We start from the raw sequence: 60,948 nt of genomic DNA, 5'->3' as shown, positions 1-60,948 counted from the left end.
CCCAGACACCACCTGTCACGGTAGCCTTCTTCCAAATTAGTGAACCCCATGGTATTTAACACGCAAAACGCGTCACACTTCCAAACAAGTTGCCAGCATCTCATATATAAAATTATTTTCATATATAGATACTTCCAGTAACTCCTCAAAAAGGATCCCAAACATTACTTGAGAGAAAAAGGATGAAAGTACAAGTCTAATTTTAAAGAACACAACTCTCCCTTCAGCTGCTCCGCACACACACAGAAGAGTTAAGAACTCTAAACATGGGTGTAGATTTTTTAAATGTCAGATTTATTTCCTTTTTGATATCAAAGAGCTGTTCTGCTCTGCAAATTAACTGACAAAATAAGCTTTATTTTGGTTTGATTTTTCACATTGTATTTGCTTAAAAAAGACGGATTTCCTGATGATACACCCTACAAATTGAAATTCAAATGAGATATTCTTTTCTTATATACTACCGTTTTATAATTAAATCTGCAAATCTTGAGGTTTTATTCTGCTACGACGAGCTCTTCCTGCTATAGTACAGAAATTATACCGCATACATATAAACTTGTATTTATGTACAGACACAGAATCATAGAAAAGCACTGGGCGGACGTAAAAGCTGCCATTTTGAGTTTATACGCCCCAGCAGGAACTCCAGTCAAGCAATGTCCTGCCCACGAGCCTAAAGGGGATTTTTCCATGGCCTTCAGGTCAGGCTCAGGAAGAGTATCTTACGCATGGCAGGAGAAAGGGGGAAACTGCCAACTCCATTGCAAGATCAAATCTAGAACTCCTTAAAATAATAGCCATTTTAATTAATTATTTTTATGCTAATAAAATATATATGTATCTCTCTCAACATTTTAAAGTAGCAAATCTACATTATCTTTTTCTATACCAGGGCCTTCCTTTACCAGTTTAGTTTTAGTACAGATGATCCTCCCTAACAGAGTATTTACAGACAAGGGAAAAATAGTTAAACATCGGGGTATTTATTTTGCATACAAATATTTACAGAAAAATACTTAAAAAATTAAGTATTCAAAGTTTAATTGACTTCACTTCAAAAAAGCTTCATGCTTTTATGTTACAAAAACATATTGCCTTTACTGTGCTCAAATTTAGTATTCAGGTCTCTGGATTTTCTTATAAGGGCTTTCTTTTGTGCTTCGTCAAATCGATTGACTTTGAGATCCTGGTCTCGGTCAAATGGCCTTCTTTCTTGAGGTTTGTTCTTTTCTTCGGATGCTTTGCTCTTCAGCTTTTTCTGATGTATGTCCATGAGAGATTCTGACCTCTTTGACTCCTGGAAAAATGGGAAGAAGGAAGAGGAAATAAAAGTACTACAAAATATCAACAACATAGAGAAAATCCAAATGGACAGACTGGAATTAGGAAAGCTAAAAATTCCAGAAAAAGAAGACAGCTTAGTAACTGGAAAACAGAATGTTAGATTTAGCATACACAGAGCAGAAAGTGCGTGTAATCTTGTCTATGCAGAATAAAATACTAATAATTCACTGACGTTAAAGATACCCATAACATTGTTGAATCTCTGCAGACAGTGGAGATAAGTTATAAAAATAATGCCAAAGAAATATAAAAGTTGCTCTGCCATTATTAGCAGAGAAAAATGCAGACAACATGTCAAGAGAAATATCTCAAAGTACAGGCCCAGTTTCTTACACGCTTCCCCTAAGCATCTGGTTTTGGTCACTGCTAGGGGCAGGAACAAGCTAGATACCCTTTCGATCTTATTCTCATGCACTTTTGTGTTTTTAATGTGTGCTCTTTTAACTTTTCAGTATTTGAATCAGCTGGTGCAAGCCCACAGGACAAAATCACAGGTTTGAGCTAGAGCACGTGTTTTGCCAAATCAGGGACTTCAGTTGCCTTTATCAAAGAGCATGATCCAGCCCAAATACAACATAAAACTTTTGCTGATTTCACACAGAAGCAGGATTAGTTCTCACAAGACTACGTGGCCCCTCCTTTACTCAGGCAAGGTGTATTTGTGTATCCCTAAGTAGTCAATTTCTCAGACTCTCAAATCATTACAAACCAGCCAAAAGATCAGTCCAAACCAATTGTCTCATCAGAAAGAACAAAAGATGAGCAGCTCTGTTTTCTCACGTCTAGGAACACGAGATCTTTATTGCGAAGGTTCATTTTCCTTCACTCCCTGTGCAAACACTTACTTCACCACACGTACAAATAATAATTCATACATGACATAAGAAATGATTTTCATGGAAAACAGAAAATGGACAATACTTATTCTTGGTGTAACTGTGTCAGTGTTAACAGAATTGCACCAGAGAGAGAGAATGTATATGGCATCAGCACTGAAAGAATTAACTGTAAGAAACTAGTTTAGGAATTAAAGCTCCTGCTCTATGAAGGTATCCTTGATAAAAGTCAGTGGAGAAAGAAATAGGAAAGAATAGAGGAAAAAACTTTAAAAGAAAAAAACCAAACCAAAACAAAACCACCACCCACCTGAAAATCAGAAAAGAGCTGATTTAAAAAAAACAACAAACAACAGAACAACCCAAGAAACCTTGTTCTTAAACAAGATGCCTTCTTCAATTTTTTTTTTTTTTTTTGAGAGAACGCCATTAACCTTAGGAACAGTAAAGGCCTATATATGTTTTATTCTGGCAACAGTACAGAGCAAACCCCGTAGTTTTACACGCAAATTATTCTACTATATTCATAATCACAGTAGAAACAGACAATACAGAATAAATTTAAGACAGCATGCTAACAGCTCTGGATTTGCAAGCCTCTAAGTCAAGAGGGACATGTGATTTAATGAACTACAGATAAATTATTAAAAGTGCCAGATAAACTTCAATCATGTAATATAAGCCAATGCTGCAATTCTCAAGTTAATTACACTCTCAAGAGACCAGATTGCCTTCCGTAAGACTTCAGGTCATAAATCAGGGAAGAACCGCAATGAACAGCTGTAAGGCAGGCAATAGTCCATATACTCTGGTGGACAGGGCTGGCAGACAGAAAAGTGTGTAATCAACATCTGCCTGTGAAAATTACCTGCTTCTGCAGAGATTGAGGAAAACTTTATATAATAATGCTGTTTTAAGGAGCAGTTAATGTAATTAATTACATGGTGTAATTAATGCATTGATCTGCTTAGCCCATCAAGCTTCTTTTGGGTTAATGGCACATTTTGTCCTAAAAGTTAAACCTTTACTACTGTTTTATTCTTGGGATGTTGGTAATTCAGTGAAGCAATCTAATATTTGAATTTGTCTACTCCCAGCAACCATGTCCTGACCTGAGGATAACTTGAGGAAAACATCACCTAAAACTGAGACAATATACACAAACCCCAATTCTGTCACACTGTTTTCAGCAGCAGCTTGAGGACCCAAACCCTGCTCTTGTTGAAGTTATGGCAAACATTCTAAGGACTTAAACAGCGGTAGGTTTGGGCACTAAAAGGGAACACTGTAGTGGCATCACCATGGAAACCAGCAGCACTAGAAATGAGAACCAAAAGAAAAGAGTGAAGAATTAAAGGAAATGCAGGAAGAGGAAGCATTTTGCTATTACACTTACATTGTATGAAGTCACCTGCTCAACAAGTCTCTTGTCTCTCCCAGATAATACAATTTCTTCATTATCCTTACTGGTTGACTTTTTTGCCTCTTCTCTTTCCTGATGAGTAGAAGCAAATTACATGCTATAGTAATCAGAATGTCTGAAGTAAAAAGCAAGGAAATCCATATTTAATTAAATCTGAAGGGTAGAGGCCACGATAGAGGCCACCGGATATTTTTTGCTCAGCTTGATAAAAGAAGAAACTGGACACACTGTAATTGGAAATTCAATTTGCTGATACAGAGTACCTGACTACTGCAGAAGGGAGAAGGAATAAATTAATATCAATGTTACTTAAAATCATTATTTCCTTGCCTTTACCTTAAAGCCTGAATTAGTAAGTTTTGATAACAGAAAAAATCTGGAAAAAAAATTTCATTGAACAGCTCAGGATATCTTTACTTTGTTTCCATAGAACATCAACAACATGCATACTGCCTGCAGGTGTATATGAATGAATAAATGCTCACCTTGGCTTTTCTCTCTCTGTCAGCTGGAGTATCTGTCCAAATAGATCTATCGCCCGATTTGTCATCAGCTCTTCTCTTGAATGTTCTTGGGCCAAATCCAAAGCTTTTCAATTCAGGTGGAAGTTCTGTCATCCACGATTCCCTGGTAACCTGCTTGGGTTCATCCTTTAAAAAAGAAAGAGGGGGTGCGTTTAAAAAAAAGCATAATCAAAAATTGCTGTCTGAATCTCTTAGCTTCCAGCAGAAATCGTGGATTTTTCTTTGTCTTAACAATTGCAAAGACTTAGCATCCCAAGCAGAACTGCAACTAGGTTCACACAGAAATAGGCGAAGAAAAACACAAATACACTCCCATCAACATAATATTAGAAGTTAAGAAATCCAACTTACGCTTTCTGCTGAAGTAAGTTTCTCCTTCATTCTCTGAGCTCTGCGTTCAAATTCTTTAGTCACATCAGACTCCACTGGTTCTTTTGCAGGCATTGGACCTATAAGATTGTCTTCGTCCTCACTACTATCTGTTACCTTCCAAAAATAAAACATTTCTCTCAACCACAGTGCTAAGACCATCAAGAAACACTTTAGCTTCATAGGATTAGAATGATTTTGTCTAGAAGAGCATATAAACCTAATGCAATGCATCTGCCAGTCAGACAACAAAAACCTGGATTAAAACTCCAGATTAGACCTGTTCTAGCACTTTAACATGGATACTTAGTCTCCATGTTTCCAAAAGCACTATCTCTCGTCTGTGGCAAACCACTGGTAAACGCAGTGGCAATACACAAAGTCCTGCTACTTTACATGGCTCTGCAGGCAGCCACATAACCTCCGTGGCCATAGGTAAATTTGAAACACACACGCATACATCTTTGATACTTTGGGCTTTACCATCACTAGCAACATTTGGATGCATCTCTGTAATAAGGATCACAATTTCACACTGCCAGGAGAACTGTCTCAAGCTCAGCTTCTGTAAGGATGCTAGAAAGATTAACATGCAAGCTAGGGTACAGTGGCAGGCATGGTACAACACCTCTGGGTGTATAGTATCTGCCAGTCTAATCTCTTGGTTCTGTCACTCGCTTCTTCGATCCCTTTTGACATTGCATTCTAAGCAATTATTTGGAGAACGGCTCAAAAAACTAAGTTTGAAAGGGACTAGATGGTAATAAGAATCTTTGTGGATGCCAGGGGCTGTACAGAAAGCTCACAGGTCCCTCCAGGTTAAAACAGTACCGATGTGGATGGAGGCAGAACTAGACAGAAAATGGTGACACCACAGTGCCCTGGAAGCAAAGCTAAGGTGCCCAATATCTACGAAAATTTAAAGATTTAGCTACAGCCTGAACGTGGGTGATAAAGCAATGGGAGTAGGATGACAACAAGGCTGTATACTCAGGAAGCACAGAGCATTAGTTGAGAGTATAAGGTGGTGGCAAAGAAGTTTCAAATGAAGGATGAAGAAAGTGGGGGGGAATGGCTTGTATTTGTCATGCCAAACTTCGGTTACCAGGCGGACATCCTAGAATCAAGCTGCAACACCATCAGAGAAGATAAGGGCTCAAGAGTGATGAGCAGTGGAAAAACAGTATCAGGAACCTTCTACGTAAAATAAGGCGCCCGAGGCAGAGGTGACCCAGTGGAGAATACAAGAACGGAGTACAGAACCTCACTAGAAGAGTCACCTAATGAGAGCATGGGGAACGGAGGACGAGTGAGAGGAGGAGGAGAGCAGGAAAGGTATCCTGCTACACTGAGTTCAAGCCTAATACTTCAGCCTGCTCACAGCTGGCATCCCACTGCTGTAGAGGGATTTGGGCTAAGGAAGACAGTAGGTGTGAAATAAGCCACGTTACTCCTATGTCTGCCATTTGCTACAGAAACTGGCGTGCTTTAATAACGCTGCTCCAAGCTAGCCAGGCCAGTTGGCCCTGTCTGCCTTTAGGAGTCAGCAAAGGTAGGAACAGTGGGGAAGGCAAGTTTCAGGTGGCAAGAGAGAGACACAGCTACGTATGGCTGTGGACCACAAGGTGCAAGAAGAGGCTGAGCAAACTTAATGGCTGTATGACCAGTTGCATGAAATGGGTCTGAAAGACTGACGAGGGTGAGAAATAGCTGGTCATTTATAAACACCATCAATGCAAGGTGGTAACACCGATTTCTCTCGTCATTTTTCTCAAAAACAGTTACATAGTCAAGCTTTCACTAATTATCTACCACTGTGATATCGCTTCAATTTTTAGAGAATGGGGTGACTGCGTTCTCTCTCTCTCTCTTTTTTTAAAAGATGGAGCTGGTAGGGAAGAGGAATAACCATCTTGAGAAACCAAGGCAGTAAACCACTTCCCTCTCTCTGTGTACAAACAAATAAAAAATGCAAATATGTAAGACTTTTCATAATAAATTCTATTGTGAAGTAGTTGAGGATGAAAGACAAATTCCACGCTGAGTTTTAATTGAAGAAGCATGTCTCATTTCCTTTCTCATTAGTCTTAAATTCAGTTCACTCCATTACCACCTGCCTCAAACAAGATGAAATTAAACAAACATTGAAAAATACTCCCCTCAAGTTTGAAGGGGAAATCAATATAAAGGGAAGAGTCAGCATGGAATAAGCTGCCTCTAAAGATGTACTAGAATACAAAATAATTACATAATTAAAACAAACAAACAAAAAGTACTCATCATATTCAAAGGTAAAAAAAGAGCATTATTAGGAAGAGAAAAAAATAAAATAAGCTAAGTTCTGTAATAGCTGTAACAAAGCTGATGCTAGAAGATCTATTTAGGAGAAAAGAGACTTTTTTGTTTGTAAAATATATAAGCAGACCAGTTTTGACATCCCTGCCTCAAGAGATTTGTCATTATGATAAATTGCTTAATCGTTACTTGGAGTTACAAGACTACGAGTATCTTAAAAATGTCAGACAGTCATTCTTCATGAAAGATTATGACAACACTCACTGTAGGAGACTGGAGAATGATATACTTTGCAACTACTAATCAAAAAAGTGAAGTTCCAGAGCAGCCTTTGCCTCATTCCTTCCTGGCATGTCTAGCATGTCCAGCATGTCCCATAGTGTCTGGGAGTTAAACTTAAAAATGTAAGTATTTTAGAAATAAACAGAATAACTTAATTCTCACAAGGAATTAATATTTAGTTCATCATAGCATGAGAGAGATTTAATTACCTAAACACTGGTATCCAGTATCATTTTTGATGTCTTAGGGTATCCTGCCTGGCTTAAGACGTGCTGCTCAAGAAGGATGCAAGCTTCTCTAAGGTGCTACTCCCTATCTGCCAGCCCGCTGCAGACTATTAAGACCCCTCAGAATGGTACTAGAGGCCCATGTTTAGGAAGCTGAATCTTCCCTGTACTTCTCGCTGTATTTATCACATATCTTATTCTTGAATGTTCTTTAGTAGTACATGCATTATTTTGTGGCTAGGGATTAGACTATAGGACTTCTACCTAGTTTTTACCTAACTTGATGAGAACAGTCAAAAAACATGAACCAAAAAAATTGTGTCGGTGTCACTGTCTTGCTCTGCCCTATTCCCAGTTACAGGTATCATCTTGCTATTGATACGAACAATTAGTGACACTGTAGCATCATTCTTGATTGCATTCTTTTGGATAAACTTATTTAATACATCCACTAATAAACATTTTCAAGGAGGTGAAGATATGTGAAATATTCAATCATTTTGCTCGCCCATCAGCAAAGGAGTAAAAGCTTGAATGACACATAAATCTTTTCATTCTAACAGGTTGTGTTACTTCTTTAATGTCTTTACAAATTTGAACTTTGCCAAGATGTTCACTTGTGAAGGACGTCACACCAAAAGAAAGCATGGAAAAACATTTGGAAGAATTACTGTCACTGCAGTTTAGGATGCCTAGATCTCTTGTGTTCAGTGAGCACATCATCCGTCTAACAGGAAAATCACAACAAACCAGACCAGCCTTTTTGTTTTTTAAAGCTTATTTATGCTTCAGTATTTGACTCAGGCAAAAACATGCCAGACACTTTCTGGTCTAAAATTAAACTATCATGCTGAAAAGTATGCCTAGTAGACTTTTTTGGGCTCCTACTTGTTTAAGCATTTCAGATAGCCTGTACTAAACCAAAATGCTTCTGTTTTCACAAACCTGGGTACGGAATTCTGATGAAACAGACGGTCCTATGGAACATCTGCTATTCCCGGTGTCCTGTGAAGGTTTCCTAAAGCCAGGCGGTAATGCAGGACCTATAATGGGCCTTGGGGGGGGGGGGGGGGGGGGGGGGGAAGAAAAAAAAAAAAGAAAAAGAAAAATCTTGGTTTTCAGTTGAGGGGGAAAAAAAAAAAGGAAGTAACATAACCAACATGGACAGTACATTAAAAGACAGCCTGTCACTGTTTGCTGCAGGGAAAAAAAAGTAATAGATTAATATAAAAATAAAAATCAAATGTTGATGAGAAGTGTGATTCTCCTTCCTCCCTATGCCAAGTGTGCCCCCTATGCACACACCATAGAAATAACTGAATAAGAGTTTCTCCATTTTCCAGGAGGACCTCTGCAGATAGCTGGGATGCAAGAAAACCAGGAAAGTTGCAGCATGTAGTCAAAGGAATCCACTTTTTTCTTCCCTAGCTTTCTTCACCAGATTCAAGTGCAATGAAAGGGGGGAGGTCAAATATACGCTTCTCCTTCTCTAGCAACAAAGCCAATTTTGTTCATTCTTGCCTTGCACCACAGTTTCACTGTCCTTCAATACACAGAATCAGTGATCTGCTCTGATTTTAAGTTTATTTTCCCTTGGAGCGGTGACAAGAGAAGAAAAGTTTTGTGATTCCAGGTAAGTTCACTGATTTGTTTTTACACAGCAGCTCTGCAAGCAGTATAATTCAATTGTCTCCAGGAACATGGAAAGGTGAGAATCTCTCTTCAATGGTGAAAACAGTTCAAAGCGTACTACAAACTGTGCTTGCAGTACTGAAAAGACTTGTATACGAGTTCCTCTTAATAACTCACCATCATATTCTTTAAAGCTAATAAAAGCTAATTAAAAATCCAAACAATTATCACCTGAAGAAATATCCAAGTGACAGTATCCTCACACTGTAACAGCAGAGACTTTGTTTATTATGATTATTATGTTTCTGAGCTTTAGGGCGATCAAACATAACACAACAAGAACTGAATTATGCTAATTATGGTCTTCTACTAAATCCTCCATAATCTAATCAGTACAGCCCTGCTGTAGTGATATTATTGTCAGGATTTAAAGAGGGGACATAAAAAGCAGAAAGTCCTGCCAGAATGCCAACCACAGATAGACAGACACAGGCAATTAATGTGAGCTCAGGCCAGGACAAGGGCATTGGTGAGGTTTCAAACCCAGGCAAGAGGTCTGCTTCAAATTTGAAGTTTCACCCCCACCTAGCTGCCGCAAAAAAGAAACAGCTTTTATTTTCCTCTGTTCCTTTCTGACTGCTTTCTTGTTAAGACGACCGTATTTTAAATTCCAAATATAATTTAAAGGGATTGAATTTAAACCTATACAGATATGGCCAAAATAATCTTTTATTTTAGTATACAAGTACCTTTATTTTGCATGGAGAGACAGTTAAACCAAACTATAAAAAAAGCTTTCTACTAAAATATATAAGAACATCCATGTTGTGGGCTGTATCTGCGCAACTTGTCAAAAAGAGCAGATCTCAAATACTCTGCCTTGCTTCTGTCACAGCTCAAAGGCTCTTCCAAGGAATAGAAAAATGGTTCCCATATTCATCCCTCCCACGCTTTCCATTTTATGCTTTTTTTTTTCTCCCCACATGAATAACCCTGTTGCTCGGGTCTTTCCTCGGCAGTACACAGCCAACATGATCCTTCACAGTTTCCTGGCTCTTCCACAGGTTCAAAGGCTCTCTGAACAGGTGAAGTGAATCTAAATAAAACCGTTAAACACATTTTGCTGCTGTTGGCAACTTCAATACCTACCTATACATGTTCAAAAAACCACCCCAAACTTATCATGAGTTAAGCTTTCATTTAAGGAAGATTGGATGTCATATATGGCAAAGAAGGCTTTCCTGTTGCTGGGCTTTGAGTCCTTGCTAATGTATGTTTCAAGATGGGTGTTTCAGTGTTCTTCTTATGTATAACATGAAATTTTTTTAAGATAACCTTTACTTTTTACCTTGGTGTGTGAATACTTCCAGAATATTTACAAGCGCTGCACTTCTGTCTAACATTGATAAATGGCAATATCCTTTCCAAAGTTGAAGGAAATCTGCCTTATATATATATTTTATGCTGGAATGATTCAAACAATTTTTAACAAGCTGCACATTGCCACATGAGCTGCTCCTCATCATGAATATGTTGCTTTGACAAGTTTGGAAAAGGTGTAACAGAACAAAAGCTTTTCTAAAAGAAGAAGTATGTCACACAGAGCTAATAAACAGTATGTCCATACATTGAAACAAACAGCCTACATTTGTTTCAATTATTCATGGCTAGATCATCAGCTGGCAACCTGCTCAACGCTAGGGGCAATGCAGCGGGGAGACAGTTAGCAGCATTGTGTCTACACCCTGCACAGCTTACATGCCTCAGTGTGTCAGCACAACTAGACTGCCAGGTGTACGGGGGTGGAAGATAGACAAGGCTCTTCCCACACATCACACCTTTCCCACCTATTCAGGGAGTCAGGCTGGGTGCAAACCAGCTCTGCTCAATCTGCTTTCTCAGGGTGTGCTACGAGCAGTATGGTGAGCTAGGACAAAAAAGCCCCAACAAACTAGCAAGTGCCTTTTACTGCTTTAATCTCTCGTACTCACAGACACAGAGCAGACTTTTGCCCTCTGAATGTAAATGCAAGTTATCCAGCATTTTGGAAATAAGCTGCTAAGTAGAAATAAAAGTTGGGTGAGCATACAAAAGGCTACGATTATATGATGGGTGACCACCTGTGTTACTGCTCATCTCTCTAACACCTTCAAACCACAAGTTGCCTCTTTTCTTCCCCTTTTCCTTTGCACACTATGACATAACATTTTACCACAGGAGTAGTCATGTCAAAAAAATCAAGAAAGCAAGAAGGCTACCTCTGCTGATATTAAAAGCTACAAGCATTTATTTGCTTTATTAGAGATCACATTACTTTTAGTGACTTCCTAAATTTCATAATTAAAATAACACATTGTGCATAGGAAATGCAAGAAAAAGAAAAAAATATTAGTTACTCTTGGGACCATCAAAGCACCAAACAAGCCCACTGAGCACGATACCCACAATTATGAAAGAGTTTGTCAATTACAGCAAAGCCTAACCAAACAGATACGAAGAGGATACTTCCAAATAGCCTTAGTTACATAAATTCTTGTTTTCCTAAGTGCTGCCAAGCATCATAAAAATTTATCCAAACTAAAAAAAAACTTCAACTTTGAAATTTCCTTTGAGATGGTATACTACATACACAGCTCAACAACAAATTGAGTCACTTTCCTAGAACTGAACACTCATACCTGACAAGTAGGTATTGATTTATTTTATCTACCAGCTACCTGTTGCTCCGAGGAAGATAATAGGGACTCTCTCAAGGGACTCTCTTGTACCTTTCATCAATAAGCGTCCCCTTGGAAGTACCAATTTCACGATGGATTATCATTTCAAATTATGGAAGGAAGCGCACAGATTGATGTAAAGACTAGAAGGCTGTGGGACATGGTTAAGTTCTGCATAGAAAATCCATAAATAGGTTTTTGGGGGAAGTATTTTATAATTGCATGCAATCATATGGAAAGCTTCCTAATAGAGGCTATAAATAATGCTTATTTGCTTAGACCTGACAGCTTGCTTTCTAGAAACCTACACTGTTCAGATTAGTTTTCTACCTGGAAACACATAAACAATAATCCTTGGTGCACTAGCAAATATCAATTCCAATAATCTGCATTGTATTGCACCACATAAAAGGTAACTGCCCTACCCCCTCACAGCCCACAAAGAACTGCAGAACTATGGGTCCTTGTACCTGTAATTTGTTTTTTCTGCACTGATCTGAGACCTATTGTAAGAGATGGAAGAAATCTGACATTCAAAAATATAACTCAGACAATTCACGTTTTTTCTTTTTCTCTTCAATCTTCCAACCAGGACTATGAGGGCGGTGTGTTCTGTTTCAAGGGAATGCTGTTCCTGTTCTCAGAATGTAGAGGAAGCAATTCTAATCATCTGAATCTGAAGTGCACAATTGAAGTGTTCTGTAATAGTGCCACAAAATATTTCATCTAAAATAATTGTGTTTTAAAGAAAAGTGTCTGAATATAATTCCATTTTAATTACCTCTCTGGAGAATCATCCTGTTTCTTAAATCCAGGAGGAAGAGCAGGCCCAAAAAAGCCATCATCATCATCGTCTTCCTGAATTCTTTTTGGCTTTCTGCAAATACAAAGATTTCACTTAATAATTACCTTGACACGCATAGCAATTATCTACATTTTTAAAAGGAAAAAAAAAATACATAAAATTATTTCAGTCTTATGTACTAAATATCCTGCTGTTACCAAGGAAACAGTGCAAAAGGATCGAAAATAATTTGAAGCAATTAAAAAATTGGGAGCATAAGCTTCACTCCAAAAATGCTGACATTTAAACAAACATTAAGAACGCTTTTGCTGTAGAAAGTAGTATAATGTTGAAACACCATTTTCTAGTCACAAAGTAATTTTAAATTCAGCACACTTCTTTCACCATTTTTATACACTGTCTGCATTTTGATTAGTATTTTTCCCAGTTCAATTCTAATTAACTGAAAAACTGTTGAATAAGACAACAAGAAAAAAGTAATAATTAGTCTAACACTCATTAACATGGCATAATGCCCTTCAAGTACATATACAAGGCCTAGCACAAACACACGCAAGTTCTTAACACAGCAATTGTGAGCAATCAACCCCACCAAATGAGAGCATGTGCAGACTCCTGTTATTTGCTAAACAATTTGGGTTTTCTTCCATTAGAGTTGACTTAATTGAATGCATAAATTCATGCCCATAAACAGTTCTTATGACCTCTCAATGAGAGGTAGTATACAAGTAACAGGGCAAAACTCAAATACCAAATACTTACATAGATGATAAGTGGTGTCTGTCCTTAGTATAAACAAGCAAAACATTAAGGATTTTATTACTTTAATTGCAGAACTAAAATAAAACATGTAAATACAGAGATCTGATTGCTCTAAATAACTTAATTCCACTGCAGGTGTCAAACAGGTCAGCTGAACATTCCTGACCACAAAGAACATGCAGAACATGTCATCAAGTTTCACACGGGTAGAGACTTTACCCTTTTATTTATATAATACTGTTCCTTTCTCATAATTTATGCACACACATTTCATTTGCAATGCAATGTAAATATACAAATAACCTAAGAACATGCTCACTTGGGTGCTGGATCGCCTTCTGTCTCCTCTTCAGATTCTTTGTTTGTGTCTCTGGGTAGAGGAAGAGATTCTAAGTCATCATCACTGTCAGGAGTTTCTGAGCTACAGCTGCTTTTATAGCCTGGAGGCAGTGCTGGTCCTGCAACTGAACATCCAGAGTTATTTGGATACTTATTAAACATTTCAAATTAGTATGATCTATCTTGGTATTCCCTAAACACGTATCTACCTGGAATTAAGTTTATTCAATCATTGCTCTGTCTAGCATTTAGCAAAAATATCTAAACAAACTCCTAGAAGTTACTTTTTTCAGCACCGTATTTCAGTGACCCTCCCCCAAATTAAATCAGTACATTACTAATCCATTACTACACGAGTGTCTTCTGGAACAGGACTAGAAAGCCCTGTTTCATCTAACAGCTGATTTACAATGCATATGGTATAAACTGGTATATTTAAAAGAAACTACCACCTTAATAAAGCATTTGAAGCTTACTAGTGAAGAATCACATCATTTGTACATACACAGACTGGGAGGCCGTAGATTAGTGGAATTTAATTGCCAACCTGCTTTAGGAATGGTTTAACGATTATGGTCATTCCCAGTTCAGCAAAGCGTGAACAGCAGGCACAGACTTAAGTACTCTGCTGAAAAAGGGATGGTCTAGGCATTCAGACTTCAAAGAATTGTTGCTGTCGGAAGGCTGGGGCAGTGGATGGAGCTCTCATGCTCCAGTCAACCCTTCACCCTCTGGAGTAATGAGGAGGTGGGATACCCCAGCAAAGGAAAAATTCAGACGTTAACACCGCTAACAGACCTGAGCTGTCCCTGGCACTGTCCCCACCAGCAGGCACAGTTCTTTATAGACTTATTTGGATATAGCACCATGTACACCGGGTCCAGAAGTAGCTTAGCCACTGATCCTAGCAGCAAACGCCCCCCAAATGAGACACTTATCACAGATACTCCCACAGGCTCAGTCAACACAGAGCCAGCTGGAGTAATGGAGCAATGGTCCCAAGATAAGAGGCCCTCCCAGACCCAGGGCAGTGCATGCAGGACCCGCACCAGTTTACACACACAGCACGAACAGCCATCCGATAAAACAGAGACTTGATCCTACTGATGATTCAGCATCCTGAAACACAGACACCATTCCTCCTTTTAATATTTCAAGCATTGAGTCCAAGACTGACAGGACAGAAAGATATTTTGGTGGAGAAAAGACATTGTTGGCTTTATGAATAGTCAAGGATTAGATGAAAAGATGAGGTGCAATAAAACCACATAAATGAAGGATACCAGGAAATTACATCTCCAGTTAAAGAACTACGACTTTTTGATGGTGCAGAATAAAACCCGATGCAGATACAGGTTCCATTGTTAGCTGACAAAGGCTAGGCAGAAATTGAGTCCTTCAAGTGAGCTTCATAAAGCTTTTAGTCGTCTTTAGCACATGATGCTGAACAAGGACAGTCTACTACTCACAAAGCATCCAGACAGATCTGCCACTTATTTTGTGTTCTGTTTCAATGGGAAAGAATTTAACCAGGACACACAAATCCATTTCAGCACTAAGAAGAAAAAACCCCACAGCACCTGAGCCTATAAAGGTAAAGTAAGTTCAAGATGAGAGGGAACCAACAGCTGAACGATAAATAGGGGTAAAGACTGCTGTCAAGAAGTCTCCCATTTTCGTATGAGAAACGCCGCTGGATAAAAAGCACTTAAAAAACAGACAAACCCCATACAACAGCTTTCTCCAGCCACCTGGTGCCCTGATATCATGAAAGCAGAGCTTCATTTGCTCTGAATGCATGCAGGTAAGAGAAAGGACTTGGAGTGAAAGGAGCAAACTGAGATGCAGTTTGATGAGTCTGATACTGCAGAGGAGAGAGAAATTGGGAACAGCTCTGTGAGCTGGAAAGAACTAGTAAAACCAAAACTATTTACGGAAGGATACTGGTCCCACTGACATGTTGTCCAACATCAGGGCTAACACACATGCTTTCTATCCCAATTCCTCTCTGTTATGCTGGCACAACTGTTTGCGTAGGCTATGCAATAAACCGGATCAGGAAACTTAAGAGGCATAAAAATAACACTGCAAAATCCAGCACTTCCCTGAAAGAACTCTTTGTTTGTGGAACTGCAGCCTAAGCAGGACAACCAGAAACAAAATAGACAGAAGCTGATTCATGAAGGGAAAACAGCATTTAAAGCCTGGGGAAGGAAGAGTCACTGGACATGGTGAAAGAAGTGGAGGAGAAAGAGACTTGGGAGAATGGGGATTAAAAATTAATATGGTCATGGTACTGACTGACACTAAGAATCAGCACAAGCGAGGCTACAGCTATGGATCGGGTGGGGAGCTGCAGAAAAGAGTAGAGAGGAAGGAATGGGAATTGCTAAGCATAGATTCTGGGAGCAAAGAAAGGAAAGGGTAAGGAGGGAGCCCAAGACCTAATGAGAAGTCTGTGAATGAAATTCCCTGAAAGCCATGGAAAAGTGGAAAGATACAGATCAAAGGAGGAACGGAGGAGAGCTCAGAGTGTCAGGAAACTAAAACCAATGAGGCGAGGAAGAGAAATGGATGTAGCAATGGTAGAGCAACAGGAAAGCAAGGAAGTAAACAGGAAAGCAAGGAAGTAGCCAGAACTCAGAATAAGTCAGAGCAGGACAGTCGGATAAGAAAGTGTGAGAAGAAAGTTTTGGGGACGAAGAGGAGAGAAACAGAGCCAAGGATACCTCTAAAGTCAGACTGAAGTGAATGTTTCACAGCTGCTAGAAGTGGCCATCCTACTACTGTTGCTCTGACTTTCCCTCTTGATTGAGCTGGCTCTGGTGACTATCTGCCTGAAAATTAAGTCAATTCAATTCAGAAGCCAAATGGAAAACTAGTTTTTGTTTTGTTTTTGCTAGGTTAATTTCTGCTGTATTTGGCGATTCTAAGCAATCTACCATGCCATCAGAAAGGCACTGGGAACCTCTCAAGGACACACAGGAGTAGGGCCTTTCACCTTCAGCAACAGTGATAGATCAACTCAGACATATCACATCAATGCATCTGTACAAATGTGGCCTCAATGCTGAAATAGACAAAATCCCCTTCTGCATCTCTGGTTATTTTTAGCTATTCCCTAGCATTTCTCTCCTGCTGGTACAAGGACAGCACAGCAGGGACGAACAGGCCAAAGGAAGTACGATTCTTCTAGCAGGAGCACATTTAGGCCAGCTTCAAAGAATCATCATGAGATGAAGAATCGGAAGATGAGCGTGTCCCATGGGTTGGACAGAGACGAGCTGAAGAAGGAAAGGTAAAGGATTTACCAGGGATGAGCTTTTGAGTCTGTCCAACTACGTTCCCTCCCACCCTGGTCCTGATTAAGGGTCACAGGGTTTGAGTAGCGTCCATTCTCTAACACCAATGGACATCGGTATCTCCTGGCAAAGTCCATTTCGGCTCCCCCTGTGCTGACCTACAGGCAGAGCAGCAACTGGCACTTTGGTTACTCCCTTATCTTCTGAGGCAGGGACACACAAGGAAATAAACAATTGAGCTTTTAACTCTGCTCATGTTTCACAATGCGAAACACCACACATTCTTGCCTGCTAAAAATTACAACTATTAACAGAGCTGTTATGTCAGGGGTTGGAACCAGATGATCTTTAAAGGTCCCTTCCAACCCAAACCATTCTGTGATTCTATGTAATCCATATAAAGATGTAAAAAATGCAAATTTAAGAATGGATCAACACACGTTTATTTTGTTCACTACATCTAGCATGACAATGCTGTATCACAGATGGAAGACAAATGCTTATCTGGCAGCCAAGAGGGCAAACCGCATCCTGGGGTGCATCAAACACAGTATAACCAGCCAGTTAAAAGAGGTGATTATCCCGCTGTATTCAGCGTTGGTGCGGCCCCATCTTGAATACTGTGTGCAGTTCTGGGCCCCAAAATTTAAGGCAGCTGTGAAGGTCCTTGAATGTGTCCAGAGGAGGGCAACAAAGCTGGTGAAAAGGCTGGAAGGAATGTCCTATGAAGAGTGGCTAAGGGCTTTGGGCTTGTCTAGTTTGGAGAAAAGGAGGCTGAGGGGCGACCTCCTTGCTCTCCACAGCTTCCTGAGGAGGGGAAGTGGAGAGGGAGGTGCTGAGCTCTTCTCCCTGGGATCCACTGACAGGACATGTGGGAATGGTTCAAAGCTGCGCCAGGGGAGGTTTAGAGTGGACATTAGGAAGCATTTCTTTACCAAAAGGGTGGTCAAACACTGGAACAGGCTTCCTAGAGAGGTGGTCGATGCCCCAAGCAAGCCACTGTTTAAGAGGCATTTGGACAATGCCCTTAACGATGTGCTTTAATTTTTGGCCAGCCCTGAATTGGTCAGGCAGTTGGACTAAATGACCATCATAGGTCCTTTCCAACTGAAATAGTCTATGCTATTCTCTTATATTATAGTTCTGAATGAAACCTTTTTGACAGAATTCTCAGAATGGCTGCTCAAAGTCCTACTTTGTTGCTGTTGCGAGGCAGAAACTATGAAGGTAAAATAAAAAAACAAGTGTTCTTAAAGAAAAGCAGAGAACAGCTCAAATACCAGTGAGACCACAAGGAAAGAAAACATATTGGAAAAGCTGTTCAGCTTTAAAAGGTGAAATACCTCCTAAAATAGCTAGAATACACAAGGAAATAGTTACAGAACAACTTCTAGGCCCATTCTGTCTCAAGAGCCAGCAAGTGTTACAGTGCAGAAGACGCTTGTGGCAGCCCCAGCCACTCAGAACCCCCAGGTAGAGGGCTCCAGCTGGAGCCGTAATTCCGTACAACAAAGCGTGTTATGCTAAAGTACTTGCTCTCTCTTCCTCCTCTGCACTGCAGCAGTATGTCTCGTGTGTTGAGCAGGTACACTTAGCTGTCATGCTAAGCTGTTTTAAGTCAGGAAAAGTTTATAAAAGTTATAAAAACAAATAAACAATCCCCCAATATTTGGGTTTTGGTGTTTGTTGTTGTTTTGGGGTTTTTTTTTAAGGCAGATAAATTCCTTCATCCACTTCACACAGAAATCCTCAAGCAGATCTGCCAGTGTAACTGTACTACTACAGAGCTGATGTACCCTGGGACAAAAAGTGGACAAATGAGGCTGAATCACCTAGGCTAGATACTGCCAAAACACTTGGTATCACGAAACCACGGCCTCATTATAAGTTTAACTTATTTTGTTCAGTGGATTCATACACAATATAGATACTTGCAACGTGTATCAGTACGTTGATAGAAAGAAAGTGAATAAGCCATCAACACAGGTATGAATAGGAAAGGCTGCACCAGCTCAGACAAGCGTGTAGTCAGGACTTCAGTACAAAGCCAAGCTATGGACCTGGAGCTTGACGTTGCTATGGTGTCAGCTAAGGCAGCAGCTTTGCTCTCTCTTCCTATTGCTCCCTCTTCTGGACTAAAAAATGAGAAGAACGGACAAGCACAGCAAACGTTTCCCATCAGAGCTGCTTTGTTTGGAATAATCAAATGCTTACTGCAACACTGCCAGAAACTGAATATATATACTAGTGACTTGAACCTGGATTAAAGACAGGGAGTACTAACGCTCAAACTGCTACTTCCAGAGATACTATCGATGCAGAACACGTCAGAGTTTAAGCAGGGGAAGCTGAGCTCCACTGCAGAAGAGCCAGCTGGTCTCAGAGAGATCCCCCTTCTGATGGGACCCCTCCTCTCAACATTAGAGACCCTGGCAGGTGAGGCACCACAGCCTCACCAATTGCAAGTCAGTTCTGCTTCCTGGGGAAAGCTGACTGAAAAAACGACGGTTTCGTGAAGCATTTTGATGTGATAAAGGGAAATATGCCGCAAAGACATAACTGCCGTTTTGGTTTGTTTTTTTTTCCTGCCCACTAACTTCACACTCGGAGCTATTGAAGAACACAGGCCTAGGGGACTTGAGCAGGAAAATAATAAGCAAATCAATGCAGTGGTTTTTTTAAAAAAACTTTAGACCGTTTCATACCTGTAGTACCCCATCACACAAGATTTTTTTCCTGAAAAAGCCCCTATTACCCCCCCCCCCTTCATCCAGGGACCACCCCGGCGCAGGCCGAGCTGTGTGTGACACACACCCCCACATTACCCCGCCTCACCGAGCGGCCCCGCTCCTCTTCCACCGGCCCCTTTCAAGCACCTGAACACACCGGGGACCCTGAGGGGACGCGCTCCGTCTGTCATGTCGTCGTCCCGCCCCCCCCCCCGCTGCCTGACGCGGCGCTGAGGTGAAACGCGGGGGACACCCCCCTTCCTTCCCCGGGGCGGGGGGGCCTGCCGCACGTCCTTCGCGTGTCCCGTAGCGGAACGGGGAGCCGTCCCCGAAACTGAAGCCCGACCCTGAACGGAACCGAACGGCTGGGGATGAGGCGAGGGGGTGGAACGCAGGACCCGGGGGAGCCCCGGAGCCGTTGACCCCGCGGGGCGGCGCTTCGCGCCTTTACCCTGGCTGAAGTCCTCATCCGGGTCCGCCTCGACGCAGCGCGGGAAGCCGGGCGGCAGCGCGGGACCGATGAGCTCGCGAGCCATGGCAGGAGGGGGCGGGGACGACGCGAGCGCATACGCGGGCGCATGCGCGCTAGGGAGTGGGCTGGGAGGTGGGCGGGGCGCGCAGCCCGACTCCTCTCCCTCCTCGTCCCGCTCCCCTTGTCCCCGCTCAGCCGCCACACTTCCGGCGCTACCGGATGGCGCAACTGCCGGCGCTCACCAGAGAGCTTTAACGCCCCCTCCCCGGGGCTCGGCTCCGGAAGTGACGTCTTTTGTGGCGGCCGCCGCGGTGGCCCCACGTGGTGGTGGTGGCGGCGGCAGCAGCATATCGCGGTAGCGGGGACCTGCAGCCGGGCGGCCGCTCGCTCGCTTCGGGCCTGATATGAACCCCTTCGCCTGGTACCCGCCGCCGCCGCCGGGGCTCCCCCCGCCCTTCTTCTGCCCGCCGCCCACCTGGGAGCCCAGCTTCTGGGCTCCCCCCGGGCCCTTCCCGCCGCCCGGCCGCTACCCTCCTCCTGACGGCTACTCGTCCACGGACGGCTACTCACAGCCCGCCGACGGCTACTCGTCCACCGACGGCTACTCGTCCACCGACAGCTACTCACAGCCCGCCGACGGCTACTCGTCTACCAAGGGCTACTCGCAGCCCGCCGAGGGCTACTCGCAGCCCGCCGAGGGCTACTCGTCCACCAAGGGCTACTCGCAGCCCACCGAGGGCTACTCGTCCACCAAGGGCTACTCGCAGCCCACCGAGGGCTACTCGTCCACCAAGGGCTACTCGCAGCCCACCGAGGGCTACTCGTCCACCGAGGGCTACTCGCAGCCTGCTGAGAGCTACCCCCAGCCTGCCAAGAGCTACCCGCCTGCCCAGAGCTACCCGCCGCGCACCGACAGCTACCCACCCGCCGAGAGTTACCTGTCACCCGCTGACAGCTACCCACCCGCCGACAGCTACCCGCCACCCAAGAGCTACCTGCCCCCTGAGAACTACCCGCCTGCCGACAGCTACCTGCCGCCCACCGCCTGGTACTCTCCAGCCTACGGAGAGCGACCGCAGGGCCCGCGCTCTGGTGAGGGGCGTGGGGGAAGTAATCTCTTAGGCCCGTGGACTCTGTCCCATTGCAGGGACCCTGGGGCTGTCCCTAACCCTTGCGGGGGGCAGAGGACTCCTTCTCCCTCCAAGGATGTGTCCCGCTCTCCGTGCTGGTCCTGCAGCCCCGGGTCGTCTCTCCCCCAGGCCCTTTCCCGCCACAGCAGGCCGATCGAGGTAGCAGGGGGTGTGTTTTACCGGCTCTTTGTATAACTGGCTCTTTTTTTTTTTTTTCTGAAGGTGGAAATGGCAATTTCTCCCAGAAATGGCAAGGCGAGCAAGCGCCTGGGTTTAGTAAACGTTTTCCAGAAGAAAATAACAAGCCAAAGGTATGGACTGGGGTCCCCGGCACAAGAAAGACAAGGACCTGTCGGATCGGGTCTGGAGGAGGGCCACGAAAATGGTCAGAGGGCTGGAGCACCTCTCCTGTGAAGACAGGCTGAGAGAGTTGGGGATGTTCAGCCTGGAGAAGAGAAGGCTCCAGGGAGACCTTACTGTGGCCTTTCAGTACTTAAAGGGGGCCTGTAAGAAAGGTGGAGAGAGACTTTTTTACCCAGAGCCTGTTGTGACAGGACAAGGGGCAATGCTTTTAAACTAAAAGAGGGTAGATATAGATTGGATATAAGGAAGACATGTTTTACAGTGAAGGCGGTGAGGCACTGGAACAGGTTGCCCAGTGAAGTTGTGGGTGCCCCGTCCCTGGAAGTGTTCAAGGCCAGGTTGGACGGGGCTTTGAGCAACCTGGTCTAGTGGAAGGTGTCCCTACCCATGGCAGGGGGGTTGGACTAGATGATCTTTGAAGGTCCCTTCCGACCCAAACCATTCTGTCTTACTGTGATGGTGGCAGTTGTGTGGGACTTGCCCTGTGGTACTACAGAGACCCCATATTCTTGTCTAATGTGACGGCCCTTAAAAGAGAGCAAACATATGACAGTCAGTCTGCAAATCTCGAGCCTGTTGGAAGAAAGATACATTTCAACCAAAATCTAACACAGGTTTAATTTAGAAAAGCCCTTACCATGGTGATGCCCAAGTGCTTAAATTACATAAGTGCTCTGTTATATTATAAGGGCCAGACAGCCAGATCACCTTGATGCGTGTAGTGGGAGAAGGAAGGATCTCTCCTGCTCTCTGAGCTCTTGCATGTTGTGTGTGAACAGGCATGGTCTGACTTGATAGGGAAGAGACTCGGGGCTGTAGCCTAGCTCTCCTCCCAGCCCTCGATAAATCTGTGCCAGCCTGGTATGTTTGCAGAAGCGATAATCAATGGAAAGGTTGTAGTGGAAAGAGCTGAGTGCAGGGTGCTTCGTTTGGAAGATGACTAATTTGAATTTCACTTTCATGTTTTGTTAGCTTATCTTTGAAACTTTTCAAACATGTTTTAATTGATGGCTTTATTAACAAAAATACTCACAAAAGTGTTTCGCACCTAGTTAGAAATAGGAATACCTTGTAATCTTGTAACTGCAATCTTGAGATGATGTTGTCTTTTTTTTGTAGACCAAAAAGAAAAAAGAGCCAGTTTTCTCTCATTATTGTGATACCTGTGACCGTGGCTATAAAAACCAGGAGAAGTATGATGAACATATTTCACAACATAAACAGGTTGATGAGTTTGGGTTGTTTTATTTACATTTTGGTTTTTAACTTTGTGCCTGATAAATAGTTACCTGTAGTTGCTTTTTGAATGGAAGACTTAGCAAAGAGGTTCCAGAGCTACAGAAAGTTGGTGGGGGATTTTTTCTGAATGCTGTGTGGAGGGGAGGTCTCGGTTGTATTTTTGGTTTTATTGGTGAAGTCATTTTAATGTATGTCTTGTGAATTATTGCTAAGTCACCCCAGTGGTAGGAATTAATTCGTTGACATCAGTATAGCATGTAAAATTTTTGTGTGAAAAGACTTCTTGTGGAAAACGTATTTTAAAAATCTACTCCTTTATTGCGAAGAAGTATCAAAATTTGAAATTGGAGAATCTTGCATATCTTTCTCTTAGGTTAACTTCACATTATCTCCAATTATCAGATACGTTGGCTTCACTGGTTATTCTAAAATCAGATGAAATTTAAAAGTACGTTATCTCTTCTTACTGTTTTTACCATCACGTTTGTTCTGAAACTGGGTAGCTTAAAAGTTCTGTATAACTGACTGTACAGGCATCTGGCACTGAGTTTGAAGTGTGCTCGAATACTTATTTATAATTTGTTTGCATAACTTGGCGTGTCTTAAGTTCACCTCCTTATCTTGCAGTGCACAGAAGAAGGTTGCAATTTCAGCGCACACGAGAAGATAGTTCAGATACACTGGAAGAATGTAGGTATCCCCCCGGGCCCAAAATAGGAGTGTATGCAATCTTTTCTGTAGTCCATTTTCTCATTCTTCAGAGGCTTGCTTTTGTTCTTCTGGAAGGAAAACGTATCACCTCTGGGTAGGATCTGTTGTAAGACAATGTTGTGGATGAAAGTATGTTGAATGCTACGGGTTTTTTTAATGGATTCATTTTGTAATCACTGTGTGCAGTCTCTCCGCTTTTGTAGATGAAAACAGTGTGGTACTACTATAGTTGACAGAATGATGCTTTTTTTTTTTCTTGTGGTTTTTTTCTTTCCTTCCCCTTTTAAATACCTGTGAAATACTTCTTCCTTAGGCCCATGCACCTGGTGCTAAAAGAATAAAATTAGATAGTCCAGAAGAGATCGCTAGGTGGAGAGAAGAAAGAAAAAAGTGAGTAAAACTTGTGACCTGTGATTTTTTTTTTTTTTTTTTACTGTATTTTCCCTCTGTGATCATTAGATGACAGCTAAAAGGCAGTAGCAGCATGTGCTTGCTGCTGCTGTTCCTTTGACTCCTGCAGTAGTGGTCTATATCAGAATGCCCGAGCCAGGACAGTGCAAGCTGTAGAGACTATAATCACTCAGATTATTATAGTAGAAGGCAAGATACCAGTTGAGAAGGAAGTAGCTTTCCCAGATGTTTGATTTGGTACCCCAGGTTAGGTGAACGACTCATTCCTTTTAGCCTGATCACTGAGACATTTTAGGTCAGAAATGTGTGTGTGTTTGCTTGGTGTTTTTTTTAATAGCTAAGAAATCTGGAACTATTTTACTGACTATAATTGTAATGCATCCCGCTGTATGCAAAATTCCTCAGCTTAAGTTGTCCCAGTAGACGCCAACAGGGAGTTTTCCTAATTTTTAAAAACTTTCTGCATTGCTTGACACTTTTCTACTGAAAGAGAACAGAACCCATGAATGATGCTGTCTCAGGTAGTCTTAAGTCACATTGTACCTAGGGTGCAAGATAAAGTTCCCATGTAAGCAGTATTTCTCATTATTTCTCATTCTGTGATGTGAGGTGGTATAGGTTTTTTTCTGTTGACCAGCATCGGAGTGTTTAAAAATTCGCACTGTACTTCCATAGACCGTATCCCACTGATTTTTTTTTTTTTTCCTCAGAGTTGAACAGATTAAAATCTACCCTTTTCCAGCAGGTGAAAGATGCTGTAGACTTCCCTCGCTTCTGTTCCTTAGAATACAGTCTTGTGAGTGATCGGTACACGGGTTTTGTTTCTGTGAGCAAGAGTCCTATATGCAGAGTGGGAAGTTATACAAATTTGATTTCAAGGTCACTGGTGATGAGATAGGACAGTGTATTAGTCACTTGTTTTTTAAAAAATGAAAATAAACGCAGTTGTCTGCAGTCTTGCTGATGAAACCAGCTTGCGTTTATGTCAGAAAGCAACGTTAATGCATTCTTGCTTTGACCCTGGCTTCCTTTAATAAGTTTTTACACAATGGCTTTGTAAAAGAGAAAAATGAGTGGAATGTGTGGTAGGAGATTTTTCTTTTTAATTGCCTCCCATCACTTTTGGCTGTATTGAGAAGCAAAATTTCTCCCCATGTGAGTTCATCCCTGCAAGTTTTAACTTTCCTCTGGATGTGGCTTCACCTTTTTCTGCAAATTGCAGAAAGGCAAAGAGAAGTCTTATCACTATGTCAGCACATCACAGCAGTCAACTGTTGTACCTGCTGTTCATTTTTTACAAATGAAGATTATCTGTAGGTTCCTTTTTTTTTTTTAAAACAGGTCTTATTGATACAGAAACAAAAATTTCTTTTCTCCTGTGTTTAAAATGCCATAGTTAACCAGACAAAAATTGCTTGTGATCTGTGCAAGTACAAATTTGGTGTTAGTTTTGGTTCCAAGGTTTCCTTTTATTCAAAAGATAACTTGAGGGCTTGGGTATTTTTTGCTTTCAGTCTACATATTGCTGTTCCTTTTTTTTGTTTGTTTGTTTTTTTTCTTTTCCAGCAGGGATACTTACCAGGTCTTTATTACTAATAATATGAAGTGTTAACAGGGTTAGCAAAACCCAGAATGTCCTTAGATTTGCCTGTCTGGTGGCCTACACTTAATTTTCTAACAGTAGCCCCAAGGATGAACATCAATACTTGTGTGCAGAGTCTTTGCTACTCATTTTCAACTTTTCATACACTTTTCTGTTTTGGGAGGCGTTTGGGAGAGTTCCTGTCTTAGCTGATGCTAAGGTTTAAGTGTTGAAATGATGTTTAAGGTGTGTATGTCAGTACGTGCTCTACTGTATACTAGAACATTAGGGAAGCAGGAATTGAATGTACAGTCACGTTTCAGATATTACTTGCTCGGGGAGTGGGTGCTGTGAGTCAAAGCAACATTTACCTACAGTTAATTTTAAGGATGATACTCTGCCTGAGGTTGTTTTTGCTGAGTTGCTAGATAATCTCATGGTGGGTACTGTTGGTTTTTTACAGATTAACATAACTTGGCTGCGGTACAACATTGCTGAAAGCCTTTGTTCACCACAGCACAGTAAAATCAATGGAAATAAAGTCTTGTAGTCGTGACCACCAACCAAAAAAGGCAATATGGGATTAGGGCCTTCTAAGCCAAGGCCACTAGATGGAGTAGTGCTGTGGCTTATTTTGGGACTTCAGTCCTTCTGTGGGCATCTTGTTTAGCGTAATGGATGGGTGTAGAATGACTACCTGGGTGGCTTTTGTTACTCTTTGAACAGCAAGGAAGCTGTACTAACATCCTCCAGGAAAAAAAAGAGAGAAACCCAGCTGAAACTTTTGTGAAGCATTAATTGGGTCCCCAGCAAAGCATCAGTTTAGTACTGAAGGTCTGTTGTTGACTCACAGTAAACATTGCATTGTACAGAAAAAAAGGACACCAGAGGGAGTCTGAGCTATTAGGCAGTTTTGGTTTATGGTGACAGGAAAAAGCCTTTTTCTTTCTAGAAGCTCCGGTCAGAGCTAAGAATGAATCTTTTCAGGTCATTAGTAGTTTGTTTCTAGTTAGGTTGCAGTGATTTAACATGTGTGTTTCCATGCTGCATCCCTAACATTTCTGTCTTGCTTGTTCTTTCAGCAGTTATAAATAATTACTTACAGAGTTGAGATTTTTTCTTCTTAATTAGCTGCTGTGTTGCTCAGTCGTGTGTCCTGCTTAAAATCTTTTAGAAAGAGCCTGTGTTTAAAGTGCAGCCTTATGTAGAGGGAAGAGAAGGGGGAGAGCTGGGAAGGAGCGAGTATCTCTAGATGAAGTATGCTGGGTTGGAATGCTGCTTTCCTGTCTGATTCTGTACAATGCCCTGTTCATTGCTGCAGCCTTCACGTCTCTGCTTACCTAAAAGACTCTTTAGTGGTTTGTGGCCCATTGAACCTGGTGAGCCAGGCAATCTAATTAAGCGAACAGCAATAGAGATGAAGTTCCATGTGATCTCAGGGTTTTCCTATGTTTTGCAGGCAGACGGTTGTGAAGTCTGACATCAGCTTTGGTGATTACAATTACTTTTCTTGTTTTGATTTGTCCTGTCCCTTCCAAGTATTGAGAAATGTGCTGTTTTCAGCATATTTTTTCTTAAACACGAGCTTAAAAGGTATTATCTACAGTGCATTTCCTGAATGTGCCAGAATGAGGTATTGCTGTCTTCCCTTCTTCCCAAGTGAGATCTGGGTCCTGCTAGCCCATCTGTTTCTAACCAACTCTTCTTGAGCAAAGGTTATTAGCAAGAATGTGGCAAGGCTGCTTTGGTGTTAAAGCGAATTACTTTTGCTTAAGTCCTAATATAACATTGGATGATTTTCTTGATCTTGTGTGTTGCCCTTCTCCCCTGTGTCTTTAATCTGTTGGGGTTGTTTTGTTCAGTTAGGGATCGACTGCTGTATTTCCTTGCAGTACATCTCATAGGCTGAGCACATGCTTAATGAATGAAGGCCAATACTGTCAACCACATGACTTTTAATTAATTTGTGGTTCTCTAGTTGAACAACGATAGTCCTAGAGTAGCTTGGAATCCTCCCTGGTGTTGCATTCATAGCAGTTAAATATGTAACAAGGAAAATAATTTCTTAGCACCTGGTAAAAGTAGAGAAGACGAAGCAAAGTAGAAGGAATGTGTTGGTAGATCAAGGTAAACATAGATACAATAAAGTTTACTCCAAACTGCAGGGATAGATTAGCAATAAAACTGCCTCAGCTAATACGGTAAAATCACACTAGAGACGCAATGCTTGATAGAATGCCTGGGAGTCTTAAACCAAGATTTTATCAGCGCTCTGTTGGGCCATATTTGTTCCCTTTGGGCTATCCGTGTTCCCTTTGCTGTTGGCTGTGCATATGCAATCAAGACCAGCTCAACAAATTATTGAGGCAATTTGATCACTGTGCTGTTCCTATAAAGATGATAAACTTGTATAGCTCTCGGCTCAGAAATTCATTGTGTAAACTGCTATAGAAACAGGTCTCTTTTCTGTTAGATATTGGCAAGGCTCTGTTTTTCCACTGCTTGCTAAGAGCCGGTTTGCTCTGATGTTTATGTGAGTGAGATAGAGTATGCTGGCCTATAAAACATGTGTGACTCCGGCTAGCGCACTTATTTATTGGAAAAAAAACCCAACTCTATTCACTAAGGCACACATGTTAGTGATTATGCTCAGTGTCACCATTCCCTGTCTCTGGACATTGTTGGTGTATATGTAACATACTCCTTTTAGCCTGAAAACCAGTTTGGTTTATAGATGTGTCTATGGTTGGAAACTGCAGCTGCTATGAAATGGGGCTGCCTTCCCAGGCAGTACTGGCACCTTCATGATATCTACTGTGCCAGACCATCACATCCTGGTCTAACGCCCTCTTTTACAGTAAGTTGCTTAGGTTCGTAAAGCCTCTGTGGTGACTGATGAAGCTGTCTGTATTCAAGCTCTGACAAGTTGCTTGCAGGACCTAAGCGCTGGGCTACTTCCTCTGCTTCAGTGGTGTTTGTAGGTAACATTTTAAGAACCTTATTTTATTAGGGGAGGAGGAGGGCATGCCTTCTGAGAAGGATTCAAAACCCAAGTCAGCTCATTGGGTTTTAACACGTGGCCTTTTATGTGGAGAGAATGAGTATAGGCTCTTCCTTCTGCATTGTCACACCTCTGTTCAGGAGCAGTGGTGTGGTTTAACCCCAGCCAGCAGCTAAGCACCACGCAGCCGCTTGCTCGCTTCCCTGCCCCACCCAGTGGGATGGGGGAGAGAATCGGGGAAAAAACAGTAAAACTTGTGGGTTGAGATAAAAACAGTTTAATAGGACAGAAAGGAAGAAAATAATTATTATTATAATAATAATTTTTAAATGACAATAATAATAATAAAAGAAATGGAATATACAAAACAAGTGATGCACTTTGCAATTGCTCACCACTTGCCAACTGATGCCCAGTTAGTTCCTGAGCAGCGATCTGCCTCCCCCAGCCAAGTCCCCCCAGTTTATAGACCGGGCATGACGACACATGGTATGGAATATCCTTTTGGCCAGTTTGGGTCAGCTGTCCTGGCTGTGTCCCCTCCCAGCTTCTTGTGCCCCTCCAGCCTTCTTGCTGGCTGGGCATAAGAAGCTGAAAAATCCTTAACTTAATATAAACTCTACTTAGTAACAACTGAAAACATCAGTGTGTTATCAACATTATTCTCATACTGAATCCAGGCATAACACTATACCAGCTACTAGAAAGAAAATTAACTCTATCCCAGCCGAAACTAGGACAAGCAGTCTTCCTAAATTTACCCTTCCTGAAGAAGAATTCTCTGTATCAAAAAAAAAAAAAAATTCCTCTCTTTTTTTGAACTCTCGAGTACTTTGTGGCTGTCCGTAGATAGTAAAGTTTGCAAAGTCTGCCATAAAGTTGCACCTCAAGACCATAATGTTTCCATTGCAGGCATCTGCCTCCACTTAGGGTCCAGTTGAATGTTGCTGCCTGCGTGGGCAGATGTAGCTGATGCTGGGAGGTGCACAGACCTCTTTGTGCTGGGAATGTGGTACCTGATGAGTTGTGGGGTTGCACTGGGGCTGGTACATTGGGGTGGGTGGGTAACTTTGGTCTGTGCCTCTTTGGTCCACTTGCTCCTTGCAGGGACAACTGGGGTTGATTTGGCCAGGTCCCACCAGGCAGGCTTAGCCCAATGAACCCAGTTTACCCTGTACCGAGGCTGGTGACCTGTGGACTCGAACGTCTAGAGCTTACTGCCCACCAGGTCCTCAGATGGGAGAATAAACTAGCAGATGCTCATTTGCTCATTGTGAATGAAGTGAAACACTACACGTGCTCGGTCAAAATAGGTACATTTTCTGCACAAGGTAAAGCAGTGAGTAAAATGCTATTTAACATTTGCAAAGAGCTGGAGAAAATAAACACAGCCACTACAGGTGCCTTCATATGCGCTTTTGCAGGCATACTCGGACTTATGACTTGGTCTCTCTTTAGCTGTTAGTTTACTGCCTGTGTCAACTGGAAGGGTGGTTTAGGAGAAATTGTCTGTCTTGGCAATGAATCGAACAGAAAGCTTTCGTGGAGTCCATTACGGTGGCTCGGTGGAGGGAGTGGTAACTCATAGGAATGAAAGTGGGAGGTAGTCACGTCTCAAATAATGTTGTGAGAGCGTGTCTGAATATGTCCTTAATCAGCATAACTACAGGAGCACTTTGAAGACTCCTTTGCTCCAGGATTAAGGGTCTTCCCTTATGTCTTTAAAAAAAATAAAAATTTCTAAGACAAGCTTGGGGCTCTTTTGAGCATAACTACTTATTTTACAGCTCTCTCTCCTGCTGTGAGCCTTACGCCTGTGAAGGAAAGCACCTTATCCTAAAACTGTGGAGAGGTGCCAAACACAGGGGTCTTTGTCAATGCAAAGCTCTTGAGATTAAATAATTCATTGCGTGCTTGCTGTGTGCTGGGAGCGTTATAACATGGATGAACAAATGTAGATAACAGGGAAGAGCAGAGATAAAACATCACATCCCTATGCTCAAGCTGTATGGCAGATTTCTGGGAGAAATCCAATGAAAATAGATGTTGACAGCTTGTGTTCAAATCCTCTTAAAGGAGACAAGTTCTGTAGCGTGTTTAGGTGCATCTTGTAGGAAATGCTTTTCATCTTTTTCTCTTGGTATGTGGTTGAAGCTGTCTTGTATCAATGAGGCACTTAACGTTCATGTTGTAAAATGGGGAAGATGCGTGTGATAAGCTTAAATATTTAAAGAAAGATACGTGTCCTTTTTGATAGCTATATATAGTGTGTAGCTGTTCTAAGTTTCTTGTTACTCCATTCTAATAGGCTTATCAAATATTTATATTTTGTGGTTTTATCCAGAAGCTGGTGGGGGTGCGTGCGTGTTTCTCATGTACCACCTTTATCTCAAAGCACTGGGATTTAGCTAACTAGTGTTTATGGAGCAACTAACGTAGCCATTTTGGGGCTTTGACGGTAATTTGCAGTAGGCTTTGCATGTTAGAACCAGCATGGCGTTTGTCCATAGGGAGGGATGGGAAGGCAGGTGAGAAATGGAAGAGAGGGATGGTTTGGGAGATGGTTATAGCAGTAGGTTTGTTTTGATCTGCATGACTTAGCAATTTTTCTCGAAGCTGGAATTAAAAAGGGGCAGTAATTTTGGTGAACTAGAGCTCAGTGTGCAAGCACAATACTGATACTGCTCGAGAGGAAATTTGTGTGCTTTTCCCTAACTGTCACATTAAAGGAATCTTGTGTGCCCAGAACCTGTTCTTATAACTTTTTTTTTTTGATATTACAAGAACTCAGCAGTTGGTTTGCTAAAGACATATTGTACCTTTTAAGATCATTCAAATACTCCAATTGAAGCACCATAAAAATAAAATTGCAGGACTAAATCGTGCTGTTATGTGTAGGGGCAGGCAGAGGGTCCATAAGCATAACAGAACTGTTTGTCTGTAGCTTGTTTGATGGTTTGGTAAAACTAATCATGAAAGTTTGGTAGTTCGTTTGTTCTATTTTTTAATCTGAGTGTGTAAGCATAAATGCACTCGTGTTTCTTTTCCTCACCAATGCCTTTTTAAGAAGGAAACAGTCTGTTAAACTTCCATGAAATGTTTTAAAAATCTGTTATGTTTATAGAGGATGCTGGTTTGGTAAAGTGGGAATTGACAAGTGCAGTGAATCATTTCAGAGCCAGTGAAGAATTTTTTTTTTTCTTCTAGAAATTTCCCTACGTTGGCAAACATTGAAAGGAAGAAGGCAATGCAGATGCAGAAGGAAGAAAGGGGAGAAGTGCTGACTACCCAACAGTTTGGGTAAGCGTTCTGAAACAAGCTTGTTGCTTTCCTCTTAATGTGTTTAGAAGTACGCTCTCTTACTGTGGTCTCCCAGCACTTACTGCTGCCACTGTACACACGATCTAGCTGCCCTTTAACAGAGGACAGGTCATTTGACAAACTGCAGATGTAATGTTCTTTTGTTTACAGTGTTTCATAGTCCACTTCAGTTAAACAATAATTGTATTAGAAATCTGATGTTCTTGCTGAATTCTGCACTCTGGCTTGTTTGAGAGAACCACATTCTAGTGGCCATTCATTAGATCAGTGTAACCTTGGTCTCTGAAAAAGAAATAATGGGGACGGAAGTCACACAACATAATGAATCCACATGGTCTAATCCTTTAATGCCTGAAAATGGCCAAGAGAGATTTTAGGAGCAGATTTGGCTTCTTACTCTCTCCTCTCAGATGATAAATCAATACTCAAGTGAAGAGGGGAGGAAGATTTAACTTTATTTTCATAGCTTAAGTAGTGGTACTGCTTTCTTCTACCCTCCATCATCTTTATCTATCTGCTATCTTTGTTCTGAACCTAATACTCCTCTTGGATTTTTATCTGTTCTCTCCCTTATATTGTGCATTACTTTCCAGTATGGTCTTTGTGCTTTTCTCTTCCCCTCAGTGTCAGTGTTATGTGGAACCAGCTAACTTCATTAGCTCTACTTTAGGGCTTGTGGGAAGACTTTTTAAAAAATTGTTATAATGATCCATGCTCCTAGAATATCACTTGTTTAAACTAGAACAACTGAACTGGAAGGCAGGAGCAGACTCGGTTCTAAGGGGCTCTTGCTAAATACCATTTGCTGCTGCCTGGAAGTGAAGCTGGAGCTTGCCTAGTTCTTTTTTTTTTTTTTTTTTTTGTAGGGGATGACACCAAACAAAATAAAACTTGCACCATGGTAAAGCAGTTGAACTAGTGCAGTATAGGGTTCATGTCAGGCTAGTATAATTTGTTAAATGGTGACAGTGCAAATTACCTTGGTGCAGCATGTGGTTCAGAAGTCCCAACACTTACCCACCCCCTCCAACCGGTTGCCTTTCCTGGCTTTGGAAAGAGCAATTTATAAAGACTGAAGGAAAACTTCCTTCAAAGGATGTAAAGGTGCAGAAGTGCTTTGGACCCAAGGAACCAAATGTAGGCACTGAGACTAAAGCCACAAACATATGTAGTATTATGTTTGGAGATTCTTATGAGCGAAGATGAGTTTTGCTTGTCACAGTAACAAACCGTTTGGTGTCTACAGGTTTATTTGGTAACTCTTGTGGCTGTGAGTCAGATGCATTAGGTAGTCTTAAATGTCCATCAGCAATTCAATACTATTACATTTGTTAGTAACTTTGTATCTGGAAAATTGTTTGGAAAAAAAGCCCTCAAAATTACAGGTTGTTTGCTTTGACTTAGTGACCTTTAACTCTGGTTGATTCTAGAAATCTCTTCCTTTTTCCCCTCCCTTCCCTGAGCTGCTAGCACTATAGACTTGATGAACTGTCCAAAAACCTGTCGTTTCTGCTTCGTATATCAACAGTAAAGATTCTGGAATTGGTGCTTATCTGGCAAATTTACTGATGCATAAGACAAAAATAGAATACAACTTGTTCTCTGCAAGCTGTACTATTAAAGCAAATAGCTAAGTAAGATTTAGAAAGGATTAGATACTTAACACATCTATGGCGCTTTCCATTTGTGGTTCTCTGAAGTGCTTTACAACTGCTAATTCTCAGCATCCCCGTGTGTGAGATTAGAGATGCAGAAGGACCACTTTGCTAGTCTGTCTGGTGTCTTGCAACAGCTGATTAATAGCGCATGGCTCTTTATCCCCCTCTGAACAGGAAGCAAAGAGCAGTATATCTTTCATGAAGGGAAGGCAGATGCCAGGCTGATGTTTGTTGGGATGTGTTTGTGACCTTGGTTTCTTTCTGGGTGTTTGAGGCCCCAGGGAAATCAGAATGTTGTTTTTAACCCTTGGTCAAGGACAACACCTCTAATTGAGCCTATATTTGCTCAGTATCTTCTAGGTTATACGATAACATCCTGAATTCAGAGCCTGGCTGTACAAATTCAGAAACGCATTTTTCTGTCTAGGTGGAATTATGGGAGGTAATATTAGCCTCCTTTTGTGGATGAGACTGATGCACAGGAAGGTGGTGGCTTGCCTCTTGTGCCACAGGAGCACTATGGTGGATGATGCTATCGGGGCTGAGCAATCAGTGTTAGACACTGTCATGAAATGAAATACGTTTTGTTGTGATATAAAGCCGTTTTGAATGCTATGGCAGGCCCTGTTCTCCTCTCAAGAAGGACTTAATTAGGCTGGAAAGGTATGGAAGAGAGGAATGTTGGTAATGGGAACGTTTCTGCATAAGCAAAGAAATGGATGGCCTGGAAGGGCTGTATGATGGAGGTCTAGAAAAACTGCGTAGGTGGGAAGAGGTGAATAGAATGCAGTTATACACTGTTTCTTGTAACGTCAGAAGGATGGGGGTACCAAATGACTATTTTAGACATCACAATGAAGACAAACCAAAATAAGTCCTTTTTCACAAAATATTAACACCTTGCTGCAAGATTTCAGGGATGCCAGACATTCACACAGCATCCCATAGCATGAGACGCAAACCCATCGGTGTCTTGGGAGCATCTCTAGTCAGAGAGTGTCTCTAAGTGGTACACCACGGAAAAGTAGGCAAGGAGAAAGGTGACCATTTGCCCTGCTTTTATGCTCTTTTTTCTTTCCTCATATGTTCCACTGGCTGCTTATCAGTGACAAGGTACCAGGTTAGAAATACACCTGTGAGACTCTGCTTGCAGATGCATGACTCTAGACCCATGGAGAAGTTTCAGGAAGAAGCCCTTGCCAAAGTATGGTATTATATGGTTGACTAGGAATTACGGGACCTCTGCCATGCTGTAGATGAAGCTGAGGGAGAGAGTACTGAGTGGAACGAACCATGGGGCTCATTCAGGATGGTATATCTTGTATGTCTTCTGTGGTTGTAATGTGCTGATGAATAGTTGCAGTCTTGTTTTGCCGAATTAAGGTTCTGTTGCTTGAAAATAAGTATTTTCAGGAAGCTTAGGTTGTCCCTTCTATACTTGCTTTTCTGTCTAGGTCGCACCTATTCTTGTGTCGGTAGACTTTGACAAGAGTTTTAAGTTCTCCAGGTACCTTGCTATAAACATGTTTTGTGTCTATAGGGTAACCTGGAAGATTATGGAACCATGGAAGATAAGTGGAACCAGTGTGCTGTGCTCTTCCCATATTTTAGAACTTGTTATTTTGTTTCAGGTTTTTAAAAATCCATTGTCCTGATAGAAGTTTCTTTTATTCTTTTACCATCGGAGTGAAAAAGATGAATGGCATGTTAGTTGGAGGCAGGAGTAGGCAGTCATTGCAACTGAATGGATTTAGCGCAGCAAGATCCTTCTCTGACCTGTAACTGGAAAAAAGAGACTTAAGCAGTGGAAGTATGCTTATAGTAGATGCTTCCCTTTGAATTCCACATTCCCCGTTTTGAATGACTTAATTGCCTAAGTGAAGGGAGTATTTGTTGACTTCATAATGTGAAATGAAAACACTATGTCCTCACACTGTAGATGATCAAGGAACTTGCTTAGCCCACGTACGCTTTGCCTTGTTAAAAGATAAAAGTCACGAATTTCAAACTCTTCATTTAGGTTCCAGCTTGGTCACATTGCCCTGCCAATGAGATGAGCTGTGACTGCCTGTCTGGTCTGTCATGACATGTTAGCTGAGCTGGAGTAAGTCCTGGCATCATGCTGTGTTGCTGAACCTTAAATGTGGGTCTGAGCCGTTTGGTTATGTCAATTGATTTTATTCTCGTAGCTTGTCATTTGTATGAGCTTTGCGTTTCTATTCTCCAGCAAAATGAAAGGGATGTGGAAACCTCCAGAAAATGAAGGGAGGCTGGGGCAGCAAGGAAGACAGAGGAGAAGACAAAGGCGCCCGTTCTGGAAGAAATTTAGGAATAATGGTGACAATTATAATGTACATAGAACACAAAATGAAGCCAATGGACCAGAAAACAGCATGTGTGAAAAGGAACATGAAAAACGGCACGCTTTGATAGCTCAGCCATACATGAAGGACATGGACCCTCTCAGTCTTCTGGCAAACAGTGATGTTGGTAAGATGAAGGAACATGTTATTTTAAGTAGTACTCCTGAAGCGATTACTGACCTTTTGTGTAACTAGCAACTTCTGGGGAGAGCTGGGGATTTCCAAAAACGTGTAGACTCTGTCCTTGATTGAAAGGGGGCTAACTGTGCATGTTTAAAGTGGGAAAACGCTCTCTTAGGAGAAGATCGATGCAAGGCTTTACAGTATTCTTGGAGAAAAAATACTGGGGAGCCTGTTGTCATACTTACCTTCTCATTGGTACTAACGAAAAAGCCCAGGATTGCTGTATTGTGGCTCAAATAGTGCCAGGGCCAACAGGGTCATAAGCTTGAAGGTAGTCCCAACATCCCTGCACCTAAAACTTGCACTTAGAACTTCCTTTTAAATGGAAATTTCCATGGAGAGAATCCTGATTCAGGACATGGTCTTCTAAGAAAATTCCCAGGGTGATTATTGTGAAGGAGTGGGTCAGTGCTTTAGCTAAAGGAAATGGGGTAAATCTTGCATTTTGGGGAGCTTCTGCCCTAGTAGGCTTGGCCTGTTATGGAGGAAACTATCTCCGTAGTCTAGAGGTCTTTGAGATGTGTGTGTGTGTGTCTGACTGAATTCATGTCCACATGTGCTGGTAGGAGGACCTAAAACTAGTAGACTTGGCCGAGATACAGTTTGGAAAGAAGCTGAAATACAAAGGCATTGAAGAGGAAGAAAAATTCTGATTTGGAAAGGCTGACACAAGAATGTTTAAGATACTACCAGCATTAAGCACTTATACGTAAGCTCGCTTGCAAGCCAAGTTATAGTATTATAAACACACAGGGATGATCTAGCAGACTACTTTTATGTCTGTCTGATTTTTCTGTGAGAATTAGGAAGCATTAAATTTTATTCTGTATCATCAAAAAATGCTGAATCTGAAGGGGAGAAGATGTTGGGAGACAAGATGTAGGTGTGTCTCGGATTTGAAAAATAACCCCGCTGGATACTTACTTATCTTAGCTTTGTATGTTTAAAGCACATTACTAGCTTTAAATCAATATTTAGCTAACAAGCTGAAGAGGGTTTCTGGGCATTTAATGGAGCACATGAATTCTATCTTTGTTCTAACAAGTACTTTACCGTAATAATTTTACCTGTAATCTCCTGATTAGGAATGCTTTTTTGTCCAAAACACTTAGCAGGGGGAGGCAAAGGGAAAGTGGTTCAGGCCATAGGGAAGTGATACTGTAGTATCTTTAGGAAGGAGAGGAAAAGAAATAGCATCTGAGTTGTTTTAAGTTTAGATTCTGAAATTTTTGCTTGCTAGTCAGGGTTTTGGAAGTGCTGCAATAAAGTTTGTGGGCAGTATTACACATTCTGACTTAAATACTATACAGTAGTCTAAAGGACATGCACCAACTTAGGTCACTAAACTAATGTGTAAAATAAGAAAAACTTTATAAAACCAGAAGAAGAATGAAGTACTTCAACAGTCAAATTATTTTTTAAAGACCATTGAATATCCTTTTGTGGTTTTGAAAATAATAGTATTTAGATAGTGAAAACAAATAGGTTTCCTTTTATGAGTTAAGTGAATTACTTAAAATCTCAGCATTTTTCTTTTAATTCTGTTTTTTGCTGTATTATCTAATTACTCTTGACACTCTCCATATGTGTGTGTTCTCTGAAGTATTGCTGCTTAGGTTTTTCTGGTGAGCATGTCTTGTTTCCACATGCTGGCAGCAATATAAACTCTCCAGATCTAACTATTTATAATATAGTCAGCAGTGATGCAGTACTCTTAGAATATGGCATGTAAGCTGACTTATACTGTAGTTATTTTTAGCAATAAGGCTAGAATGCATCCCCTGGAAAGATGTCTGATGCTGAGTTTTTCCTCTTGAAAACATAATCTTCAATTAGTGGGAACAAGAACTCAGCATCCCTATGCAATTTGTTTATTCCACTAATCTCTGCGTGTTGGGAAACTTAAGTATGCTTAAATATAACTGTATTTCCCCGCAGCATCTGTGTTTTACTTAATGATAAAAAGTCTAATTATACCAAAGTACAGCTAGTAACTTCTGTTATAATGGGTAGAAAAGGAATGTGGTACTTGCTTATTACGCATTATTAAAGCCAGTTGCAGTTTTTTGTACTACTGAGAAATATAGTCGTAACAAATAATAACAAACATGATATAACTAAGTAGAATTTTTTAAAAAATCATGCAACTCAAGTCCATGATTTTACTGTGTAGGTACATTTTGTTGGAGTATTTAAGCCTTTCTAACAGCAGGAGCCATTTCTCTAGAGGGAATGTATTTTTTCTGCATAATGCATTCACTTAGGTTTAGTGGCTAGTTCCTTAAAAGCTAAGAAATTGAATTGGAGATGAGAAAACAGAATTTTCCTCTTTATTTATAAGCAGAAACAAGGTAAGATGATGAGCCTGTCAGGTGTAAAATTTTGAGGGATCTGCTGACCAGAAACAGTCAGTTGTATTCAGGAGGGCCTAATGCTTCCTCCAAACATGTCACTCTCAAAAAGAAAATGTATTCCAGTAAATGTGTTTTCCTCATTTGCCTAAAAGCAAAGTAAAAGTAATTCTTTAAAATAAAAAGGCACCCAACCACAGTATGCACTCAACATTTTGGATGAGAGAGAAAAAAGCAGCAATGAATCAAAATAACTTGAAGTAAATGCTGTCTTTATAATTGCTTAAGTATATGCAGGTGCTATGTATTCTCCATTAGAAAAATACACTGTGTTTAGCATGAGCTTCCAATGTAATTGCAAATTGGCATGATTACTATATCGGTGAGAATCAGTCTTTCCCCAGAAGAGGTCAGAGTAAAAAGAGGTGGGTAAGTAGTTTAGAGAAATACTTGTGTATTTATGTAAAAGTTGTTTTACCAAACAGCATGTGCTCCAATGAATCAAATTGCCAATTGTTAATGATATATTAGAAGAGAATAGAGAAACATTTGTGATGTTGAAATAAAGATCTCAAAAGTGTTTACTTCAGTAAAATCTTCTGAAGAAGTGTGAGGCAGCTTTCCTGGGGGGCAGGCTTAGACAGGCAGGGGGATGGGAGAGGGCATAACTCTTTTTCTTTGTGAAAATAAGATTGCAACCAGTCTTTTTCTAGAAGACTCAACAGGCTAGTTTCTCAAAATCTTTCTAGTAGTGGTGTGTGAATATATATATGACATTTGTTTGTAGGTGTATTACTGAAAAGCATTTCCTAGTTTTCTTGCTAACTCTAGCACTGTTCACCTGAGAGTCTTTCCAAGATTTTAGTGCATATAGATCCTTTGTTTCAAACTAAAGCCATCACAATTTTGTGTGTTTACATTTAGGAATCTTTTTCTGGTAGGACTCTGTTTTCCTACTATCCTCAATTTCAGCATTTTTTGTACGCTTGCCTCCTATCTTCTTGGTATTCTGTTTTGGGGTAGTTTGAGACTGTAATACCTCACTTACTCATGCATGTCCGTAATGCTCTGCGGGGATTTAAGTATCAAATGGTCTGAAGTACTGCTGAAAACCGATCATCTAATTTGTAGCCTTGGTTCTTGATGTCCCTTACGAACTTTTTTTACTATCCAAAAAATTCTTTGCTCTGAAATTCTCACTTTGAATGAGCCTAATTCTCCTTTCTCTCTCTTTCCCCCCCCACCTCCCCGACTGGCTTTTGAGTCCTTCTCCCCCACCCCCTCGCCTCCACAAGACTAAATACAGCAAGACTTCAAAACATATTAGGAAATCCTCTCTCTCTCTCTCTTTACCTACACTTGATAATAAAACCTATAATTATGTTTGGTATGTGAAGAAGGAACCAGAAAGCCCAAGCTCTTGTTCAGGCTACTTTGCTTCTGTAGTTTTGCTGGCAGGACTGTAAACTAGTGGTGAGGCGACTGTGCCACCGAATGCCCATAGAGGATAGGCAAATCTGGGTTTTTTCTATGAGTCCACGGTGTTGAGCAACGGTGCCCAACATCAGGCTTGCACAGCGGTGAGGTGGGGATTTAGCAGCAAGGCTGGCTGTTGGCATGCAGGAGCATTGGGAAAAATGCCTCTTGCCTTTTCTCTCCCTGCAGAATCCGACAAGGATGAAGCAGCAGCCGAAGACGGGAGGCTGGGATTGACTGTTGTTCCCAAGCAGGTCACCTCCGCCCTGAGTTCATTGTCAGCCAACTACGGCAGCGCATCTGACAGCGAGCCCGAAGGTACGTAGGAGCCTGTCTTCTGCCCTTCTCCTCTCCCCTTCTACCCTACGTCACTGCGCTGGTGTGGACTGGAAGCAATGATAAAACCTGATCACAGGTTTCCCCTTCTTTGGGAACGGTGGGGGGCTTCACCTCTCCTGTCTTTGGTCCTTTGCCATCTCCCATCCCATTGTCCAGCCCCTATGTATTTATAAATACAGCATTTACAAGTGCAATAGCCCAGTGGCAGCTCTTTACAGCTGTGTCCCCAACTGCTGAAAGCTGCAGGTTATCCGTCAGAACCTATATACTACTTAAAATTTCTTGAGAAAAATTTTTTAAGAAAAATCAAACATGTTGCAGAAAAAAATACAACATGTAAGCTGTGGCTTACATTTAGCACAGATGTTAAAGTAATGGCAGTTCAGTGGCTTTATCTCCAAAACACTTGGCTATGGAAATGCCTTTTGACTTCTGGCCAGTCTACCAGTGCTGTAATTCAGAGCTGTCTTGTACCTGTTGATTTTTAGGTTTATACAAGTAAAAAGAGAAGCTTGTTAAAGGTTATGCACAGGGATGTTTTTGCGGTCTGTGTATAGATCCTTTCCAGTTTGCTTTCAGTGACAGTGCATGCTAGTACTGGTGTAAGCCTTGCATAAAGACAGGCTGGGAGGAGTAAAAGGATATGCCATTATTTTGCTCCTCTTGTTTCCCCATTCCTCCCTCCTCCTGGTTTTGAGCATTAACTGGAGTTACTGGGTGAGCCATTACTTGTTCCCAATATGGTGATAGCTCCTACTTGCCCTGTGCCTCGCTGCCCCCCCCCCCCCGCCTTAGCCCTACAGCATACTTTAGAAAGCCTCAAAGAGAGTTTCCTGAAAGACTGGGTGGGTTTTTTCCCCACTCTTTACTTGTTGAAGGTGGGACATAAAATTACTTTGGCTAGGGTGTGTGTCATCGAATTTCCCAAGCCTTTTTTCCCCTAGTTGGGGGGAAAAAAAAGCAGCCTGTCTTCAGTCTCGCTTCAAACTGTGTTTGAATAGTGCCAGGAAAAAGCTGTTACGCTCACCCTGTGAACTAATTTCCATGTCCTTAAGGGCTTTTTCCGTAGAAGGCTGCTGGGTATTGCAGTAAGACTTGAACTCTAGTACTTGGATTTTGTGCTTCTCTGAGTGTATGCATCAGCACTGCTGCTGCTCCTGGCTTTTGCAGATAGTTACTATGCCTTACTTGCTCTAGATGGCCTACCCAAAGTTACAGAGAGCATCTAGCAGGCAGGGAATTGAACTTGGGCATCCTCTGCCCTCATGTCTCATGATTTTCTCAGCAGCCAAATTTGCAGCAAGCTATATTGTGAAGCGGAAGCAATGTACTTTCTAAGTGATAACAAGGCAGAGGTTTGAAAGTCTCCTTCAGCTCTTACTACTTCTATTTTTCTTTTTGCATTGCAGAATTTAAATATCTTTTTTTCCTTTCTGTGAATGTTTAGAGATTATTCTTTGTATTTTCAAAGAAACCCCAAGCCCAAACCAAACAAAACCCTCCCTTCCTCCAAGTAAACCTTGAACATCTTCACATCAGGTTATGTGAGTGAGAATAGTACTAAAGAACTGCCAGTGCATGGGGATATAAACATGTTAAAGAAGCTTTTAAGTTTGAGATGAAAGTGTATTCTTTTTCTTTAAGAAATCCCTGTCAAGACTGCAACAAAAGCTGAGAAAAACCAGACTGCGCTCAGAAATACGCCTCAAACTACTTATGTTCCTTGGAGTCGAAACCCGAACCAAAAATGTCCAGAATATGCAGGCACGACGTTAAGAAGCTCGAATTCAAATGCACGTCCCCCCAGAGGGCCTGATAACTGGGGCAAGAAAACATTACCTCTCCTTCCGAAGTGCCGTCCAACTCTGCTGGAAATGGTAACAGTGCTAAAATGATGCCTCCTGTACAAGAGTAGCACTATTTGTGAGCAGTTCTCCTCTTCCCTGTGGGAAGTTAGAGCAGTTAGCAAAGCTCCTGTCTTAAAAACAGCAAAGTGAGTGTTTCACTCGGAGAAGGTGTAAATGCTTAAATAGACACATAGAAATACCCTGGTGTGCATTCAGGTAACGAGTGACTTTGGTGAGCAAGAGGTGACAACTTAATCGTGTGCCTAAAATGAGCTGCACAAAGGACAAAACCTTTGTTTCTTCCTCTCCCCTCCCTGTGGTAGTATCCAATAGGTTTTGTTTGAGTGTGATCCCATCAGCCTTATTCCGATCTTCCTCCTTTTGCTCCCGTCTGTGCTATTCAGCTGCCTTCCTCTGATGGAGGAGCACACAATTTTTTCAGGTGCAGTCAAAGAGATCTTGTTGATAAGGGCGTTGGTGACTTAAACTGTGAAGCGGTGTTGAGCTGCAACTTGCACGTGCATGAGTTTCTTCTCCGTAGGCGTGTTTAGATCAATCTGAGGAAGTGACAGGACTGCTACCTTGATGAGCAGGTTGGTGTCTCAGAAGGGTGAAAAGAGTTTTGTTAGGGGCGAGTCCAAGGTGTTATGATTCTGCTCTTAGTAACAGGGCAAAGCATCCTGTTTGGAAGCTTGGTGGTTTTCTTTAGTATAAACAAAACTTTGAAGCTTTTCTTGCATTTAGTACTCAAAAGCAGTATCAGATAGGTAGACTACCCTCGTGATTCTGTAAATAGCCAGCGTAAAGCCCCCCCACTAAGGGAAAACTTGCTGTGGGCAGAAGACAGGAGAAAGCAGGGTGCCACTGACATCAGGGCTCTGAAACAGCACAGGATGTTTAGGCAAGAGATACCTGATAAGGCACATCCCAAGCTGCAGATGTGGGAGAAATCCCTTGATAGTCCTTTTAGCACATACTACTGTTGCTGCCAAGAATTAAAGCTCCTAGTGACTGAAAAGGAAGTGTTTGCCCTTTGTGTAGCTCCCAAAGTATGCAGTTGTCTTTATCTCTTGCTCTTCAAAGTTGTTGGTGATCAAAGCAGTGAGGACTCTGGAAAAAAGTCAGATGAAGTCCCACACGCTGAGAGAAGCTGGGAGAATGTTGGAAGCTTGAATTGTAGCTTGCCAGTATAGCCCGTTTTTAAAATTGCATTTTGGTGGTTTGTTTGGTTTTTTTTTAACCTTTTAATGTTGCTCAAAACTGTTGTTCAAGGATGTGTACTGTGGCTGTGAATCACAGAGGAGTGTCTGAGATTCACAGGCAGGCTTCGGCTGTCAGAAATGGTCAGTGTATAAAAACCTTGAGGAAGCAGGGTTGAAATTTTACAGTGAGTCACTGCTGAGAATTTATCCAAAAAGTGAGGAAGTAGAACTGCTAAGAAAAGGATGTTGTATCAGTGAAAGGGTGCTTTAAAAAAAAAAAAAAAAAAAGAGAGAGAGAGGTAGGAGAATAGCTGCAGATGTCTATTGGCAGTCATTTGGCCGTGAGCTTGGGCGCTACTAAAACATCTTTATTGTAGCCTTGCAAACAGTAATGTGTGTTTAGCCATTCTGTACACTGACAAAATAAAAAGCTTGTGTAGCATCACTCCATCGATACTCATCCCTGCGTTAAAAAATGTAATACAAAGATACAGTCTTGGATAGGGTGATCGTGCATCCCAACCGTGCCTTTATTTGGCCATTTGGGAATTCAGCAGTTTCTCCCAGTCCAGCAAAGAGAACATCACTGTGCTGTCCCTCCTCTGCCCTAATGTGCATCTCTTAGTTCAGACGGGAGGTTTCGGAAGGCCCATTTTAGGTGTCAGCTGCTTGTAACACCTCTTAGTAACTAGTGTAAATATGCATGCTTTAAAGTGGCTGGTTAAACCACTGTTGAAACTTTCTAACAATGACAAAAAAGCTTCTCTGTGACATTACAAGCCAAATTTAGCTAGATCTCCTGCAAATGATCAGGTAGTTACAGATTTAGCCACTTGCTTTACACTTCTTGTTTGTTGAGAGTACTAGTTCTGCTGACGCTCACAATGACAAAAGGTCCTTCAGCCTTCTGGCTCACTTTTATTTTTTTTTTTTAATACCAAAATGAACTTCAGTGAGGTTAAAGGAGACTTGTGTGGGAGAGCCAACTATTTAAATTCAGAGTTGCTCAAAATTACTGAGCAGAGCTGTACATCTTACTAGGCGTGTATGAACTACAGAGCAATAGAGGGAATTGTGCATCATCTTCTCTTCTTTCTTCCCAGTTACTGGCCCAGGACATCCGACACGAAAGGAACGTGATTTTGCAGTGTGTTCGATACCTCATCCAAAATAACGTGTTTGGACTTAATTTTAAATCAGAACCACAAGCTGAAACAGAGACTGAACAGTCCTCTACAGCTACAACTACAGCAGAGTCTTTGACGGACAAACTTGATGAATCTAATTGTTCTTGTAGCTCTGACCTTCAGTTAGCAGGAGGAGCAGAAGATGCATTATTAATAGCCCAAGGTGAGAAAGCACCCGTGGATCAGACTTCGCAGATGACTCACGTGGCAGATGAGGACACATGGGAAACCCCATCAATTCAGTGTGAAGAAGCACTGTAGAGGGTGTCTGTTGTGGACAGTAAAGCAAAGGCTCACATTTTCTACCTGACTGATGCTTTCTGAAAGACACCAGTATAACAAAATAATCATTAAAGTACATATTGAGAGCTGTTAAAACCACTTTTCTGGTCTGTTCTGCCCGAGGTAGCCATTTCCTTGTGAAAACAACATTTGTGTTGAATAATTGGGTTTCCCCATGGCAGAAAGGCAGCAGTGGCACAGAGTATGACCTTCCCTAGAGTACGTGCAGATCCTCACTTTTGAGCTTCAGGGCTCTGAGTGTTTTACCTCGTTACGAAATGTGTGTCAGTCCATCACCAGAGCCAAGTAGTGTTGCGGTAGGATGGATCTTCCTCATGTGAAATCGTGGTCTGGTGTGTCTGGGAGTATCTGAGTGTCCAGAAGTATTTCAGTGTACTTTTGAAATGGTAATTCAGTCCATATTTTTTTTTCCCCCCAGCTGTTATTTGATACAATATATCCAATATAAATGTAATATATCCAGTATAAAATGAAGAAATGAAATGGAAGATATAACTGACCTGGCCCTAAAAGTACTGCTTGCACCAGGAGTCTCCTCCTCTCCGAACTGATTTGTTAATTGAGCAGAGAAATGGAAATGAGGGTGCAGACTGATGCAAGAAGCCTTTTTTAAAAAAAAAAAAAACAAAAAAACCCCCAAAAACAAAACACCCCCACCCCCCCCCCCCCCCCAAACCCAATAACTGCTAACTGCTTGCATCAGTGCTAGGTTGCTGGTTGACCTCAGGTACCAGGTGCCAATATTAAGCCTTAGGCCTTAACTGCTGTTGTAGTCATCGCCTGACAAATCTAACTCTTGAAGCAAACTCTTAGTATTAAGAATATTATTAAAGTTTAGAAAGCTTACCAAGAGATACTGATTTGTCCCTTTTTAATGCATTGGGAAGTTATTAGTTGGCCTTCTGGAAGAACATCTTCCATGGTACATTGTTACGATCCTCCTACAGCATCCAGGGATTTTTTTTCCGTAGATTTGTGCATACGTCCATAGTGTTGTGAGCACTAAAAAGCATCAGCTGAGGTTTAGAAACAAGTTTAGTCTTTTGATTACATTGTGCATTTGTTTGTCAGAATCCTTAGTTTGTCACGTTGACACTGAAAACATGCCATGAAAATAATCTGTTATCAAAACCTTCACTTCAGAATATTTCTCTGCTCTTTGTCTTTTAGGCATGGCTGAATGTTGGAGTGAAATCTCAGGGACTGATTTTATTTTTTTGTTCTTTGGTAGAAGTCTAGCCTTCCATTCCACCATCTAAAATATGGAGACTCACATGAGGTTTTTTTATTGCCTAATAACTGTATTTTCTTTCCTCTAATTCCTTAACTTGTGCCATACATCTCATCTGTAGTGCGCAGAAAACAAGAAATAGTTGAAAACTCTGTCCCACTGCTCTGCTATTTATAGCTACGACTGCATATTGTGTTTGTAATGCACCCTCTAAATTTACAGAATTATATAAATATCAACACCCTTGTAAAAGTTGCGTGTCTCAAGAATATATGTGCAGAATAGAAGCAGTGATCATAAACATTTATATTTCCAAGGCAGATGATTCATTCTTCCCATGATGGTCCCGCGAGCCATCTCAATCTCACTGACTTGCTTATGGCTCTTACAGTTTTACTGCGATGAAAATACCAGCAAAGGACTCTAAGCCACGGAGATCTGGTGCTCGGGCAGAACCTGATTTCGGAGTGGAGTGGTACCAGTGCTGTTGAAAGCATGGGTAACAGCTGCAGGAAAAGAAATGGATGTCTTAGGATTGCTACTAAATTGCACTTTAATCAACCCTTAACATGCTTCTGTCCCTATCGAGTTGATGGCAGAACTTTCTTTGACTGTACACTCTGACCTTGTGTTAAAAAAAAAAACCAAAACAAAAACAAAACAAAATTTAATTTGAATTCTTTATACTGTTGTCATTATGGACTTAAGAATATTAAACTTTCACACAAAACAAAAAGCTTTGTCAGAAGAAAATATTTTTAAAGTCTATTTCATGTAGATAGGAAGAGGTGGGTTTCTTTGGGGGGAGATTTGCACAAGGCCAGCGTGGCATAAATCAGAAGTTTTAACCTAGGACTTATTGCATACATGCAGAATTGCTATTGTTCTCGTAGCAAACCATTTCTGCCAACTCTTACAGCAGACGTGGAGACACACTGCAGCGATGTTAAACTCTGAATTGCAGCCTTGGTCGACAAGTGGAAGGTTGTTGTCCCTTCCTCTCCCCGACTTTTCTTTTTCTGTTCTTCCAGGCCGTGTTCAGACTTCACGTACCCCTGCCTGCTATTTAAGAATGTGCTTTCTTAGTACTTTGGCTTCAGCCTTTGGATAGGAAAGCTGCCATAATGACCTTTTCTGGTACTGTCAAATGCCTATAGGCTTCTCCGGTCCCTGCAACTTTCCTGTTCTGGGTTAAGAGGGCTGGGTTTTGTTTATTCCTTTCTAATAAGATGCCTCTCTATGTCTGTGTAAGAAGAACCTGTTGCTTCTGACATGCTGCAAGAACCAGTGTCTTGATTAAGCTTTGTGTAGCTTTCAACTTTCTCATTGTTTTGCTGTGGGGTGGTGGTTTTGTCTTGATTTTTTTTTTAAGTTTTTTTTCGCAGTGTTATTAGGAAAAAAAATTCCTGCTTCTCAGGCTTTGTGACTCACTTTAGATAAAAATATTCCAGTGACAACCTTCACACTTCTGAAATTTTATTTTTATCTTTCTTCTTTTATAACTGAGCTACTGAAAATGTAATTGTGGGTGTCTAGTTTAAATTCAGTACACTCGGGCTTTGGTGTTTCTTTGTTTGTTTTAAATCCATCTCACCTACTGAGCTAGAACGGTTGAGAGAAAAAAAAAAAAAAAATCAGTCTTCACTCCGTTGTGGTGGTGCAGCTTAGACAATCTAGGCTTTGCTGTGAACAAAAAGTCACTTATGCTACAGCGCAGCAGCTCCTGAGACGAGGGTAAGGGAAACAAGCATTGTGTGGTTCTAATCGGTGTGACTACTTGGTCAGCAAGGGCTTTTGCAACCGATTTTGCGTGTTGATGTTGCAATCCCTGCATCGAGCGCGCAGGAGAAGGGGAGGTTGGATTAGCTCTGTGCCGAAGGGAGATGCTGTCAGTGCCTGATCTCTGTCTCGGCTCCTTACAACTGGGTGTCCCCTCTGCTTCCCCTTGTTCCCGTAAGGGCTAATGCAAGTCATGCGGTGCAGTTGTTATTCAGGAATAACAGTCGCACAGTCCTAGCAGATCGTGGATGTTTAAAAGTGTCGAGGAACAAATACAAACTCTTCAGGCAGGTGGTTCTGTCAAAGGCAGAAATCTGGGCTGGAATATTGTATTCCCCAAGCTATCTAGGCATGACAATCTGGGATACTATAGGCTGATGTCATCGTGAGGCCAGTCTTTAATATTTTTAAAAGCACAAGACAATTGGAGAAAGCTCCTGAGGACTGGAAGGAAAGCAAATATCACTTCAGGAGGATCTGGGGACCTACAGGCTCTTCAGCTTCACCTTGATTCCAGGGAAGGTGGTGGAGCAGATGAGCCTGGAAACCATCTCCAGACATACAGGGCAAGAAGGTGTTTGGGTTTAGTCAGCATGGATTTCTGAAGGAGAAATGCTTGATCAACTGGCTGGTCTTCTACAACGAGATTACTTGCTTGGTGGCTGAGGGGAGGGCAGTGGATGTTGCTTACTGTAGCTTTAGCAAGATCTTTGATGCTGTTTTCCATAAAATCCTCATTGCTGAAGTACGGGCTAGGTAAGCGGGTGGTGAGGTGGACTGAACACTAGCTCGAGTGCCAAGCTCCGAGGATTGTGATCAGTCACCAGTAAGTTGAGGGATGTGGTCCTTTCTCTCTGTTTGGCACTGGTGAGGTGCATCTGGGGTGCTGGGTCCAGTGCTGGGCTCCCCAGTACAGGAGAGACGTGGACATACTGGAGCAAGTCCAGTGCAGGGCCACAAAGATGCTGAAGGGACTGGAGCATCTTTGATATGGGGAGAGACTGAGAGAACCTGGAGACGAGAAGGCTTGGGTGGATCTTATCCATGTGGGTGGATACTTGATGGGGGAAGTAAAGAAGACTGAGCCAGGCTTTTCCCAGCAGTGTCCAGGGACAGGACTTGAGGCAAGGGATAACCAAAACACAGGAAATTTCTTTTAAATACGGGACAAAACCTTTATACTGTGAGGGGGGTCAAACGCTGGCACAGGTTGCCCAGAGAGGTTGTGGCATCTCCATCCTTTTGGGGATACTCGGACCGCGGCAGGACACAACCCTGAGCAGCCCGCTGTTGAGCGAGAGGTTGAGCTGGATGACCTCTAGAGGTGCTGGGCAGCGCTGGGAGTCTGTGGGTTGAAGTGGATGGGTTGCTCAAGATGACTTCTTGGTGTAAGACAACTGCTTTGGAAGCTCTGCCCCGGCTGAAATGACGAGAGCAGGCAAACCCAGCGGGCTGTGCCCGCGCAAGGCTGATGGGTTGCTTCGAGGACCGAAGAGAAGGTGCTGGGGTCCAAACTTGGGGTCCGCAACAACGGCCGTGACTGCGTGCCCTACGTTTGTTCCTAATGTCTGCCTTTGCGCAGCCTCGGACTTCAGCTCCGTGCATCGGTTTGCAGAGAGGGATGCTAAATCTGATGCTTTAACTCTCCTTGCAACGCAGTTTGAGGTGGATGAATGAAAAATGCTGCCTAAGTGTTGGGTTTTGCTGTTAGTTGGTGAGGTGAAAAAGAGTTGTGTCATTTTGGGTATTCGCTGGTGCTGTCTGGGAGTGCTCGATACCTAAAAGAAACTCCCACTCTCCCTAGTTTTCATTACTCTTCTGGCTTATGTTGTGTGCCTCTCTTCCTAAATTGTCCTCTAATTTCTAAATATACCCTTCAGGCAGCAGCTCTTGTTTGGTAAGACAGCTTTCTTGGCATGGTATAATTTCTCCATCTTTTCTTTATTGTATATGTAAAGGAAGCTGTATAGACTCTGTGGGCATGGGCTTTTGCATAAAAGCAATACCAGCTCAGTAAAATAAAGTTGAGGAATATCTGATGCACTGAAACCCCTAAGTGGTTGCAGGAGCAGTTGTTGTTTTGGGTGAGGGGAAATGCAGTACAGATTTCAGCTGAACGTTTTCTTTCAGGTTAATTAACATCATCGTGAAGACACTGATCTGGGTACTTGTTGCAGAAAACGAGACAAGAAATGGGAACAAATGCAATATGTAGTCAGAGTAAACCAGCAAATTCGTTTTCTGTTTGCCACAGCAAGCCAGGCAGCGAGTTGTTAAACCTGCTTCCCCCGCTCCAATCTCACCACTTCACTTTCTAAACATGGGGTGATCTGTCTGAACAGTGGAAGTGTAACCTTGGCTTCGGGGAGGCCGAAAGAAAATTGCCACCATCGGTATTTGTCTGTGCTGATCCACGGCTCTCGTGACCAGTGGGCATCTGTTCAGACCTGGGTGCCTTTTAAACTCTGCTTCCTCAGCAAACGGTTGGGGTGAAATAACTAGGTTTCCCACTGGATTGACTTACGGGTGGATCTGGGCGAGCAGGATTTTATTTCAGTTCCAGAGATGGCCTGAAACATCCCAAAGTATGCCAGTTCGTAATAATTTCAGAGGAGTTTTCTTTCTAATGTCTGACCAGCGTATAACATTTTGGGGATGTTGCTTTTAGATTTGTGAAACCTTCCTTTTCACTTGGGACAAAAGCATTTTGTTTCTGTTTTAACAGAAGCGAGGAAGCCAGAGCAGATCCTCCTCAGCGTGGGAGAAGGTGACCCCCATCCCCAGGCTCCCAAGAGAGGGGTGATCGGACCGGTGCCCTTGGGGTGCACGGGGCTGGCCGGCCCCATCTCCTGCCTCCCCGTGACTCCATTTGGTCCAAAGCGGTTCTCTCCAGGTGTAGGAAGAACCGGGCTGCTTTGCCAAGGGGCTGCATCTCTCACTTTGGGAGGCTGGACCTCTGCAAATTAAAATTTAAAAAAAAAAAAAAAAATGCCAGAGGATGCTGGAGAGAGGCAATGCGATACTGGGAGTATTCCTGGGCAGAGAGACGTGGGGGTCCGCGTCCCCGGGATGATCCCCTCCTGATGAAGTGCTTTTGCTGTCTTGCCTTCTAATTAAAGCTGTCTGCTTCTTCCTCCTCCTCTGCCCGGGCTGGGGAGTCTGGTCCACGCTCTCTCGTTTTCTGGAGCTATTAAGTATATTCAACCTCAATTTGAAAATAGCAGTGGGATTACTTAAACCACATTTCTCAGCAAGTTAGCTGTTGCTAAAACTCTTCATCCTGCCATACTTAAATCTAAATCCTCTTCTTTATTTTTGTTTGGTCTCTTAGCCAAGAGATTTTTGACTTTCAAGGGCAAGATGTCAGTATTGTACCAGCTAACGTTGGAGGGAAGGTGATTGCATCATAGAGCGACAAAATGTTATTGCGCCTTTCCAAAAGTGGAGGCTGTTTCCCAACCTTTTTATTAAAGCCTTCTGAATTTTGGTGCCTGTTTTGTCTTTTGTGCTATTAGGTGATACTCTTGATACAGATTTTCTCACAAGAGATGATGAAACTTGTCTGCCCTTGCACCATGGAGAGAAAATACCAATAACACAGGAAAAAGATTCCTTTTTTATTGGCCTTTGGTTTCATGGCCAGGAGCACATTTTCCATCTCAGTTTCAGATGACCCTTTCTGAGAACCTGGTGTCTGTTAGCCCAGGACCTCCATCCACACACAGGAGCTCATAGGTGGTGTCTGAGCTCCTGTGACACCCTCTGAGAAAACCCCAAGATGCCCAGAATTGACACATCTGGTGCTTTCCAAGGAACAAGGGTGCTGTGGAGGGAGCAGTATTTCGCTTCATGTACGTCTTTATTTTTAAAGTGGATTTAAGAAACGCTTGGCTTTTATATTTGAACAGATATTGGTAAAATAATGTAAAACTCCAATACTTGAGAGATTAATATCCTCATATTGGTGGTTCTGGGCCCATGACAGGCAGGTACCCCCATCCTCTTTGCCTGTGGGAGGGCTCCCCACCTTCTGGCATGGAAAGTATCTGGGGGACCCCGGTGTAAGCATCTTGCTGGAGCCTCTGCTATGCAGTTAGACGTGGCGTAAGAAAAGCAGTAATATGAAAAGTGAGTCTCTTCTTTTGGAAACAACTGAATCATTGTCGTTGTCGAAGTTAGAGGCAGCGTGGAGCACAGGCTGTTCTCGGTGGAGGATTACGAGATTCAGTTGGGATTTAGGAATGGAAATGCACACGGGATTTCCTTTTAAAAACCCTGTGCTTAAGTAGCTGGATTTTTTCCTATGCTAAAAACTAAAAATCTCAGGCTGGTAGGCTGCTTTCTGATTTTTTGGGGCATTTTGGCTCACCCCGTGGCGTGCCAGCGGCAGTGCGATGTACTGGTGTGCCATGCCGCATGCTAGAAATCTGGCTCGGTAGTGGAGTTTCTTGCTGAGGGTGCTGCAATGATCTCCTTAACCGAAATACCAGAGTATGTACAGATAAAGAAAGTGGGTGTAAGTCGCCCATGGAGGATAACGCAGGGTGCTGGTACCTGCCTCCTACCCCTTTGGCCCGAGGGGAGGGTAGCACGGGCTGGGTGCGGACAGCTTGAGGTTTCGGTGTGAGTGCCGACGATGATGCTCCATCCCGTTAAGCCAAGGAAGCCAAGACATCAGCCCACTGACACGTCTGGGTCGCAAGGCCAAGGCGACATCTCAGTGACCCACTTTGAATTTACCACTCAATTCATCTTCTCCAGGGCTATAAATAATTCAGCCTGAGGCAGTTCAATGGTGATAAATAGGACAATAAACCTCGTACTGCAGCGAAGGCTACAAAGAGAGCAGCGCTTTTTAATTGACTGTTGCGCGGTGACGAGGAAAAGCAGAGAAAACTCAAAGCGCTGCAAACAAACGTCACCGAGCACAAGTTCTTTGATGGCTTTGAAGTTTCCTAGAGTAATTCAGCCCTTATCAAAGGACGGCGTTTCACATAATGTTGGAGGTTTGAACCAGAAGATTACTTGTGATCGCAAAGTCTTCGCACACACTAATTTAACTTCATGGGACTGCTGTGAAGGTCCTGTTTTATATCTGGTAGGGTGTCTCCTCGGTCTGCTTCATTCATTCCGCCTCCGTGAGGGCCTGGTAAAACCTGAAGGTTGTAGGTGGGGAGGTCCGTAACTCTTGCCGCCAAGCCTTGTGCTTAGACCACTGTGCGACACCTGTCTCTCAATTAAAAGATGTTTTCTTTGCACTTGACACCCAAAACCGTTAGTCAGGTGCCCTTACTGCCCAGACGTGAGCCAAAAGCAGGAGCCACAGCAGTGGCTTCACAGGCTTGGACCAGGAGGTTGTCCCAGTGGCATCAGCTCTTGAAAAGCTGTCCCTGGCTACCAGTCCTGCTCATGACCGGTTGCCACCAACACCCCTGATCCCAAGGGAAACATGACCTGAGCTGCCCTCTGGGCTACCAAGCGAGCCTTGAAAGCAGGAGCGAGCCGCAGAAGGCTGGAAAGGGTAGCACATCCCCGGGTTGCCGGGTGAGCTCGCACGTGTCTGAGCGTGGAAAATAACCAGGCGTGCGGGAGGCTGGGGTTTTTGGCAGCGGAGCAGAAGCACAGCATTCCTCCCTGTGGTTCTGGGGAGATCTGGTTAAAGCTTTCTGGCTTGCTAGAGCTGCAGTTGCATCGTCTGAAGAACATCTCATGTGTTATGATTTTCTGCTCCCTGATGAAGTAGGCTCAGAGCTTTAGAATGACTATTTTTTTGGTTGGGGTTTTTTTTTTTGATGTGTGCCTATATTTAGCTTAATTTTTAATGGTCTGCTAGATTTCTCTGTAGTTAGCTAACAAGATCTGGTTCAATAGGTTACTGTGCTACATCCATGTCCGGTTTGACTTGCAGCTATGGGAAAACTGGGGCAGGAAAACTGGGGCCAGGGAATCTCAGAGCTTGCATTTGTACACTACTCATTCTGCGCCACTCCGGGAGCAGACGTGCCTCTGCTTTTTCCCCTGATCCCATCCAAGCACGGAGCCCCAGGGTGGCTCGTGGGAATGGCCTGTTTAATTTTATAAGCCTGGGATTTCTGCTTGGGGTCATGGGTGGTGGGGATGTATCCGGAGAGGAGCTGAGATCTGGCAAAACCACTCTTTGGCTGTTAATGGCTCCAGGGAGTAATGATAGAAAAGGCTTCTCCAGCCTGCGTCTCGTGCTCCCCCAAGAGATGGGATTGCTGAGTAGCCTGAAATTTGGTCTGCTTCAGCAGGATCTTGGCCACCACTGAGGGAGACATTATGGGGCATGATGTGGGAGAGGAGGGGAGGGAGGTGAAGGAGACGGTTCAGTCTCCATAGCCAGCCCAGAGCTGATAAATGGCTTTGGGAATGCATTGCCCTATTAAGGGCAAGCAAATGAGAGGGTGCTGACTTATGAATACCCACAATTTCTTGGGAGAAAAGACCTAAGAGACACATGGGCAACCAGCCATTGGTTTCTGGACTCAGGAAGATGCTGTTTATACCAGCATCCAATGACAGTATCTAAATATACATCTAAATCCATAACTCCAGCAGTAAGTATCAAAAGGGTTAACCATAATAAAAACCTAGCTTGGCATTGTGTCTTTTCACTGCGAATCACTGAAGTAGAGATTTTAATTCTGACCCGTGTAGTTGAGCTCCAATCACTTGAAGGTCTCTTTAAATTCAGGCCAGCATCCCCCTGAGACTGCACTGATGTTTTCTTACAGCTCTTTCAAATTTGTATTAAAAATGCTATACCTGAAGCCATTTTGATCAACTGATATTTGCTATGTTCCAAACGAGAGAATAAGGTTGCATCCCACCTGATCTTGGTAAAGTGAGACAGTTTTGCTCACGGGCTTGTTTTTTTTTCCTTAATGGTTTTAACTGCACCACCAGGAAAAACTTCATCCTTGCCTTCAGCTTCATATAGCAATACATCAGAGAAGGAGCGTAAATTCAGCAGGCTAACGGGGACAAAGGGTCATGGGAGTAGACCTTGGCAGATAAGCTGATGCGTTGAGCCCTGTCAGTACCTGGGTGGGTAATATATCACTGCCGCTGCAGAGCGAAAGGCCACCCTGTATTGCAGCTGAAATGGAAACCCCTGCAGTAACGGAGGTGGGGTTTCTTGGATGGATGGTGGTGGGGTGAGGTAGATTCAGGAGGGGGAGTTGTGGGCACTTGCAACCGCATGGGTGGCGGAGGCAATGCCTCTGTTTTTTTTTCACTCAGGTGAGTCTGATCCCTAAAATCACCTCCTGATCTCAACGAGAGATGCTAAATTCAGTATTAACCTTCAAACAATTTGTTCTCCTCAATGCAGAAGCTTTGGCCTCCAGAAGTAGGACCTGTTCCTCTTGGGGACAGAAAGCCCCGGTATAAAAAGACAAACCCCTGAAAGAAACCATTACCCTGGTCTTTCTCCCTGACAAAGCAAGTGTCTCGCACCTTGTGTTTTCTGTGGGAGGTGTGCTCACCCCAGATACATCTGTAGGGCACAGTGTGTGCCCCTTTGAGCCTTGACCTCAAATTCCTAATAGAGCCACTTTGGCTTTCAGAACAAGGGTCCTTTCTGTCGCCTGTGAGGGTGATGACCTTATAGCTCTTGCATTTATGGGTTCTTGGAAATGAAGCTGACGGGTGCTCTGTCAGCACCATTTGTAGGCAACAAGGTCCGATGGTGTGGTGTTGATGAATTTGTAATCAATCACATCATTTGCAAGTGGCTGTGTAGCGTTTAGACAGGTCAGGGCACTAAAACACTGCTTGAAAAATTTCGCCTTGGGTCTCTCTTGTGTTCCCTCTGCAGCTATATCAGGCTGGCTGGCAACCCCATACCCGCTCTCCACAGATCTTCAAGGCTAAAAGTGAGTGCTGGCTCTGGTTTGCAAGTCGAAGGATCCCAACAGCTCAGGAAATTGTCTTGGAGGCCTTAAGCAATGCTGGTGGGAGCTTTCTATCTCAACAGAGTGGAGACGGGAGCACAGAGGTTGGAGAGCAGAGCAAATGCTAGCAGGCAGCCAGGTTTGGAGGGGAAGGGGATTCGGGTCAGGGTAAGACGCTCTTGGGTTAAAATGCACCGAATCTGCAAAGCAGTCCTTTAGCTCCAGTGGGACCACAGTGAGATGTACTTTGCGCCGATATATTTCTCTAGCAGGTCCTGAGAGCAGAGCTGGTTGGAGCTATTGCTGAAAGGCCTGAGTGCTAAACTAGAAAACTACTTCTTCCAGCCCAGATCCAAGTTGGCTTTATTAGTGGGAAGGAGTCTTGGGAAGACCCTCGGGGGGGCTGTGGCTTCCTCTTTTTCCTCCGTTAATGTTGCCCAGCGCGGCAAGCATTCGTGCAAGAGCTGCCACGTGCGATCTTCCTCCCTCCTTCCCCCATCAGCACTGCAGCTGCGTCCAGCGTCGTAGCTTCCCGTAATAGCAGCTCTAACCAACCCTGTAAGTCAGGCTCTGTAATTACGGGACCCAGCGTGGAATAACAGGATGAACATATCGGTCAGCAGCCGCTTTGAGGAAAACAGGCAAGTACACCGAGGGGCCCCAGTAGGTGCTGAAAACAGTTCGTACCAAAATCCGGACCGTCCCAACAGTTTGTCTTAGTGGTCGTTTGTGCTTCTGCTGTCTCCAAATGTAGCTGAAAATCGGTTCCCTCCTTCTCACCCTCCTCTGTTACCTTCTTTCTCAAAGGGCAACCGCACAGCGAGCCACGTCTCTTTGCAAAAGAGTTTGGAAATGAAAACGGCGGCCAAGGCTTCAATTTCCCTCACTGTCCCCTAGGATGGACATTTGCAAAAGTGTCCTGATAAAAGGCCCTGGTATCCTGCAGAGCACTGGTATTGTGCCTGAGAGCTCAAACTTTGTGCTTTCGGGCTTTCAGTCATCGATAAACAGCACGATTACATGCTCCTTCTGGATGTGCTCTCTCTTCTGCAGTGAAATTGTTTGTTGCCATGGATATCGCTTTGTCTTGAGAGACACATAACCAAAATGGATTTAAACAGACCCTCGCAGGTCAATATTTCCATAGGAGCAAATGCACATCTTGAGGCTTCCTAAAATTATCTTACTTGTCCCTGATGCAAGGAGCATGAAGCACCCAGAGCTTCAGCTGGAGAGGTGATGGATGCCCCTTACCTGTAAGGAAAGATGGAATATGTTTTGTAAATTATTTTGCCCAAACCCAGAAAGGTAAAGGAACCTCTCTGATCTCAGCAGCCGGAATGATCAGGTAGAAGTTTCTCTATTGTTTATTCTTGACAATTTGAAACTACTTTTTCTTGCCAGTCCTAATTTTCTCTTTTTTAGAAGTGCCTTTCAGTCTGGGGTTTCCAAGATGTGTCATATTGCAGCTCATAAATGGACTTGTGTTCTGGGTGAACAATAGTTGTTACTGTTTAATGCAGAGATTTGATAAAATTTGCTAATGACTGCTGCAGAAAATGGGCAGAGCAAGTGGAGAGAAGTTTTCAGTTTCTACCCAGGAGCAAACCTCCCACTCCCTGGCTTATGAATTTCATTAGGTAGAACTAATTAAAGGGATGTTTCTTATTACCAAGATGAGAAGCAGTCCAGGGAGGTTTGTACGCTGCAGCACAATCGCTCCGCTTTTAAATGCTGGGGAAGCATTGCGTCCTATTTAATTTGACATTCCTTGTGTTTGTTTCTCTTCGTGACTCATAGCACAACACTGGCAGCAGGCCTAGGAAGTAGGTTAGGGGATCTGGCGTGGGGACACTGGTGGATTGTATTCCAAATGTTGTGCTTACATTGCACCACCAGCCATGAGAGCATCCAGCAAACTGTGTTCATACTGCCCAGCAAGCTAGTGGCTTCAAAAATCAGATTAACAGCTGCAGCAGCGGGCCAAAGCAGGCTTGACTTAGCATTTAATTCGCCCCGTCTATTAGCCTAGCTTGTTTAATAGGAAACAATTTTAGCACGCGAATAAAAAAGCTCCGCAAAACATGCGCTGCTTCTCCTAGCTGTCACATTCTGTTTTTAAGCAATAGGTTGATCCCTTCCAGCCTCTCACCCGTCCCCTGGCAGAGACGCTGCGCTGCAATCAGCAGACCTGCACAAAAATAGGGTGATCAAGTAATTGTTGACAGAAATTGCACAAGGGCTCTGATTTCACCCACCGATGGGAAGAAAACGCATTCGTTTTCACACTGATGGGGACTTGATGGCGAGGGGGGTTATGGCGGGTGGCAGCAGCTCTGCTTCAGCTCTTCAGCTCTCGGTCTCTCCGGTACAGCCCAAGAGCTCAAATCTTCGCTCCCTCTGGCTTAAGCTAATTAAAAGGCAAGGGCATCATGCTGCTCTTGTGGACTCTGAAGCCAAAAACGCTAGTGCTATGTCTTGGGAAAGACTGGGTAGTTTATCTCGCGTTGCTCTTAATTTGGTCTTCTGCAGAATAAAGAACTCGCAGCAAAGCAAATAAAGTGTTTAGGAGGGTCCTTTTGCCTTGCATGGACATTTCATGACCAATAAAGCCAGCAGGGCATAAAATACAGCTGGGCGGTAGGCTATGTCAAACCCTGCTTCCTTAACCCAACTCCTTTCTGTAGAAGGACCAGAGGCAGGGTTTAGGTCGTCTGTCTTCCTTTTTGCCAATTTCTTCTGAAATAAGACAAATGATTTCTTGCAGCTTGGTGGCAGAAAATGAGTAATATTTGGGGAAAGCACCGCAAGAAGTGATCATGTGCAAGCAGAAGAAATAAAAGCGTCATTCAAAGATATTTGTCTGTAGTGCCTACCGTAATCGTGTTAGTGGCTTCTTATGTCACTTAAAATGGTGTGTGCATTTTGCAATGCAGGTACCGAAAAGGTGTGTGCATGCTTCTATGTGTTCTGCTGAATACAGAGCTAACACCTCAACTAAATTAAATTTAGTTTAGTTTTGCAAATTTATGGGGAATTTACAAAGTGGCAGGTCAAGGGCAAGATGCAACATTTGTGCTGGCTTATGAAGATCTGAATAGCAACATTAATTTTGAGTGATTCAGGATTGATTTTTTTAAATATTAACCAGCATTCAGCTAAGTGAAGAAGCAAAACAAAGACTATTCCCTGTTGCCTTTCTTGGGACTTGCTTTCTTAAGAAAAGAGTTTCTAAAAAGCAGGCCTGGCCTTCAGGATGACCATCCCGAGGTCAGCAGGAGCAGGACAAACCCAGCTCTTCTGCCACTGCGCAGCACCCAGCGCGGCGAAGGAACAGGAGTTTCCTTGGGAATCCAAGGCAGGTGTTCCTGGAAATGCTTATTTGCATTTTATCACGCTTTCAGGGAAAATTTCAGAGAGCACTTAATTGCCCCTGAACTGAAACGACTCCTTTTTAATTTTTTTGCAAGCTGTAGGTGTGAAACAGCAGAGTGTTATTTACTGGTGGTGAACTCACATCAGCTCTTCTGTCCTCTTCCACAGCTAGAGACTCCTTTATTTATAGTTACACAGTGAAACATCTCTGGGGCTGCACGAGTACTGGAATACACGGAAAAAGTGAAATTAAGCAAGCCATTAATACATTACTTAGGTTTTTGTTTTTATGGTTATTTTGCAGCTTGGAAACAAAGAAAGCCAGCGCCCTACTGTCAGCCAGCTGGAGACAGGCCAAAACTTGGAGACACACACACACTTTCCCTGTCTCCTCCTTCTTTTAAATTCTTGACAAGATTTTTTTTTTTTTTTCCCAAAGCTTCCCAAACAGCTGTCTGGCTTCCCTTTTGGAGACGAGGAAATGGAAGACGGGAGCCATGACCGAGGCTGTCAGAAGCGGTGGCAGACTGGCTGCTCCAAGCGTTTGCCGTCGCAGCGGGCTTTCTGCCCGGGCGATGCTGGAAGACAGGTCCCAGGAATCCCAGGTGGCAGATCCTTCTTCCCCGAGGGGGAAATGATGGAAAACATATGGTCGTGGGAGACTTCCTCCAAGTTTGTGTCTTTAAATATATTACATTTCGATGATAAGTGCAGTGAAAGGGCCATCTTCTTGCAACTCTTTGGGTCGTAGAGCAGATTAAGCCCCATAGATGTTGTTACTTTGATTGTCGTATGGTCCAAATCAGTTTAGCACTGGTAAAACTTTGTGTTATCCATGAAAAGCAAACTCTGTCTCCAGCTGTCAGCTCTTCAGTGCTCACTCTGACTTTCTCTGCAATAATGTGTTCTTCTCCAAGACTGTAATTTTCTACAAAGAGAAACATTAGATAGAGGTCTTATTTATCAATTATCCTGATAAAAATGATGTGGCTTCCCATGGTAGGTTGATATTATTTTTAGAATAACATTTTGCCACACGCTGAAATAATAAACACCATACAATGATGACTTCATTTTTTTTTTAATCTTGTGCGCATGAAATCAATGGGTTTATCCAACTGAGAGGAATTACTTATCTTCTTTCTTACTTTTCCCTCCTCGAGGACTGCTTCTCCCACAGGGAAAGGTGTTGTGTCAGCAGGATGCACATTAAAAATGTAAGTGCACTTTCTTCTTGAAATTTTAGCACAAGGTCAGAAATACCCAAATGGAATAACCTGACTGCGGGGTTGACAGCTGCAGCCTGTCAAAGCATCAGCCCAAATCCAGCGTTGGTCACTTGACTATAAGAAACACATCTTGATAATAACTTCTGCTCCCCTACCGAATAGTGTGTTTTAAAAGTATATCTGAAAGATCAAATAATGCCCCATACATCATTTTCCCCACCTCGGCATTGGACGGCTACACGGAAAGAACAATAATTAGTATTCCTGCTTTCCTGAGCTAGAAGATCCATCCATCTGCAGTCTTGCTGCTCCATCTTAAATAATGCACACGTCCGTATGTGCGTGTAATTTCTGCATGAGAACAGGATCTATAATGGCTAAGCAGTAAGCTCATAAGAAGCTCTGCCTCACCTGAAGGTTTAATCCTTTATTTGTGACATCCCAACTAGTTACTGCTGGAAAGGATTATGGCTCCATGTGAGAAATGAACAGGGCCAGTGGAACCTAAGAGGCTAAGAGGTGGGTTTTTTTCATACATCAAAATGTCTCTAAGACATATTTATTAAAAAAAAAAGGAGGCGCTTAGGTGAAGCTGTGCCCACAGGAATGCTCCTGAGTAAGTTCGTTCCTGGCACGTCTTGCTAATGTCTGCCTCTGTCTTACTTGGAGCTTATTGCCAAGGAGAAATGG

General features: G+C 42.7%; 2 protein-coding genes across 3 annotated transcripts; one reads left to right on the top strand and one right to left on the bottom strand.

Moving 5' to 3' along the window:
- Positions 1–273: 273 nt before the first annotated feature.
- Positions 274–20,156, bottom strand: GPALPP1 (GPALPP motifs containing 1). Of its 2 annotated transcripts, none has more exons than XM_052786089.1 (8): positions 20,041–20,156; positions 13,539–13,683; positions 12,434–12,529; positions 8,249–8,357; positions 4,482–4,616; positions 4,092–4,256; positions 3,580–3,678; positions 274–1,300 (listed from the first exon to the last, which is right to left on the bottom strand). In XM_052786089.1, the coding sequence occupies exons 1-8, from the start codon at positions 20,123–20,125 to the stop codon at positions 1,082–1,084; spliced, it is 1,053 nt and encodes a 350-aa protein (XP_052642049.1). In that variant the 5' UTR covers positions 20,126–20,156; the 3' UTR covers positions 274–1,081. The 2 variants fall into 2 exon arrangements, with proteins under 2 accessions (XP_052642049.1, XP_052642050.1); XM_052786090.1 differs by lacking the exon at positions 20,041–20,156 and adding an exon at positions 19,696–19,795.
- A 227-nt stretch (positions 20,157–20,383) lies between these two features.
- NUFIP1 (nuclear FMR1 interacting protein 1) lies at positions 20,384–45,371 on the top strand. The gene is made up of 10 exons (XM_052786088.1): positions 20,384–21,153; positions 21,414–21,502; positions 22,674–22,778; positions 23,421–23,483; positions 23,818–23,894; positions 31,706–31,798; positions 35,705–35,967; positions 40,040–40,168; positions 41,834–42,066; positions 44,342–45,371. Exons 1-10 carry the CDS (start codon positions 20,466–20,468, stop codon positions 44,684–44,686), a joined length of 2,085 nt encoding a protein of 694 aa, XP_052642048.1. The 5' UTR covers positions 20,384–20,465; the 3' UTR covers positions 44,687–45,371.
- The last annotated feature ends 15,577 nt before the right edge of the window (positions 45,372–60,948 follow it).

Source organism: Harpia harpyja, chromosome 4 (genome assembly GCF_026419915.1).
Source record: "Harpia harpyja isolate bHarHar1 chromosome 4, bHarHar1 primary haplotype, whole genome shotgun sequence".
Taxonomy (NCBI): domain Eukaryota; kingdom Metazoa; phylum Chordata; class Aves; order Accipitriformes; family Accipitridae; genus Harpia; species Harpia harpyja.
The sequence above is the reverse complement of the archived record's forward strand: the minus strand, read 5'-3'. Positions and strand labels throughout refer to the sequence as shown.

Bases quoted from the DNA above. Each gene is read 5' to 3' on its own strand.
- GPALPP1 (XM_052786089.1), bottom strand. From the start codon at position 20,125: ATGGCTCGCGAGCTCATCGGTCCCGCGCTGCCGCCCGGCTTCCCGCGC. The intron at 13,684-20,040 runs GTAAAGGCGCGA...CTGGATGTTCAG, and splicing joins GGATGAGGACTTCAGCCAGG to TTGCAGGACCAGCACTGCCT. The intron at 3,679-4,091 runs GTGAGCATTTAT...TCTACTCATCAG, and splicing joins ACAGAGAGAGAAAAGCCAAG to GAAAGAGAAGAGGCAAAAAA.
- NUFIP1 (XM_052786088.1), top strand. From the start codon at position 20,466: ATGAACCCCTTCGCCTGGTACCCGCCGCCGCCGCCGGGGCTCCCCCCG. The intron at 35,968-40,039 runs GTAAGATGAAGG...CTCTCCCTGCAG, and splicing joins TCTGGCAAACAGTGATGTTG to AATCCGACAAGGATGAAGCA. The intron at 42,067-44,341 runs GTAACAGTGCTA...CTTTCTTCCCAG, and splicing joins GTCCAACTCTGCTGGAAATG to TTACTGGCCCAGGACATCCG.